The sequence below is a fragment of the Centruroides vittatus genome, unplaced genomic scaffold (assembly GCF_030686945.1).
Source record: "Centruroides vittatus isolate TY-2023 unplaced genomic scaffold, ASM3068694v2 contig_891, whole genome shotgun sequence".
In the NCBI taxonomy this organism is placed as follows: Eukaryota; Metazoa; Arthropoda; class Arachnida; order Scorpiones; family Buthidae; genus Centruroides; species Centruroides vittatus.
Window position 1 is genome coordinate 384,209 of NW_027122582.1, and position 61,503 is coordinate 445,711.

General features: G+C 32.8%; 2 protein-coding genes across 2 annotated transcripts; one reads left to right on the forward strand and one right to left on the reverse strand.

Annotated features, from left to right (window-relative positions):
• Positions 1-244: 244 nt before the first annotated feature.
• Positions 245-45,230, forward strand: LOC136983902 (poly(A)-specific ribonuclease PNLDC1-like). The gene is made up of 13 exons (XM_067280786.1): positions 245-385; positions 4,572-4,651; positions 8,263-8,314; positions 8,413-8,486; positions 9,546-9,582; positions 11,344-11,419; positions 15,792-15,839; positions 15,987-16,075; positions 37,205-37,305; positions 40,301-40,380; positions 43,689-43,759; positions 44,970-45,030; positions 45,183-45,230. The coding sequence occupies exons 2-13, from the start codon at positions 4,573-4,575 to the stop codon at positions 45,228-45,230; spliced, it is 816 nt and encodes a 271-aa protein (XP_067136887.1). The 5' UTR covers positions 245-385; position 4,572.
• Positions 24,822-28,550, reverse strand: LOC136983906 (uncharacterized protein C05D11.13-like). The gene is made up of 2 exons (XM_067280796.1): positions 28,494-28,550; positions 24,822-26,513 (listed from the first exon to the last, which is right to left on the reverse strand). Exon 2 carries the CDS (start codon positions 26,505-26,507, stop codon positions 25,830-25,832), a length of 678 nt encoding a protein of 225 aa, XP_067136897.1. The 5' UTR covers positions 26,508-26,513; positions 28,494-28,550; the 3' UTR covers positions 24,822-25,829.
• Positions 45,231-61,503: the final 16,273 nt, after the last annotated feature.

Consider the following 61,503-nt stretch of genomic DNA (forward strand, 5'->3'; position numbering starts at 1 on the left):
TGGGTTCGGTCAGGCCCACAATGGGGCGGCCGGGTGGGAGGTACGATACCCGACATATCTGGACGGTCCACCCCCGAAAAATTCCTGGGGATTTTTCGACCCGTCTGGATTCGATTCCGGGTCCCCTAGGGCGGTAGGCTGCCATCTTGATTGCTCGGACTGTGTCCTTTCAAATGGCTAATGTAATTTTTTAATGTAATTCTGTTATTGAGTTGTTATAAGAGATTGTATCTTTCTTTTACGACTTGCTTCGTATAATTTAATTATATGAATTTTTTTATATATTTATATTATTTTTAAATTTATGAAAATTGGTGGCAACACTTACCTGAAATGTAAACACGTGTATTTGAAAGACACGTGGAATTTGTCAAAGATATAAAAGGTGTTAAAAGTAGTGTAATTGCACATTATTATGCTTTTTATTTTCTGAATGAATATTAAAATATATGATTGCTATAATTCGTGTAACACATTTTATTTATTTATTTTTTCGTATGAGAATTTTAAGAATTATAATTTATTATTAGTTTTTTAAATCTAGAATTTAATTATTTTTAATCAGTGAAATAATTAAAATGGGTAATGCCTTTATAAATTTTTATTTTCAATTTATAATGATTTACATACTATTTAGGTTACAATTTCTGTTTCCTATTTGTGAATAAGATAAAATGAGTTCAGCTTTGTATATCGAACATTCTCTCTCATTTTTTTTACAGCTGCTTGGAAAAAACTTTATTCAGAATAGGGAATTTTCGTGGATGTGAAAACTGCAGTATTTTAATCTTTTATCATTAAATTCATAATTTGTTTTGCATTAAATTGTCATAATGGTCTGAACAAACAAATTATTTAACAAAAACAACACTTACTTGTATTACAAATAATTTCTTTACGCCTGAATTAAATAACACTCAAAACACTCATTTAACTTTGTATATTCAGCAGTATTCATAATAAATTGACAGTTATGATTACAGAGTATCTGACAATCCACATGCACAGCAGTATTTCATTTACTGTGCAGCTGTGCAAACAATGCAGCTTGTTAGATCAGGAATCTATTAATGTCAAACAATGCACTATATCAGGATTAGATATTGTGTAAATAAGAATAGAAATATTAGATTTTCAGAAAATTATGGATCCTAATTCCTGAACTTACCAGTCAAATTGTGAGAAAATAGTAATAATAGTTAATTAAATTGATAGAAAAAATGATTTTAATTATTAATCAAGTGATCAATATTATAATTAATAGTCAAATGAACTGGATTAACTATCAAGCAATAACTATCATTTTTGTAGCTGATATTTTTTATATATTGTTATGGAAGTCTTGGTAGTACAACTAGTAGTTTTTAAAATATATAATTGATTGGGCTGCAATTTGAAAAAATTGTAGACCTATAAATTCCCACTGTCATCTGTTGTCAGTCTGTCATTCCTTAATCTTGAGTATGGAATTAGATAAATGAAAGTCAAGACTGGATATGGAAAGCTTAGTAATTTGCCAATTTTTATAAAAAACTTCCTGCAGAATCGTAGATTCCAAGTCAGGATGGGCAACACTTTTTCTAGGCCTTTCACACAAGAAGAAGGTGTTCCTCAAGGTTGTATTTTGAGTGTGACTCTGTTCCTAGTAAAAATTAACAGCATAGCTAAGTGTCTTCCTTCCAGTGTGAAACACACTCTGTATGTGGATGACTTTCAGATCTCCTGCCAGTCTAGTAACATGGGTTTCATCGAGAGACAACTGCAAACCTCGCTAAACCGCATAGACAATTGGTCCAAGATCAATGGTTTTACTTTTAATGCAGAGAAGACCTCGTGCATCCACTTTTGCCGAAGGCGTGGTTTGCACCTGGACCCGGAAATTCACCTAAATGGGGTTAAAATCCCAATAGTGAATGAGGCAAAGTTTTTGGGTGTTGTGTTTGACCAAAAACTGACGTTCTTATCACACTTGCGCAATTTGAAGAGTAGATGTTTAAAATCTATGAACCTTTTAAAGGTACTGTGCTGCTCATCCTGGGGAGCAGACAAATGTTTGATGCTCAGGATATATAGAGCCCTCGTTCGCTCTAAGCTGGACTATGGAAGTGTTGTCTATGGCTCTGCGCGAGAATCTACTCTTCGGATGCTGGATCCAATCCACCATCAAGCATTGCGTTTGTGCACTGGTGCATTTCGAACTTCTCCTGTCCAAAGTTTGTACATGGATGCTTATGAGCCTCCACTATCTCTCAGGAGAGAGCAGTTGTCTCTGTTTTATTATATTAAGCAGAAATCTCAGATTAAATCTTCAGTTGATTGTATAGTATCAGATACTCAGCTGATAAGATTATTTGCAGCTTGCCCAAGTAGTGTCCCTACATTCAGCATAAGAATGGAGAATGTCAGCAGCACGATTGACCTGGATATGGGCAACATTTCACAGCCTGAGCTTTACAGTATATCACCTTGGTCAACTCCTGTGATAAATGTCGACCTTAGCTTAAAGCAATTTCCTAAGGAATCCACCCCAGATTACATGTATAGACAGTACTTTGCTGAAATTCGACATCGTGACAGGAATTTAATTCCTATATACACTGATGGGTCTAAATCGGATGATTACGTTGGCTCAGCCTTTGTCTGCCAGAATGAAATTGTGGCAGAACAAATCGCACCAAATTCCTCTATTTTTACTGCGGAGTTGCAGGCTATTTATTTAGCCTTAAAGTATATAAATAAAATAGGTCATCGTTGCTGCGTGATTTACACTGACTCAGTTAGTGCACTTCAGGCCTTGATCTCGTATGAACCTAGTTCTCACTCCATAGTGATTAAAATTCGTAAGCTGATTTGCCATCTTTTTGCGAGGAATTTCTCTATAAAATTTTGTTGGGTCCCAGGCCATGTAGGTATAAGAGGAAATGAAGAAGCTGATGCAGCTGCAAAGTCAGCAAGCCCTTCTCAGCGTACAATGTTTATTGAAGGAGGTGACTTGAAGCTAGTTGTTAAAAAACGACTAGAGGAGAGATGACAAAATGTGTGGAACGCACAAGTCCACAATAAACTACACGAGATCAAACCTGTGATAGAAAATTGGACACAGAAGAAACCCCATGACAGAAGATCTGAGGTTATTCTTACTCGTTTGAGAATTGGACATACTCGACTGACTCATCAATACCTTTTGAAGGGTGATGACCAGCCTGTATGTCAGTATTGCAACTGTAATGTAAGTGTTAAGCACATACTGAGCAATTGCATCGCCTCTGAACAGATTCGTAGGCAGCATTTTGGAAATGCAAGTTTTAAAGAGATTTTGGGCCAGAGGCCAAATGTTGATAAATTATTGAACTTTCTAAAAGTTACAAATATTTATAAAGAAATTTAATTATTTATTTATTTATATCTATATACATGTTGTTGTTATACACAGTTTAACTGTTGTATATTTTTGTTATTGGTTCTTTGTTTTTTGTTTTGTTCATTTTTATTGTTATTAATGTACATATATATACCATAAGTTGTGGCGCAGCTTGGCCTATGTGGCCCTTGTGCCAATAAACTTTAACCAACCAACCAACCATGGAAAGCTTAGGGGCAGGAGACTCCAATTAACTACAGTGGGTGATCGATTAATGAACAGTTCAGCCTGCAAACAAATTGCACAATGAACACTTTCCTGAAAGATTTTTATGTTTAGACAACAAACACAAGAAGAAGTGATGCTGCATTTAAGATTTGTAAAACTGTATTTTAATGGCATCTATGAATGGTTTATGGAACGAGACTTTCACAGTTGTATATATAACATTTTTTGCATTAGTTAATTTCTGTTTTCTGAATTTTTGTAAGTGCTTTTCTGAATCGATAATAATATGGGACCTAAAAAGAGTGGTGTGTCAAGAACTGTCTTCACTATAGAAACTAAGTAAGAGTTAATAGCCAAGGTAGAAAGTGGGCAGAAGATGTCTGATGTTGTAGGCAGAATGACTTCAACAGATCTACAGTAGATACAATCTTAGCTAAGGAAGATATAATAAAAAAAGACTCAAGCAGATAAAGGAGTAATGAAAATTGCATCTGAGAAACAAAGATATGCCATCCATGAAAAAAACAGAGAGATTGCTTTTAGTTTGTTATTACATGTAAATAAACATAGTAAGAAAGTATATAACTTTTTATTTATTTTTTGAGGTCTCCAGAACGAATTAATCAAATTCCCACAAAATTCTATAGTAAATCTATAATTGGTTAACGAACAATTTGGATAGCGAACATGGTTTTGGAATGGATTATGGTTGTTAACTGATCACTCACTGTATATAAGAACTTCCGATAAAGACCGGAAGTCATGTTATTTCAATTCAAAAACTTCTCCTGAAAGGAGTTAAATAGATGACTGGTACGACTCTATTGCTAACAGGAAATGTATAGGGGCAAAACACTATTAATTTGAAGGTGGAGAGCATATATTTTAAATTAAATAAATTAAAAATATGATTAAAAATTGCAGCTCATGATTTGTGATGATGTCAAAATAACTACTCGCTCATTTTTTTCTTTTATTTTAGAATGGCATATGTAACATCGTCTAATTTTGAAGAATTACTACCAGTTATCGAAAAGTCAATCAAAGAAGCTTCTTTTATTAGTAAGTACCTTTTTAATTTCATTGGAATTTAATTTACATATAATGATTTGAAATATTATGTAATTGATGTATGCTAAAAATGAGAAATTTACCTTAAGGTAAAAATTTATTGAAAAGTCTCACTAACTCTTTTGATAGTTTCAATAATTCTGAACAGAAATATTTTTATAAAATAACAAATAATATGCAAGAACATACTAAGCACTATTCAAGAAGAACATATTTATCAGGCTTTCATTGTCAGATTGCATTAGATATGACAAAATCACTATTTAATGAAATGCCAATGTTTAAATTTTTATATAATTTAGAGATATTACTATATTTTATAATGAATATCTCTCAAATGTAATATTGCCAAAAATTATGGCTGGAAAATGAAACTTGGTTGTTGATTACCTTATCATTTGTATATTATTTTATTTTTAAATAAAAATTGGATGCTCGGATAATATAATTGTACTATACTATAAAATAATGATAAATGTTGTTTTCTTTTTATCAATATAAATGCATTCGGTACACTTCATTTCATACCATCAAAAGAAGTTCTTATGCTCCAAATACAGTACACAATAGTAGAGGTGCTTTATTTGTGGCCACATACCAAAGGTACTAATCTTTAATATATGGCCTACAAAAAATCCTAATATAAAAACTCAGCTGAACTAAGTAACAATGAGTTTTACTGTGGTTGTGAGCCACTAGTGGCGCTTGGAGGCTGATATGAAAGTTACAAATGTGCCATCTGTGGTACATAACATTGTGAATGTGTTAAGTGCTACATTCCTAGCTTATTGCTTGTATAATTTTTGTATTTTAAAATGTTTCTCACATTATATTTTTTACAAAACATTGCAAGCCAATTCTTATGACTTATTTTCTTTTAAAATAGTCTTGAAAATCAATGTTTCTGAACTTTATTATTTTTGTTTTCATGTCATTTGAATTATATGGCTGTTTCTCTAATTTGTTTCCTGTTTGTCTACTAAAAATGAATTTTTATTAAAATCAAAGGATTTATAATAATTTTAGAAAATTTTCCATTGAAGTCATGTTTTAAATTATATACAAACCTTGAATATTCAACTTTATTGAATCATAACTTTATAAATTAATATGGTTTTGGTTTAGCTCGGTTAACGAACAAATTGGATAACAAACACTTTTGCGAAAGATTTTTATATTCAGACAACGAACACCTCACAGAACAAACACCAGAAGAAGTGACGTAAAATGATGAATACCATTTGGTCTTCTTTTGTCTTTGGGCAACAATTCAAAACTTTTCAGAGAGCAGGAGACGTCGACATCAATGCTCAACCCGGTATATACTGATAGGATAATATTCCTCCAAACCTTGAAACTCTCTCGTGTAATTCCAGCCTTTTATTTTTCTGACAAACAATTCTTTTATAGTATTCACAAGACTGTCGTGTGGGCACTCATTAAGTTTTGTGTCGGTTTTTATTTTTGAAAGGTGAGAGTATAATAGCAAAGATAGAGAGTGGGCAGAAGATGTCTGATGTTACTGGGCAGTATGGTCTGAACAGGTTACAGTAGGCCACAGTTCAATTTTATCTAAGAAAGATACAGTATAATCAAGAAGATTCAAGCAGCTAAAGGAGTAACAAAAATCACATCTGAGAAATAAAGAACATTGAAGAGCTCATAATGGAACTTGAAACGGATCTGACAACAAAAGAATGCCAAGAACTCTTCAACGAAGAACATCAAGAAATGACAAGATATGTTTTCTTTTGAAAAAGAGGATTAATGCTGGCATCTGCTATTAAAGATCTTTGAAGAAATGGGAGGATGTCAGAACAACTTTCTTAGAATGGCATTCAAACCAGGTTGAGGTTAACAGGCTTAGGAATCTCTACAATTACAATGCTATTAATTACTTCTGAAAAATCCCAAAGAAGAGAGAAAAGCAATCAACATTAGACAGATTCTTTAGCCCCTACAAACAGAAAAAAAATGACTAATAAAAATGCAAGACTGTGTATATATGTATTTTTATTATTACATATAAATAAAACATAGTAAGAAAGTATATATTTTTTTATTTTTTGGAGTCTCCAGAATGAAGTAATCAAATCCTCATAAAAACCTATGGTAAATCGATAATCAGTTAACGAACAATTCGGATAGTGTACAAAGTCTTAAAACGGATTATGTTCGTTAACTGATCGCCCACTGTATATTTAAGGTTCCTGACATTCATCTTCCAGACTAATTACTTTCCCAGCTCTGTTATACATAACAGGGGAAAGTATGGCAATCAGTCAAAACAATGACCTCTCGATATTTTTCCATTTTTGAACTTGGGACCTTGAAATGTCGAAAAATGCAAAAAAAATTTAAGGTTGTTTTTTTTTCTGTATGTATGGATGTTAGTGTTTGTGTGTGCATGGGGAGCACAATTTTGTTCACTCTCTTTGAAACTTAATTACTCCTGTGCTTTTTGCTGAAAATTTCTGAACTCACATAATATATAAATTAATAATTACTTTTTTGTCATTCGATCCTACTGATCTTTAGAACTAAGCAGACAAACACGAACAGTAACAAAAAAACTTTATTAAAAACATGAGAACTGTCATCGACATCCTCGGCCAACATCCAGGCAAAAACCCGCGAACTTTCGCGCCTCTTTTTCACGTTGCCAGCCAACATCTCGTTGGCAAGTGTTGCCAGGCAGTGTTAGGGATCTCTGGCGCTGGCGGCCACACTTTCATTACATACGAAAATGATCAACTGGGCCTGAATAAAGAATACATAGGAGTCACTAACAGAGCCTTAAACAAAAGACTAAAAGAACACATGTATGACATTAGTAAAGGACATTGCACTACCACCTTATCAAGAATGGCACAAGCGGGGAGGGATCACTAATTAATTGGAATGAAGCCAAAGTTATCAAACAAGTACGCTCACCATCGTTAGCATTAACCATGGAAAAATTTGAAATATACAGATCAGGGACAACAGGTAGATGTTTGAATTATAAAGACGCAACGAATTTGCCAACTGCGTGGAAATACATGATTGACAAACACCCCATTTAATCGAGCTTACAACGTATCCTCATCCCGTATAGAATATAGATATATATTATGTCAACATACATCCCAGATCAATACGTTTATTTAATTAATTTTATTAATGTTTTTATTATTGTTTATATTTTATATTTTACATGGAATGTTCCAACGGTTTTTTAAAATTTTGAAATATCGTGCGCATATACATTCGATCCTGCACGAGATAACATTCCAAAAGTAAAAATTGCTTGAAGATGACCTGTGGAACAGGTGGAAAACGTTCGCATTATTAAATTAATAATTTCTCAGAAGTATAAGGTGTCTGAGTAGTAAAATTTTAAACTCTGAGCATTTATTCAAGTAATTACTTCCATATTTGTTTACAGTAAATTAATAATTTATGTAGGTAGATATGAAGTTTTATCTACAATATGTGAACTATTAATTTATTGTATGATGATATAAAAGTATTTATTAATAAAAATTTAATCAAATTTTGAATTAAAATATTTTTTAGTTTAACAGTTGAAGATTTTGTTGAATTTTTTTTTTTTACCTTAGGTTTTGATACAGAATTTACAGGATTATATACTACTCCTGACTTAAAACCTAGGTAAATATTAAATTTTAGAATAATAATTGAATAAATGAATACTGTTCCATTATTTATTTATTTATTAAAGTGTTAAAAGAATTATTTTTGTATTACAGTTTATTTGACACCATTGATAAGAGATACTTGAAACTGTATTCAAGTGTTACTCAGTTTGCACCATGTCAGTTTGGTAAGGAATAATATTACAAATTAAACTTTTATGGTACATTTTTAAGTAATAATTGTTAAATTATTGATAATTTTGAACATATACATTCTTAATAATATTATTAAAGTAAAAAGACATTTAATAAAATATAATACACCTAAATTTTCTAAGGTCTTTCAGGTTTCTGGATATTCTGATATACTTGTATGTATATTGTATAATATTTTTAAATAAAATTCTAATCTTCTGAAATTTGAAGTTGTTTATTTTATATAAGTTGAGTGGGAATTATACATAGTTCTAAAGAATCTCAATCTTATTGTATAGTTCACAACAATTCTTCAGGCGGGAGTGTATGTATACAGTACTAAAACACTTTGCATAACCAAAAAGAACTCCAGTGAGTAATTATGGACAGGACTAATGTTTTTCGATCCTTTCCACGGATCTTCTTCGGATCAAAGGTTTTGAATCTGAATGCTTTTTGAATATTGTTGCATTTTTGAATCTGTTCTATTTCTTAGAATGTGCATTTATAATGTTAAATTTGGTTTGAGACATCAATGGCATAAAAATAAAAACAGTAATAATTAATTAAAGCACAAAAGAAAGGAAAGAGTATTAATTTCAAACATGAGAAAGTATTGTCTTAGGGCAGACATTACATTAAAATTGCAACCTAATGCAATTATAATAAACCTTAAAGCAAAATTATTTGGTGAATATTTCATAAAAAATACTTTTGGAAATTTATTTAGGGATATTTAGTGTGTGTTATCGATTATTATTGTTTTTATTTTTATGTTAGCAATGCCTCGCATCAAATTTAAAAGCATTCTGATTCAAAGCTTTTGACCTGAAGAAGATTGTAGAAGAATTGAAGGATTGAAAATATTAGTCCTTTTATCTGTGATTATGTATTGGAGTTGATTTGGTAATGCAAGGTGTTTTAGTAATGTATTTTATTGTTAGACATGAAGATTGTATTGTAATAGTCTTCATGTTTATTACACAATAATAATATAAATATAAGTTGATGATATAATAGTAATATTAAAATTAGTTTTTAATGTTTAATAGGTTTGACTGTATTCTGTAATGAAAAAGAAGAAAATAAGTAAGTAGAAGTTGTATAAAAATTTACATGAAATGCACAATATTCTTGTATGTGAACAATCCTTTATAAGTCTAAATGTTCAACTGGAATGAGCAATTAAGATTATATACTTAACAGTTTTTAATTTCTAGCAAAATCATTTTATTTTAACTAATGTTTTTGGCCTATTTAATAGGCCATCTTCAGATTACAGTTCTAATTTATAAGATGATCATATGTTCAATACTGGAATAAGGTTCAAAGATATTAACATATGCTTAAAGATTTAAAAATTAAGGTTAATAGTTGTGTGTTGCAAACAATTCATCCAGCATTTGTGACTTACAGAAGAAATGCTGGCTAGAACATATAGAAAACTTGCATTAGCCTTCTTAAAGATTTGAACACGATTTTTGAACCTTGTTCCATTTTCAAATATATTTTATCAATCATATAATTTACATCTGTAACCTGAAGATGGCCTATAAACTAGGTTAAAAACATTATTTAAAACAATTTTTCTGGAAATTAAAAGGTGTTAAGTATATGGCTTAAGCCTTTATAAAAAATTCTTCAATTTTGCTTTTTATTTAAAAACATACACAATATTTAACATTCTTAATAATTTGAATATTTCAACTATGCTGATTAAGGGTATGAACATAGTTGAAATACTCATTTATTTAAAAATACATAATTCAAATAAAAACAAAAAAAATTTGGAATTTTATTATTGTGTCTTTCTCACCTCGTGGGAACAGAATTAAATACAAGCAGAGATGACATTTCTTCGTAAATTCTTTTCTTGCTAAAATTATTTAAAATCATTTTTAAAAGTACTTATATGAGATGGATGTACTAAGAAAATTCTAAATTATATTTTTGTGTTTGTCTTTAAATTGCATATACTTTTTAGGCATTTGATAGTGTGGAACAGACAAAATAATGTGGAATGCATGCGTAGTTTGATACACTATGATGTGTATCAAACTGTGCATGCTTTCCACGTTAATTCTGTTTGTAAAATTATATGCTATTTAATTAAATCACATAAGTCGAGAGGAACGTTGTACATCTATTATGTTGTATTGTCTGACATACAGCATAATAGATGTACAACATCCCTCTCGACTTATGCGACAGACCTGGACATTGCAGCGGACTTTGCAGGAGCACATATTATCCTCACCATCCCGCATCCCAAACACCTCAAATGGTTGGAGGCAATAGAAATATTTAAGCTGGATGCAGAACAACATGCACGCATTAATTTTAAAGAGGAGATGTTCCTTTCAATGACATGGCAGATCATGTTGGACAATAGCATTTAATTTTACAAACAGAATTAACGTGGAACGCATGTGCAGTTTGATACACATAGTACTGTTCGATGTTTAAAGGTTCTGGAACGCATGTGCATATAGCATCCTGAATAGAACATCGTTCAAATAGTGTTCGAATTTTAACAGAAATTGTAGGAGATTGCAGGAAATTGCATGTAGATGCGTGAGGAAGAGCCCAGAAAAGGTGTCGAAAACATTTGCAAGTATAGAGCATTAACACTCCGGTTATTAGGTTAAGGCAAGTAGATATTTATTCATTCCGGTGTGGTAGATAGTCAAGTATTAAAAACTACTGTTGGAATGTGTTTGATATTCTTAGTATTTACTAGAATATCAAGCAAAAAATAAATCAGGTATCATATACATATGTATTACAATACAAGTAATAAGTTTTAATCTTGATTATCATTAGTAATATTTATTTTTTTATTTCTCATAGATACAGAGCACAAACATTCGTCTTTTACATCCGATCACATTCAATTTGCTCAATTGATCATTGTTTTTCTTTCCAAGTAAGTATGTTGATGAAATTAAATTCTAAAGTTATGAAAAAATTGAAAGTCCAATTTCTTTGTTGTGTTTATCAATGGAAAAAGAAACCAGCAATGAGTTGCATAACTTTTCTGGCTGCTATGAGATTTCATTAAAAATATAACTTTTATATCAATAATAATTAAATTGTACTTGGTATCATCTGTTCAGATTTTCTTATAAAAGCTTTTTTATATTATTACAAAATGGCAAAAAGCTTAACTTTGAGGGTAGGGATGATTTTTTTTAAAAATTGTAAATGCTAATAATGAGTGAAATCATCATTAAGTTTGACCCTACTCGAGATATGATACACAATGCTTGCATTTATCTCCCTCCTCCCTCAACCTTTAACCACCAAAATTTTATAGCATCAAAGCTCCTTACACAAATTACCATGCCAAATTTTGTTTCTTAATACCTTGTCCTGAGGTATTAAATTAAATAGATGCTAACACACACATACATATTTTGGGTAACGGTTTTTTGGCTTTTTTGGAATTAGAGGTGTCAAAACATTACAATTCCAAGAATTTGCAGGGTCAAATTATTACAACATATTATAACAGTCGAGAATGTAATCCATGTTACATTAAAACAGAATAGAATGTTGTTTGTCTGGATTCAATTCCAGGTCCCTCACAGCATTAGGATAGTGTCTTAACTAGGGTTTCTCATTTCCCGGACCTTTGCTTGTCCCAGGATTTCGAGACAAAAGTGATGTTTCCCAGGATCCTGGGATATAATTAATTATTTATAAGATATAAAATAAATCTTGAAATTGAATGATATAATTATTTTTCATTTTTAAGTAATTTAATATGTCCTACAACCTCCAAAATAATAATAATAATAATAATGCTGTATAAAATATGTATTAGAAATTACCATTGAATTTCATAAAAATTTTCACAAATAAAAAAAAATTTATTAAAGTTTGTTGGAAACTGCTTACAACGAAAAAAAAATGCCTTTAAATTGAGTTGAAAATTTAAAGAAAATAGATCAAACTTCTTAGAAGGTAATGAGGTATGAAGGTAAATGAGCTATAAAGGTAATTTAGTAATGAAAAGTCCTGCTACTGAAAATGCTTTTTCTGCTTCAATTGATGTGGGTAGAATCGTCTTTAATGCATTTAAAAGAAGACAGATCTTAAGTGTTTTTTCAATTGTAACCTCAAAGATTTCTGGTATGTTTTCAAGATGCATTGCAGTACTTTCTTTGCTGATTAGTTTTCTTCATTTGTCTGCCTCAGCTGCTTTAATAGCGACATCAAGCTTGTAGCCGAATAATTCAGCAGTTCGTTTGGCTTTAGTAATCGGGTTTATCATAGTTGCATACCTTCATACTCATTTGTATCCTTGCCCAATTTGTACAATCTGGCATAATGCAGTTATTGAAGCTACTGGGCATGGTTAAAAATTAAGACATCGTCGACACAGATATTACAGGTTCTGACAAGTAAAGAAGTTTCAGTCCTGCCACAAATAGGCTACATATTATTTATTAACAATCTCTGACATGACATAACAAGTAAAAATTTAAAAAACTAACAAAGCAGGCTTAAAATTAATAAATACAAATGTATTCTGACAGTTTATGAGTTAATTATACTATTTATTTGCAAAATTTCCTCAACCTTGACACAAAATAAGAAAAAAGTGAAATTTTAAGAAATTTGTTGGATGAGAATTTCAGGATTAAAAAACAGCCGGGATCTCTGTATCCTATTAGAGAAACTTTAGTCTTAACTCTCTCAGTCATATAGCTATCTGTTTTTTTATGACTTACAGTAATACCCCGAACTTATACGATAGGTGGGACCGAGCAATAACCGCGTAAGTCGGGGTATAATTTCGCATATAAATACATACAAATTATTTTTAATTGGGGCCGGAGACTAAAGAAAACAATAATTTAGAAAAAACAATGTTTAATAAAATCTTAGATAATACATATGTATAACAAATTATATTATTAAAATCGTAAACTGAAGTTATTTTGATGTAGAAGACTTCATAAAATCTAACAAATTCATCTGACGGCTCAAAGATTCTTTTTTCTCCCGCAAAATTTCCTTGTAGCATGTTAATAATTTTTTCATTTCTCGTTTAGTAGAAGAAATGCACTCTGTGTTGGAGTCTATATTTTCTAAAATTTGTAACCCTTTTTCATTTTTGTATCGAAGTCTTTAATAATAACTTTACATTACAAAAATAAAGTTTTCCTTTTCTTGTTTGATGCAGAAGAATCAGTTCTACTTCATTTGGATGGCATAGTAGAGTCTCTCAAGTCTCCATAAACATAAATAACACAAAATAAATTGTAGCTATGTGCGTCTTAAATATCGTCGCCAGGGGTAGCTTTCCTCATCTACATTTTACCAGCGCCTATTTCATTGTAGATAAAAGCTGAACCAACCCCAAGAAGGCATGATGGAGAATAGAAGACGTCCGTACTTTACCAGTTCCTGCTTCTTTACAAATGTTAATATTTTTAATTGGATATATGTTTGTGTTTTTAAAGACTGTTTGGCGGCCAGTAGCCTAAAAGGAAAGGTCAGTCGCCAAAAGTGTAATGTTTGGAACTTAAAAATGGTGGTCCCATGTTCCGGAAAGGACTTTGTCTTCAGAAAATTAATTAAACATAATTATCGCCATCGCGACGAAAATTAACGGATAAATAACACAAAATAAATTGTAGCTATGTGCGTCGATTCCCCGCGACACGTCCGAACTTGTAAGCTGAACAAGAGGTGGGGGAGTGAGTAAACAATAGTTGCGTGGCACTCAAACAAAAGATGAATCAACGAAACTTAAAAATCGCGTAACTCCGGGTTCGCATAAGTCGGGATAGTGTAAGTCGAGGTATTACTGTATTTCAATCTATATAGTAACAATGAATCTTTCATTTCAACTTTATCCCAAGATTGAAGCAGTCATAAAGTTTGAAAATTCGTTTGTATGCATTTCTTCCAATCTCCTGTGTAGAGTAGATTTCATATGCTATTTTATATTAAAAACTAGAGTTATTTTTGTGTTTAAAAAATTCAAAAAATAAAACAAAATTGATGTGAATAATATAAATTTATTAAGTTTTGTTGACAATTGTTCCTCCTCTGTTTATTAACTAAAACTGAAATATTTTGTTTAAACACAACCTATCATATTAATTGGTTTATCATATCATTTTTACTGGTCTTTAAGGGATAGAACCAACCGTACATTTCTCTGTAACGACAGTATTTTTTTTTTACATAGAATTTTTGGGAACGTATCTACTATGTAAAAGTAGAACTGGCAACAGTAGACCCCCCCTATAACACGGTAGATACGTTCCGTGCTATATGAGTCTGTGTTGTACGAGTCACTTAAATACATGAGCCAGTTACAGCCCGGCACGTGTGCAGTTTAGGGGCTATGGCTGTTTGAAAGATTTTCTTCCATAAAATTAATCAATTCTAGGCTAATTTGACTCGAACATTTCCAAAATACATATAGTTTTTATGGGAATAATCCATATAAATTGTGCTTTAAACAAAAAATTGTAGGATTACTTACCAAGTGTGCACCGTCCAAAGATGCCATTGCCTAAGCTTGTTTTCGTCGTGGAGCGGCTAATCAAACAGCGGACGCGTTTCCTGATAAGTTATTCTTTCTGCGAAGAATTCGCTGAACTTTGGAGACATCATTAATAGAAATATAATTTTTATGGCAATGTGTATTATATTATAATACATATGTAAATGTTTTTTTTCACAAGAACTGTATAAAAATTTATCAATACTTTTCCACCTAAACTCTCCGTATATACGCATGGTGCGGGACGGCAGCAAGTAGTTCGGCTGCTTGTCCACTATTGGTCTAGATTCGATCAATCCTGTCGCGACACGAGTCGGCGATGATGTTTTACCATGTTATACAAGTCTCTTCTAGTGTGTTATACAAAGACAGTCGCAATTTTTTCTGTGTTATACGAATCCATGTTATAGGGAGGTCTATTGTATATCAAATTGTTACTATGTGTAGGGATTTTCTTTTCTGGAATACTTTATGAATCTATAAATATTCAATAAATTTTTATCAAAATATCTTAATGAAGAGTTAAGATGATTTTCTTTATAAATATTTGCACTTGTAGTTTCTAATAATTAGAAATTAAAACTAAAGAAGTTAATGAATCTTTTATGATATCTGTTTAAATAAAAATTAATAAACATTTTCAAAGCTTAGCAATTACAATAATAATTTTATAATTGATGATTACATTTATAATTCTTGAAATGATTATGAAAATATAAATATTTTTTATTACATTAATAATTTTATTTAGATTATTTGAATATAATTTCAGACGTCCTGCTTGCAGTTTTTGTGTGATCATGAATTTAACTTTAATAAGGTTGGTTTCAGTATGTTAATTTGATTTTTTTATTTTATTGTTGTTATAATTTTAATATTATTATTTTCAAATGATGAATTTATCTGTGTTCTTATATATTATATAATAAACGTATATATTACATTTAATTGAAAGTTACATTTACAGTTTGCATTCGAAAGTATTCCATACTTAAATGAAGAAGAAGAAAAACAGTTAAAAACTGACTTAAGTAATCAGTTACAACCTTTATTTAGGTATGTTAGAAATTAGTTTTTGCCTTATTTTACAGTAGTAGTACTGTATCTGAATGAATCAAATTTGCCCTTTATGAAACAGGAAAAAAATCATAATAATAATAAATTGACGTTTTTAAGGTATTATAAATGTTTTAAATAGTACCCCAACATCTGCTGTAAATATTCAGGCTAAATTTTGGATATATGATTAAACATTAGAAATAAATTTGACACTAGAGGTAGGTGTTAGGTGCCATCTCTTATTAAAATTAATAATTATAATATTTAAATAATTTAGATTAAACTGGAAGAAAAGAATCAGCCCGGGTAGCATAACTGGCAACCGGTCCGCACGATAAGCAGGAGTTGCAGGTTCGAGTCCCGCTTTGGGCCGATTCTTTTCTTCCAGTTTAATCTAAATTATTTAAATATTATAATTATTAATTTTAATAAGAGATGGCACCTAACACCTACCTCTAGTGTCAATCTCTTATTAAAATTAATAATTATAATATTTAAATAATTTAGATTAAACTGGAAGAAAAGAATCGGCCCAAAGCGGGACTCAAACCTGCAACTCCTGCTTATCGTGCGGACCGGTTGCCAGTTATGCTATCCAGGCTGATTCTTTTCTTCCAGTTTAATCTAAATTATTTAAATATTATAATTATTAATTTTAATAAGAGATGGAACCTAATGCCTACCTCTACTGCCAAATTTATTTCTAATCTTTAATCATATATCCAAAATTGAGTTTGATTATTTATGGTAGATGTTGGTGTATTGGCTTAGGATATTGGGTTTAATTTGATGTTTATTTAAATAGTAAATATACGAAACTATTTATTGTTTTATCAACTTGTATAATGTAACTAAAATTTTCAAATTCTGCAGTCTTAGACTGAGACTCCACTAGCATAAAAACCCTGGCCATAAAAACTTTTAATCACGTGACCGTGATATTTTTACACCAAAGCAGATTGTAAAACCAGCGTAAAGTGAGTTGAGCAGTGTTCAACTTTTGACACGAATATGTCCGTAAAACAGTACCATCCACCAATCAGAAATCAGAGGAATCTAGGTCATTGTGACATGGTGCGAAAATGGCAGAAAACGAGCTTTTGTGTATGTTCTCTCATGGCTACCTGGAAAAGACCTAGAGTAGATGTGGAATGATTTATCAAAAACATCCGAAAGTATTCGTGTTTCTACGACAAGAGGTATCGCGATTATAATAATGGATGTCTTAAACATGATATGGACGGCCGAAGGAAAATCCTTCAATTCAGAGGAGTATATAATAAAAAAGCTAAGCTTAGAAGTGCTGTATATTATCTTAATAAAACGATAATAACCGTTAATATATGAAAGTAAAGCCTCATAATTTAATTCATATTATAATTCATTTATTTTTACTACATTTGTAATTATAGTACAGAAAAAACTCGTAGAATATAATCATTGTCTTTATATCAATATATCACGTATACAACCATAACTTTGATAGTACCGTTGAAGTAAAAACTTCACTAGTGGAGCTGGTCCACCGTAATCCAAGTGCAAACACAAATAGGTCACATAGTTAAAAGTATTTACTGCCAGGGTTTTTACGGTAGTGGAGTCTCGGCCTTAATCTGTAACATGATTATCAATGATAAAAACAGTTGCTAACATTTACTACAAGGAAGCCATAATTTGTAAATAATGCTAATATTGTACCATTTTAATAAGATAGCCAATGTGGAATGCCTTTTAAATCATATGAGGAATTAGAAAAGTGTTAATATTCAAATATTTTAAAATAATTTTGAGAAAGTATAATGTATAACATATAGATGGATGTATGTGCTTGGAAAGATCTTGATGTACAGTGATACCTCATAATTTAATTCATTCTAGGAAGCCATTTGAATTTTGAATTGTTTGAAGTCCAAAGCAATTTTTCCCTTTAGAAATAATGAAAACTGAATTAATCCATTCCCAAACTCTGAACAATATCCATTTTGATAAGTTATGAGTATTTGCTATTTTAAGTTTAAGATAAAAATAACACAATTAAATGCCCTAATAATAAATTAAAACACAAAAACTACAAATAAATACAAGGTGTCCCATAAGTTTTATGAATTTTTAAACTATTTACAAAGTTGAAAGAATTGGTCATTAAAGCCCAATTCCAAATTAAATTTTAGAAACATCTGAATTAAAAATTAACTATTTATAATTATTAAATTTAATATGAGATGGAAGCATAACTGCCTACCTCTAGTCAAATTAATTAATTTCTAATATTTAATTATAGCCTTTGCATAGCGCAAGAATTTGGTGTGTTTATTGAACACATTATCTGATTTTTTTGGTTTTCTGCAAATCGAATTTGCATTTGAGGTTGGTTCATTCTGCACTAGAAGAAAAGACGATGATTCACGATCCTTAACAATATTATGTATAATTTTCTTTGAATAAACATTATACAACATTATACATAATATTGTATTTTTCGGTGTGGAACGCATTATCGTATTTTACATTAATTTATATGGGAAAAATTGTTTCGCTTAACGAGTGTTTCGCATTACGAGTAAGACTCTGGAACGAATTATGCTCGTTAAGCGAGGTTCCACTGTATACAGTACTTGTAAATTGGGGTTACATTATATTAAATTATTAAAAATAAAATGTTTATGTATTTTTCTGAGAAAAAAAAAATACATGGAACAAGTTATAAAAATATATTAAAACTAGTTTGTTATACCCAATGTTGACTGTGTTTATAGGAGAAAAATTTAAAACAATTATTAATTTTACTAAAATACTATTCAAAAATAAAAATATTTGTCCTTAGATGACGAACAACAACAACAACAAAAAAAAAATGATACATTTCACAGTATAATTTGAAAATGTAATGATGTTCTTCTGGTGATACAAATTACGAGGCGTGTTTTTAAAGTAAGTACCATTTTAATATAACGCCGCTGGAGCACTGCAGTCAGCACTTAGTGCATGCACACTGTGTACCTACATCTGTTGGGAAGCCACAAATGCCATTACGGAGCCAGTAGACTGTGTTTACTGTTGTTTGTGTGTTATTGAAATGCCGCTGCTCATTGAGAATCCCGCCGACTGCGAAGTGTTTGCCGTTATTCGTTTTCTCAGTGCTAAAGGCTCAAAAGTGGCTGAAATTCATCGCCAAATCAGTGAAGTTTATGGTGAAAGCGTTATGAGTGATGGAATGGTACGAAAATGGGTTAAGGCCTTTAGTAATGGCCGCACAAACATTCACGATGAGGAACGAAGTGGGCGACCTTCAGTCATTATCGACGATTTGATTGAAAAAGTGGACTGTAGAGTGAAAGAGAACAGACGATTCACGATTTCATCTTTATCTAAAGAGTTTCCTGCAGTTTCAAGAAGTGTTCTCTGTGAAATTGTGACCGGATGATTAAATTATCGAAAGTTGTGTTCCCGTTGGGTGCCGAAAATGTTGACGGAGGAGCACAAAACCAAACATTTGGCCAGTGCATTGACTTTTCTTGAGTGCTACAGTGACTAGGGAGATGAATTTTTTAAGCCGTATTGTTACAAGCGATGAAACGTGGGTAGCCTACGTTACACCGGAATCGAAGCAACAATCCATGGAATGGCGACATTCATCATCTCCAAGGAAAGTCAAGTTCAAGCAAACAATTTCTGCTCAGAAAATCATGCGCATGGTGTTTTGGGACAGATACAGAGTGTTGCTTATTGATTTTTTGCCTCATGGTGAAACAATCAATTCAGCTGCATACTGTGAGACTTTAAAAAAACTGCGCCGTGCAGTACAAAACAAAAGGCGGGGCTTACTGAGCAAGGGTGTCGTTTTGCTCCATGATAATGCTCGTCCACATACGGCAAATCAAACTCAAGACCTAATCACATCATTTGGCTGGGAACAATTAGACCACCCTCCATACAGTCCCGACCTAGCGCCGAGTGACTATCATTTGTTTCTGCATTTGAAGAAGCATCTGGCAGGGCAGCGCCATAACAATCATGACGAAGTCAAAACGACTGTTCTGCAGTGGTTGTCTCATCAGGCGGCAACATTCTTTGAGGATGGAATACAAAAGCTGGTCCCACGATACGATAAGTGTCTCAATATTAATGGGAATTATGTAGAAAAGTAGTGTAAAATATGGGCTTTCACATAAATAAAAATTTTGTTAAAAATGTTTGCTTGTTTTTTTTTATATTTCAAAACGGTACTTACTTTAAAAACACGCCTCGTATATTGCTGATGTTAATTATGCTTTATGAATTTTTAATTATAAGAATGGTGTTACTTTTATGATAAGTTTTTTATATAATCAAGAATTGATATTTTTCATTTTATTGCATTTTTGTGTAGTACAATTCATGTTTTCTAGTTTTTATATTTTTTGGTACTTGAAGCATGTGTCTATACATACAATATACATTGAAATGTATATTGTAAGTTAATAGTTATGATGTGTTGAAGGGATATGAAGAAACAGATAATTTCATGTGATTGTCACAGTTCTTATACTGATGTAGCTACCTGCATCAGTGTAAGAACTGGCTAAATTGTTTAATTTAATATTTTTGGGTGTCATGTAGTGTATAATGCAAGTTTGAAGTACCTTATTTTGCTCTATATTGAACAGATATTCTTTTCACTTAGGGACAGGAAACAAAATGTGTGGAATAATACTTTTACCCCTAGGAAATTATTCAGTAAGTAACAAAATTGTGTGATGCGAGAAATAAAGAAAACATATATCAAAGAAAGGTGAATTTGAAAATAAAATTAATAATGCTTCTTTATATACAACATTGTGTGTTTTTCTGAAAGGAGAGTATACATAAAGATTATTAACAGTTCCTATCCTAGAGCATTCTATATACAGTTCATCAAGAGAAAAACATTCTTGAAATTGTAGGACAAGTTTCAATGTTTGTCCCTGCAATTTGTTAATTGACATGGAACTGTAAGCGTCTAAATTGAAGTGACACTTGTTGATAGATAGCGACTCTATTGTGTATATGTTGTTGTAAAGCAAGCATAGCTGCATCTGATTCCTTGTTAACATATTTGCATGCATATTTGATAGACTTGACAGTTACAAAATTCTACATTTATGTAAGCATTAAATGTTTTAGTCCATTTATTATCAATTTCATAAAGTCCAATTCTCATTGTAAAGTCTCCATCATCAGGTTTTCTTCTGCAATATAAGGGATAACCATCTCCTGTTTGAGTGTCTTTTATAAACTGTTTTATATTTGGGTTGCAATTTTCAAACATTGTAGACTTATAAACTCCCACTGACATCTGTCTGTCTGTCCTTCCTTAATCTTGAGAACTGAGTTATATAGATGAAAGTTGAGACCAGATATAGCAGACCAGAAAGTTGAGACCAGATATAAGTTTAGGAGCAAGAAGTGTGATTAACTATATACAAACTTCCAGTGCAAACTGGAATTTTGTATTTTGTTGAATGTGCAATACATATTGAAATAACGTAACTTTTGGTTTGCATCAGAAGTCATGTTATTTATCAGTACAATAATTTTCATGCCAAACACCATATAAACATTGCAAAAAGTTCACTGAGTTCAGCATTATGCCGCTAGTAAACAAACGGTCTCATCCCACCTACTATTTAGAGAAAGTGCTCGCTAAATTTCTGCGCGCCATAGTTCCAGATTCCCCACACGTTACTCCCTCTTCTGTTATTGCCAAGTCCACCATCGCATCAAGCATCGGAGTTCTATGACATCAAGCCTACACCTTCTACAAGCTAGATGTAATTTCTTTATACCCTTTTGTACCCACCTTTGAGGCCGTAATGCTGGCTAACTCTCTCCTACTAAAAAACGGCTTCAGCATTCAGCAGGTACTTGACTTACAAGATGCACTTGTTTTTGTCACTGAGCATAACTACTTCCGTTTCAACCAGAGAATTTATTTACAAAAGCAAGGGGTCCCCATGGGCTCTCCTTTATCTGCCATCTTAGCGGAACTCATCATGAGAGAGATAGAGTGCAGAACATTCGATTCCCCACTTGCTATCTGCGCTATGTAGATGACATCTTAGTAGCGTGGGAAGACACAGAGGAGGCCTTTCTTACCTTTAAGCAACACCTCTCAAGTGTATACCCTTCCATTAATTTTACCTGGGAGAAAGAGAACGACACTGCAATAACGTTCTTAGACCTGCGTATATGTAAGTCTCTGGAAGGTCTACAATTCTCGGTACAGCACAAGTCCAACGTAGCTCCGTACATCATCCCAGCAGAGGCCTTTCAGCCTTCTTGATATGTCAACGCCGCCATTGCCTCCCTCATAAGAAGGGCGTTTTTGCTTTCTTCCATGCAGGAACTGGCCAATATCGAGTTAGATAACATCAGTTTGGCAATACACACGGCTGGCTTCTCACGTGCAAAATTTACAGATGTGCTCAGTAGGGTAAAGAAGTCATTGTTTCCAAGCACCATGCTAAGCAGCAAGAGGGAGGTTTCGGTGATTCAAACATCGTTGCCATACCTCAGACCCCTCTCTATACGTATCTGCAGAATATTTAGGAAGCGTAACCTGGTACTACCATTAGCTCCACTTCCAAGCTTCTGTGTAACGACAGAGACAAGTTCTCCACGCTCAAGAAGTCGGGGGTCTATGCTGTCCCACTGGAAAATCTAGCAACAGAAGTAAGCACATGATATATCGGGGCCACCGCCAGAATGCTTGCCAGCTGCCTTGCCGAGCACTAAGATGATGTGGTGAGGGGTAAGCAGGCCACAGAGCTGGCAAAAAAGGCTTTCAAACAAATGCTATGGTCGCAAACGCATATGCTCAAGTGCTGCAATGATAGAAAAATAGTTTTCATCTGGGAATCCCTCCTTACCACCACACTAGAAGCATGCAACACTCCCACTCTTGATCTGCCCAATGTTTGGGTCACGTTATTCAAGCGTTTAAGCGAGTTTTAGTGTTTTCTAATATACGATTAGCGTGAGCGCGGGCTGCGCATGCGTGGCCTCACTAGTCGCGGAGCCAGATGCTCGATCAACTTTCGAACGTTTTGAATTTTTCGTTTTACGTTCTTAATGGCTTTGGTAAAGCTTTATGCGTTCTATTCTGCATCGGATTAGTTCTTTTTTAAAGTTTTTTGGCAAATTTATGCACTCGCCTGAAGACAATGACAGTAAGGTTCGTCGAAAGTACTTACGACAAGCAAATGTGGACATAATGCTGAACTCAGTGAACTTTTTGCAACGTCATGTTATTTGAATTCAAAACTTTCTCCTGAATAGAATTAGCTAGATGACTTTACTGTTAACAGGAAAAGTATGATAAACATGGTCAAGGCACCACTAAAATCAAGAGTATATATTTTAAATTAAAGTTGCAGCCCAGCATTATGATGATGATGTAATAATTGTTTGTTATATTTAAATTTTATATTGTGTTCATTTAAATTTAGAACTTTCAAATTTGTAATTTATTCTCTTTTAATTTTAAAATGCTAGTTTTGTATTAGATTTGTTAGTTTGTTCCGTTTCTGTAATTCTAACTGAGGAAGATGTATGAATAGGTCAAAAATGTTTTTATTGTATTAAACCTTCTGCTGGAAGTCATTGAGGTGTGTTTCTATAACTCATTGTAACGTTTTGTATATTTATTGTCTTTCATACAAGGTGAATTAAAGTTTAGAAAACAACACAGACCATGCACCATTTGAGTTTGAACTACAGTAGAGCATCAATTATCCGAAAGCCAATCAAGCGAAACGTCGGTTAACTGAAAGCGTTCCAGTCGGACTGTGTTGTGCTGAATCAAAAGTTTTTGATACTAGATTAACTTCTAAAGTATAATTTTTTTTGTTTTTATATTTTTCAGTATATTTATTTTGTTTGTACAAAATAAAGAAATAATTTTTAATGATACAATAGCCATGATTATTATTATAAAACTTTTTGTTAAGCTTAACATCGATGAAAATTCAACGTGAAGCGACATGCAATGGAGAAAAATTTCAACGTGGGATATATTAATATACTATTATTGGGATATACTAATATACTGTATTAACAATGTATTTTTTCGTACATGATTGGTTATCCGAAAAATCGATTTTCCGAACAACCCCAGTCCCCAATTGATTTCGATAATCGACACTCTACTGTATTTCAAAGACTTCTTAGCTGAACTTTCAGAATCTAATGCAGACAAAGATAATATAATCAATTTGGTCAACTTGAAGTTTGATGATCAGCCAAATCAAAATATGTGCATGGGGCAGTCCCTTTTTTGCTATTCAACAGTGTACTGTACATATGGCATCTTATAGAGTAAAAAAATGTTATACTTTGATATTAAATCTATCAATTTTAATACTTTTAAGTAAAAAACTCTGGCTGTGAGATTATGTCTATGAATGTATGTTTGTCCAAGTAGTAATTCATTCTGAATTACTACCTGAACAAACCTATATTCATTGCATGTAAATGTAATAAATAGATCAGGTCAACCATAAGTGTGAACATATATTATTGCATCTTGTGTTTTCTCATGCATGTAACATGGACTGCCTACAAAATTTGATAAAATTGAGCAAGTTCTTTTCCAGCTACATCATCGTTGATTTCTTCTCTTAGATGTATATATGAATCGCATCTTAAATCTCTCTGACGAGTTCTAATGTAACACAATTTTTCTGCTTCTATTTTTGCACACACAACAGCAAATTAATGAAAAAGGTTTCTAGCAAACATAAAATGATTTAATGAATTATTACAAATCACAAACTTGTAAGCATGGAAGTCCATGCTGGAATTGTTCTCTCTGGAAACTGTTTTGTTAAAATGTACACCTGCTAGAAGTATTTCAAAGTGATTACTATTTCCATTTGGAGAAGATAGATAAGAATATTGCAAAGCATGATACGATCTATGAGTTTCATTAATGAATTGCAGAATATTGTCTTGAGTTTTAAGCACAATGTCTCTGTCGTCATGTTCTTGACTAGCGATGATTACAGCCAGTTCGTTTCTAATTTGTTAAAATCAAACCCCACGTATATGTAGTGTTAACATCATTTTCCAGTTCAGCTGAAAGCATTAATTTTCACTTATAATCACACTGCCTCCTTCATTCTTCCATCTTGCAATTGTTTAACTATATCCTGCCAATATTTTCTTTCTAACACTTCTGTCCATCTGGTATCGTTTTTCTGAGTCCTGTGCATTATATGATGTTCAGATGCTTTTTTAAGGCATAAATGAAACATTGCTTCAGAATTCTTACATTCTTAATGTCATACAGCTTCTAAGTACTATAGGTCCAACCTACTTCTGCTTCTTTTTCTACAGCCCATTGCAATAAAATTGTGCTATTTGTTGGGTATTGGGTAATGGATTTGAAATGCTCTTTGATCCTGACATTCACTGATCTGTAAGTGGATTCTACATAGAAATTTGAAGGAGAATGAAGGCGGAAATGTGATATAAGTGTGAAAATTAATGCTTTTAGCTGATCTGGGAAATGATGCCTGAGGTTGTTTGATTTTAACAAGTTAGAATGAAAAGTATAGTATGAATTATATTGTCAAAAATGTATCATTTGAAATATTGTTTGATCTGTCAAAAATATTTGAATTCAGTTAGAACAGTAACTTTTGTTCATTACAAAGCCAAAGCTGTCCTAAGACAGGATGAAAATGTTCCTTTGTGGAAAAATTTAAATAGTTGGCTATCTGCAAATAAGCATTTAATACAGATAGACTGCAACCACTTTATCAGATACATAACTATATTGTGGATCATACTTAAAGTCATTTAAATTCCACTGTGGAGCATCGCAGGCTGGACATCGCGATCGCAATCGTCTTTTTCCTTGAGCCTGAAGTTGTGTATCATGTCTGTCTTCTGGTTTTTGACGTCCATAAGTTCTTAAGTTTTGTGCTTGAAAACTGCTTTGTTCTTGTTCACAAGTTTCTTGTTGTCTACTTGCAGCTTGAGTTTGACGTTTGGTTTGACGTTTTTTGGAAGTTTTTTGTCGTCTATATTCAGCTTGTCTTTGAAGTCTAATTTGATGTTGTTTAGCAGCTTGTTGTTGTCTATATTCAGCTTGTTTTTCAAGTCTAATTTGACGTTCTTCAGAAGTTTCTCGTTGTCTACGTTCAGCTTGTCTTTGAGCTTGTTTTTCGAGTCTGATTTGACGTTGTTCAGAAGTTTCATGTCGTCTATATGCAGCTTGTCTCCGAGCTTCTGTTTCAAGTCTGGTTTGATGTTGTTCAAAAGTTTCACGTTGTCTACGTGCAGCTTGTCTTGCAGCTTGTTTTTGAAGTCTTTGAATGCGTTGCTCTTCTGTTTCGGCTGCTATTTCTGCTCGCCTTTTTTTAGCAGCAGTAGTCTTTCCATAAAGAAAGCGTTTCTTGGGGGGCATAATCAGCTGTAAGAAAGTAAATAATACATTGAAACTCATGTTTGATAGTGTTTTTGAAGGATGTTGCCATACTTGCCAACCATTAGTATGGGGGGTGTTGGTAGAAAAATGCTGATTTTTGAATAAAAACAGCATAAAAAGTGAAAAATTCTTTATTAACATTGCACAAAGCTTATATTAAACACTGTTAATAAACAAAATTTAATTTATCTCTGCATGTGATATTTTATAAAGTTATTGCCATAAACACTGTCAAGAGTATGGCAAAAGCTTTATACTTTTTAACATCACAATTTTAAAAAGTTCAAGTATTTTAAGGGAAACATCATAAATTTAGGTGTAGATTTATGATGTGTTCCATCTTGATCTTCACATTCTTGCATGAGTGCCTCCTGCTATATACATTTGTGCTATGGTTTGCTTTGTTAGTGTTACAGTGTACTCATGACAGTTGCTATCAGCCAGTTTATTGGCTTCCACTGCAATTTTTAAGGACAGTGATTTTTCTGGTTGTGATTTATTTCCTATCTCTGTCTTACTTTTTCTCATCATGCAGAATATCTTTTCCATTTGCCACATTGCAATGCATGGGAGGCCCTGCAATGCCGTGTGGCAAAACCATCATCACCCTATTTTATTATTTTATAAAGATTACAAATGTTTGTAAAATATCGCAAATCTGAAAGAACCATCTAGTTTCTATTCCTGAGACAGTTCGTATCATATGGTCTGCATATTCTTAAGTGACAAATCAAATGTTTCTTCTCTTTGGGTGGAGAAACTGTAGCACTGCTCAGTAATTTGTTCAAACTGTAAAAGTAACTAGTTTCCCTCTTATGACGAGTTGGCCATAATCAGTTTAACTGCCAACGTAAAGGCACTAACATTGCCAGACTTGAAGATACAATTTAACATATCTGCTATTTGAAATGATCATATTTGAGCTAAAATTCTTGTACGTATACCAACATACATATAATAAAAATATCAATCTTTGTCCTTTCCCATGCGAATGAATCTGAGAACGTCATTCATAATGAACTACATACAATATCGTCAGTGTATACTACATGTTGTTATTAGACTCGTTAAGTGAATTATTTATGTGATAATATCAAATTCTTTAAAAATGCTGACAAAAGGGAAAAGCTGCCTGTCCACTGATGGTTGGCAAGTATGTGTTCCTATTAACATTGTTATAAGCCTCGCTGAAAGCCAGGGTCACTGACAGCAGTTGCTTATAACACTGTTTAAAATTGTACACAAACTCATATAAATTAAAATTTTATTTTTTTCGAATTGGTACTTATGGAAGTTTTGTTTATAACGGTAATTATTTCTATCAATAGGCCAGTTAACCGTATTTTAGAATTAGTACTATAGAAGCAGTATAACATCGCTTTCTCTTTCAATTTTCTTTCTAAAAGAGACATATGTGATAACTCTGCGTGTTTTGCAAACGTATATTTAGCGGCCGAGCCTATAAAAATCACTATAAACAAAAAAACCGTGGGACTAATTACCGACTGTGCACCGGTCCGGTCGCCGTTGCTTAAGCTCGTTTCCGTCGTGGAGTATCACGTGGACGGCGGATACAAAACATTATACGTCACATGACACGTTCAGTGGAGTCCGTCAATCAACGTAATACTCCACGACGGAAACAAGCTTAAGTAATGGCGACCCGACCGGTGCACAATCGGTAAGTAGTCCCACGGTGTTTCGTTTATAGCGGTTTTTATATGGGTCGGCGCCAAATATACATTTTCAAAAAACGTAGAATTATCATATACGTCTCTTTTAAAAAGAAATTTGAGAGAGAAAGCGGTACTATACGCTTCTTCAGTATTAACAACTCCATTTTAAGATTATTATTATTATTAGCGTACCTATAAAGTTCTTGAGAAGTAGGCCTATCATCGTAAATAGCCAGTTTCAAAGAAAAATAATCAGCACTACGAAGGTACTATTCAGAAATGAAAATACCTGAGTTGTTCGATATACTTCTTCCCAGTATAACACACAATTCGATGCATGTGTTCGCTGTGTTACGTTGTTCTGAAGTTTTGTCTTTACATACTCTTTGTCATTGTTGCAATAATTTAGTGAATGTAATATATATATATTTTAATTATATTTATTTTTATATGAATTATATTTAGTTTATTGTTCTTTAAAAATTATTATTATTTTTTAATTTATGTTAGAAATGCCTACAGATGGCGCTACATGTGAAGGAAGTCGAACGTAGACAGAAATTAATTCAATATTTTGGGGTGGTATATACGACGTTATCTAAGTTAGAAGTATGTTAACTTAACTCCAGAGTTTCAGAGCAATTGGTCAAATGGACTAGGAGTGCACAGTGAACAAACGAACAAACATCCTCATTTATATATATGTTACAGTAAAAACCCGTTTTTAGTGAAAACGCGTTTTAACTAGTTGAAACTAGTTTTTACCGGACTTCATTGTTATAACCCGTTTTGTCTAGTTAAAACTAGAATTTACTGCTGTACATGTTTTGATTTTAGATAAAACTAAAATCAAACATTAACTTTTTAACTTCTAACATCAGTTAAAACTAATTTTAGCTACATAAATATGTTTGGGGGAAATAAATAAAGTGATGATTGGGATTAAAACATTTGTATTATTTAATACGATATTTATTGAAAATATTGGTCACACATCTGTGTTATTAACATTAATTAACGCTTTGTCCTTGAAGGCACCGATCGATCGGTACCCTGGCTTTTTAAGCAAAACTTTGAGGGTACCGATTCATCGTTACTTTGGTAAATATTGATTTTTGTAAAATTTATTAACAACAGATATAATCTTGTTCGATACGAAGTGAATAAAGTATAATAATTCATTATATTAGTTGATAGCAGTATAAAATTTTGATTTCAAACAAATGTTTGATATAATGTGCGATAATTTCACAACGAATAAACATACATGCATAAGTGTTATATCGAATTGTACAAAACAATATTCTACGTCTTTCTGGCTCAGTGCCAGCAAACAACTATGTAACTAGACAATGCTAATTTTCACAAAATGTTACAAATTATCAAGTTTATGTGTCAGTTCTGATACATATTATTTTTTTTCTTATAAATTTTTCTAATAAAATGTATTGAAAAATATCGTATTTAAAACTAAAGATATTAATAAATGTAAGTGATTTTTTTCATATAGATATAATGATAATTTGATTTTTGGTGAACTTTTAAAATAATATCGCCTGACTGACCTATATTGCCTTAGGAGGGATCGCAAAATAAACGTAAACAAGATGTCGGGGGAAAAGGGTTAAAGCGATACGAAATTCATCATACACTATAGGAACGTGTTAGCTGAATGACCTTGGTCGAAACAGTTTTTACTAAGCCATTTTGTTAAAACCCGTTTTGTCTAGTTAAAACTAGTTTTATCTCAATTTTATTTTTGACTAGCAGTAAATTCTAGTTTTAACAATGACATCCAGTAAAAACTAGTTTCAACTAGTTAAAACACGTTTTCACTAAAAACAGGTTTTTACTGTAACATATACAGATTATGGAATACAATGGTTGCATTCAGCATTCAGTTTTGGAGCTGTTGAGTGTTTTTCAGCTGAACACCCTGTACTTGAGTGCTGTTTTGGAACATGTTTGGTTTTTGATGCCACATTTAGTAGTGTCTTTCATGTACGCTACCTATCACTACCTGAAACTGACCAGTGGGTTAATGTTACCTTAGGTAGCCAAAATGGTGGCTCGTCTCTGATTCCAACAAGGAAACAGTGGGATGCACGTTCTAACCTAACTTAACCTATTCTAATAAATTACCATAATTATTAGCAACCAACTTATTAAAATAGGTTAGGTTAGGTTAGAACGTGCGTCCCACTGTTTCCTTGTTGGAATCAGAGACGAGCCACCATCTTGGCTACCTAAGGTAACGTTAACCGACCAATGATAGCTGCTTTTTGTTCTAATGCATATATCACTCATCATTCAGCAGAGTAACTACCAAACAGCTACTGATTGAAACACCTTTGCTAAGTTACAATTGTTAACTCTGCTGAACGCAGCCAATGGTACTTTGTACAGTAAGACCCCGCTTGATGCGGGGGATACGTTCCTAGATGACAAAGTGCTAAATGAAACAGTGTTAAATGAGGTAATTTTAACATAGAGTAAATAGGGATAGGGGAACACGTGACCAAATTTTACTTTAATTTAAGTTATTTTTATATTGATTTGTATAATAATACACGTTAAATAACACAGAAATGTAAAGTTCATTTTTTGTGACAAATGTCCTGACTTTTCTGAAATTCTTGTTTTTTGGCAATAAATTCGTGAAGTTTCATTTGTTGCCTTTTTCTTTCCTTAAGAAAATGTCAGTAGTGGAAGATTGCATCCAAAACACCTCTTTTTGCTTCTGCACTCCTTTCAAAATCTGGATCATTCGCTACAATTTGATCAATGATATCAGTTATCGTTACCAAACTTTTACTAGGGAAATCTGTAGAGAAATTTTTTGGGTTTTCCTTTTCAGAATCAATTTTCTAGTTCTACATGAATTCTTTGTTCCGTCAATTCTTGAAAGTTGTCATTGATAAGGGTCTCACCAGAAACCTGCTGTAACTCCTCAATATCCTGCTCGTCTACATCTCCTAGTCCTGCTGTATCAATTAGGTTGAGTTTGATCAACCTAATGATACAGCGATAAGCTCTTCTTGTTGAGAATTCTTGGACACCTTCAGCCATAACTTCTTCCACACTTTGTTCATGCATTTACCAGTTAATTCTTACCAAGCAAAGTTGATATTGCCTATGACATCCATGATGTTATATTTTTCCCAAAATTGCACCAAACAAACATAGATTTAAAGAAAGTACACCTTTTTGCCACCTTTTGCTGATTGGTTCATGTTTGTAAATAATTATATTACATATGAATCAATGAAATGCCTCAATAATAAATCAATTTTGAGCTTTTTTTAGGCTTCAAGCTGACTGCATTATATCGAATCAGTGTTAAGCAAGTCAGCATTAAGTGGGGTCTTACTGTACTTCAAACGTTTGAATGCTAAATTTGACAAAAGTTTGCTTTAGAGTTTAAACTTCCTGCACAGTGAAAAATGCACTGTAAGTGTAAAATAAGTATCTGAACAAAGAATACAATCTCAAATTATCAATAATGTGTTCAATTTCACAACTGTTATAATTAAATCATCTATGTTAACACATCTATGTTAAGTAACCACAGTTGTTAAAAATACACAAATACTTTCTGTTCAACCCAATTTGACCTTTACGTATTTATCATGCCATCGGAGAAGCCGTTTATTGTTTTCATGATTTAATTTATTATTAGGGCATTTAATTGTGTTATTTTCATCTTAAATTATGTGTATTTGCTGTTTTTATCAAAAAGTGTATTCACTTTCCATTATTCCTAATGGAAAAAATGCTTTGGACTTTGAACGATTCAGAGTCCAAATGGCCTCTTGGAATGAATTAAATTTGAAGTATGAAGCACCACTGTATTCAAAAATGGTGGCCAATTTAGATTATTAGATTTTTGAGTTCGGGAAGAAAACATACATACAATTGAACCCTGTTTATACATTTTTCAAGGAATATAGGAAAAATATTGTAGAAGTGAGAAAAATGTACAAGTGAAACTATTTTCCAATTGATTTCAGAGTGAATGTAGTTATCACAAAAATACTATATGGCACAAATTAACACTACAACTAAATTTATACATAATTCTTAACAAACAAGTTTCATTTTACTATATGTGTGATGTATTTGGACAACATACTCATATAAAAGAAAGAATAAAATAGCCTGAAATTAAGTCATGTTCTTTTAAAAAATTGACCAAATTTTGTTTGTTTCTTGTTTTTTGATGGAGTTTGAGTAATTCCAACAAAATATTTATATACAGCAGAATCCCATATAATGTGGGGATATGTTCTGCATTATAGGAAATTGCATTATTAGATGCTTTTATGCAAGTTTAAACCTAGGCCTAGAAATTGAAGAAGAAAACTTGTACTTCTGGATTGTAAAATTAGAATTTCGTATGATACTAATCACAATTTTTTTTGTCGTGTTACACGGGAGTTCACTGTACTAGTTCATTATATTCATACTGATACAGTACGTGACATCAATTGTCTCCTGCAAAACTCCAGTCATGTGAAAGAATGAAGAATTATTCTAAAGGACAGCTCACACTGACAGCCTACGGTGCCCACAGACTAAAAAGGGGGACACAAGCTATAAAAAATGGCATCATAAAAACATTGTGTAATATTCGGGCCAATACAATGTATAAAAAATACAGCATACATACATACATACACATATATATATATATATATATAACAGATGAGCCTGGCATTGCTCATGCAAAAAATAACAACAAAAATTAAGATTATCGATTATTTCATATTTCTAATCCTTATATTATATTATAGTATTTGATTTATGTAACTACAAAGGTTATCTTACATAAGGATTTATCACACCAAGTCAGCAATCTAACACACTTTAAAAATTCTTTAAATTGTGTACAGTAGATAAATAAAGAATTTTAAAGTGTGTTAAATTGGTCGTTCAGTGTGATATATCCTTACATGAGCTAACCTTTGTAGTTATATAAATCAAATACAATAATATAACAAACATTAAAACAAAAATCATATTTTAGCCTACCAGTGAGATGTTTATCATGATACTCGGATGGTACAAAGTGGCACAATTTCATTGGTCAAGTAGACAGGAATTGAAAATATGATATCTTAAAAACTTTAAGATATCATATTTTCAATTAGGAGTTAGATAGATGAAAATCGAAATCAGAAAGTCGATATGGAAAGCTTAGGAGCAGGAAACCCATAATCTTTCCATATGGACTTCGGTTTGAACTGGATTTCGTGTTACTTCAATTCAAAATTTTCTCTTGAACAGAGTTAGATAGATAACCGGCGCGACTCTATTGCTAACAGGAAAAGTATAATGTACAGGGGGAAGACACCACTAAAAGAATTGAGAACATTGTGACAAAAAATTGTAGCCTGGAATTGTGACAATGTCACAATAAATAATCGCTTGTTAGACTTAGTTTGATTTATTTGCTTATGGCATTGTGACATGTGAGCGATCTGCTGAGAGGGATGTATCCAGGAAGACTTTTATGGGAAGCTGGAAACCCTATTTAGGTGTTACTAATGTGAAGAAAACCTGGAAAACTTCACATGGCCAGCCTGTTGGCCATGCTCAAACCCACGACTAACTAACTACCAGTGTTCAGTGGTTTTGTCCATTCAGCTATTGGAGGGTGCTTATTAGTATTAAGAAAGTACCATTCAGAAATGAAAAAATCTGAGTTGTTAGATGTGGACAATTAAATACTTATAGACTTTTCACAGGGTAACACTTTCAACTCCATATAGGTGAGTACTGTATGCTACCTGTTGCAGTAATGATATAGTGTATCTATTTTGCACTATATCATTGTCGCAGTAATTAAGTGAATATAATATATATTTTTAAAAATTATATCCATTTTAAGAATTATATTTAGTTTATGATTTTCTTAAATTTTTGTCAGTAGGTGGTACTTTATGTAAAGACATCAAATCTAATGTAGATAGAAATTAATTGATTTATATATCAGTTTGATATTTTGAGGTAGGATGTATGACATGATCTCAGTTAGAAGTATGTGAACGTAACTGCTGAGTTTTGTAGCATCTGGTCAAATGGCCTAGGAGTGTATAGCAAACAAGCAAATAATTTTATTTATATACACTGCTGGCCATTAAAATTGCTACACCAGGAAGGAAAGCAAAAAGCAGAATTATATTTATTTTACACATACAGTATAATGAAAGGAAGATATTTATGAAATTGATAGGTTATCTTGAGGTACAGAGCACCAGCACGTTGTACATACCTTTCATACAAATTTCATGTTTGTTGCGTACAGCCTTTATGGTGTAGTAGTTTTAATGGCCAGCAGTGTATATAGATATATACAGGTATCCTGTATTAATACAGTTAGTTAGTACATACCAAAATTGCATTAATCAAATACAGTGATAAACAAATAGAAGCAGAAGGATAAATACATCAATACCTCGGTACTCGACCAAACAGTCACAACTCAATAGAACAAATTTTCAGTTAATAATAAATGTTTTTATTTTAATTTTGTCATCAGTAAAAAAAGTGATAAAAATGAGTAACTAATTTAAAAATAAAATGAAACCTTAGAGCTCCTTTGGAGATTAAGAAAAGGACAACATGATGACAAGGAGGGGACATGTGTCCCAGTGCCCCAATGTATGGGCACCCCTGCTGATAGGAAATAGTGAAAATGAATGAGAAACCAAAAAAGCAATTTTTTTTGCTTGGTGAAATTAATTTACATTATAAAACCTAGAAAGCATAACTTTTTGGTGTGTTGGTCTGACAGAGCAATTTGCTAAATGGAAAAATTTGTTGGTAACAGTGTCATATATTGCATATTATTCACTCTGCACTTTTACATTTGCTGCTAGTGGACTAACCTGGAGTGAATACATATCGTATTTACTCGCATATAAGACGACCTTGTTTATAGGACGAGGTATGACTTTAAAGATCAAACTAAAGAAAATTAGATTTATTAATACAATTCTAATTTTATTTTGTTTAATCACAAGTAAAATATCAAATAAAAGTAAATGCACACATTGTCCCACAAAAATCACTGGAATTTTAAACTTTAAGGAAAAATCTTGTAGAATCGACAACATAATTTGTTTGTGTAAAGCTAGACAATCTGGAACCTTTTTTCCCAATTCTTAACAGTCAAATCCACTCTCCGTCAATTACACTTATGAGTTTTTCCCATATCTGATTTCTAAATAATCATCTGTTGGAGAATCATCTGAATAATCATCTGGAATGGAGTGAAACTTATATCGGGTTCCCGTGTGATTTTGGAATTTCAATCTGCAATTCAATTCAAAAGCTTTGCTTTTCCAATTGCTATTCATCTTTGTTCCTGACAGTATACAAGAACAATTCAAATGACCTAGATAAAATACTTATGTTTTTAAATACAAGAGGGTAAGCATCTGGTAAAAAATGCGAATACATGGTTCACAAAAATTATTTGCAAAAACACAAAGAATCTTTTGCTCATGCATATAGGACAACCTAGGTGTTTGAAGCAGTGAAAAATGAATAAAAACCTTGTCTTATATGCAAGTAAATATGGTAATTTGTTTTTTCACCTTTTTAATAATCACTTTAAATTTTTTCCATTTCAAAATGAGTAATGCATAAGCGAGAAAAAGTGCTGTATGATATATCAAAAAATGACATATAAATGAAAAATCATATAAATGTAAAATATATAACTGAAGTTTGTTATAATGGAGAAAATATGGTACTTGTAGAATATATTCAATATATAATTGTGAAAAACAAACTGAGAAATGTATAAACAACTATAGTTGAACCCTTATACAGGGTGGACCAACGAAAACGAAACGGCAGAGTGTTTGTGTTCGTCCAAGCAAATCGCTTGGACAGATCGATTTTATTCTCAAGGGGACATCTTTTGCAATAAAGTTTTTGCAATTCTGAATACAACAGACAACAAAATATTTTAAAAACTCATTTATTTTGTATTAACTAAACAAACATTTATTTCGAAAAAAATGTTTGTTTAGTTAATATTCAGATTCGCAAAAACTTTATTGCATAAGACGTCCCCTCGAGAATAAAATTGACCTGTCCGAGTGATTTGCTTGGACGAACACGAACACTCTGCCGTTTCGTTTTCGTTGGCCCACCCTGTATATATATATATATATATATATATAGTAACATGAAATTTGTATGAAAGGTACAACACTATATATATATATATTTTTTTCTTTTCTAATACTTTATACATGCAGATGTGAATGTTAGCATTAGAATAGAGTTGCTAGATAATCAGGGATAAAATTCAAGATAAAATGAGTTCTTTCTGAAAAATACTAGGACACTTCTCAGTGAAAATGGGAAAAATTCTGGGATATGCGATAGATGTGTATTTTTACTCTGCCAGTGACAGTAATACATTTAAAACATGGGGAAAAAATACTTTATTCTAAAAACTGTTCCTACAATGACAAGAAAGTTGCTAAGATCAAACTCTGATAAAATTCTTTAATGATGGATGCACACATTGAAGGTCAGTGATTGCTGCAACCAATCACTCTTTTGACAGAATGGGTGATTGGTTGAGCCTCTTGTTGTTACTCAATATCTCATTAATTTTGCCACCCACATTCATCTATGTTAAGAGTCTTTTGTTATTGAAGTAGAGAATATTTGGTACTCACAACCTTTACTTATAATGCTTTTTGTTACAACACTAGCTTTTCCTTCTTTCACAACTTCCAGTGGAAAACTTTATTAAGGATTATCAATGAAAGCAAAAGTGAAAGTACAATTTACATAACAATACAACTAAGAGTAAGAAAATAAGGAAAAGTTTCATTCCGGTCGCTAGATGGCAGGCAGAAAAAATCTGGGACAATAGACCATCCTGGGACAGTCTGGGAAAAAGGAATGTCTTGCAGACCTCTGTTAGAAGTTACTTTTGAAAATGATATAACTTATTAATGTCTATTTCTTTAGAAATATTAATGAAGATGCTTTGCAAGATCAGTGCTCATCAATCTCTTCCTGGTTAACTACAGCTCAAGAAGGTGATGAATTTGAATTAAAAAAACATAAAGGTATGTATATATTTATATTTAAAACTCTATAAGTACTGTATTTTTTAATTTATTATGTGTATGTTATTGTAATTAATGCATATATTAAAGAAAAAATATTAACAGTTAGATGGCTGAGGCAATAAAAGGCATCAGTCTACTATCCTGGAGGACACATTTGAGTCCAGAGTCCAGATTAGATTTTCTAAAATTTTAATGGATGATTTGATCTAGATATGTTGGTCTTCTAATGGCGGTTGAATGACTGTTCCTCATCATCCAACCACCTTCATTTTGGTCTAGTTGAACCATGATGCTTATGAAAAAGGCTCTCTCAGTGCCTGCAGGATAGGAGTTAAAAAAAGTAGACTGACATTAGTCATGAAGAATTCTTTATTAATTCCATTTTCAAAGTCTTTATACTGAGATAAAAATTTATCTAGATGCATAGGATAGGTGCATGTGTAGATAATTGCTATGATTCATATAAGGGGGTAGGGTGTTTAGTGTCATAATACCTTTTACTGTGTATTATTCCTTAGTACAATTAAGGGGTTGATTGAGGTTACACATTGCACAGTTTTAGGAGTGGCTATATGCAACAGCATTATGAGCATGACAGAGATGGGATAGTAGTTCAAAATTATAAAAATAACATTATGTAATTTATGGATGATCCCTAAGTCAATGAATATAAATATAATCCAAGTCAAATTATATTCAACATGAATTTTACGGAAATAAGAGTCAAAATATTAGCATGTATTTATAGAAATTAAATTATTGGATTAATTAAACACTTTTTGAAGCTGTTCTATTCCATCTTTGTCTCTATAAAGATGGAGTAGATTTCTATAAATACAAGTGAATATCTTTATTTTTATTTGAAATTATAGAAGAATATCAGATATATATTTATATAATAATAAATTTATTGATAGTTTAGCTAGATAAATATGGTTTTGGTTTGTTATACTCTAGGCCTAAATGCATAGTATTAAAAAGTATCTTTTAATAATTCAAATAAAGTTAAAACTTAAAAAAAATTATCATTTAAGAAACATAGAATTGCCGTTACTTAATTATTTTGATTATAGATTTAATAAGCTATTTTTATCTTATTATCATATAAAATATATCAAGTCAGTAAACTGTTAATGAAATGGTACAAATAGCCAAATGGTCAAAGCTGTAAACAACATTGTGGAGTTGTACAGTATATGGAAATAATTTCAAGCAGAGTTGGAATTAATAAAATATACCATATAGGACTCAATATGAACTTAATTTATATAAACTTATACTTAAATATAAGTTATAAATCTAAAAAGTAGTTGATGATTCATATTTTGATGATGAAATATCTTATGGTATCATTTTTACTAGATTTACTATTATTATATATTGATTTACATAAAAATGTCATGAAACTACAAAAAATTTGTAGTTTGAAGTGAATGATAAGAAAACAAAGATGATATTTTTATGTAAATGTTAATGCTGTTGGTCAACTTTTTAATTCTAATAAATTATATATTGAGTTTTAATGAAGGAGTTGATTAAATATCAAACTCAGCTTTTTAAAAAACACTTAATAAAACATTTAACACCTTCTGTTGTTGAGAATACTTTATTTAATTAAACACAAATGTTTTCAGCCTAATGTAATAGGCCATCCTCAGGTGAACTGGCGTTCAAACGTATTTCAAAACTGTAATAAATGGAACGTTTGATCATTATATATTCAAATTTAAAACGAAAAAATAGATAAATTAACAAAATAAATAAAATAAAATAAATACGTAAAAAGGCATCACAATATAAGGGCAGATACATACTAAGAATTTTTATATTTTAATTTTTCTTTTATGTAGAACTTCCATGCAGAAGCTAATCCATCTGCATCCCTTGCATTAATACAGTCATCTCTTAATTTACTTTTATAGATTTCAATGTTTTCTTGTTGCAAAGCTAATGGGGATCACATGGTTTTGAGGATAGTTGCTTCACTCCATTTAACTACAGTCCTCTGCTTGTGTCATACTTGACAAAACTGTGTTGCACTGTCCTTTATTAATGTCATATTTGTGTTCCTTAAGTCTAATAGCTAAATTCCTTCTTGTGACTCCAATATAGTCCTTAATTCCTAACTGTTGAGAAGTGATATTTTGTATATGACTTCTCAACTGTGATGGAAAAGAAGTCATCCTGTCATTCTGAGGGGCTTTAGTTCGAGTCCGGATTAAATCCTCGGAAATTTTTATGAATGATTTGAACTAGATATATCAGACCATGTTTACGATTCATCACATTTGCAATGGAACAAGCAAGTCACAATCCGGTTGCTCCATTGTGAATCTGGCCAAAACTACAATGGGCACGAAAAGAGGTATTTGTAATGTTTACAGGGTGAAAAGAGTTTATTTAAAAAAAATAGAATAATTTATAAATTGGATTATAGAGAAATTTCAAATTAAATGGAAATTTATTTTGTAATAAAGAATGGAATTAAATCATTTTCAAATTCATTTATCATAAGTTATTGATATTTAGAAAAATAAAGCATATATAATCATTTTTTAATCCTGGGGTCTAGAGATGTGCAGTTTGTTTTGTTTGAAAGAAAACAGCCTGATCTTCTATGTTTATAAATACTACAAATTAATCAGATTTTAAAAATTTCTTTTAAATAATTTTTTCCTTGATAATTTAACATAAAAAAATTATTTTAAATTTGTATTATATATTAAATTTAATGATCATAGAGTGATATGTTTGTGATAAAAAACAAACAACAGATCAATTGTAGCCAGATTTTTAAGCAAGATATCGCAGTTTATTAATAATTGCAATGCACTACAAAAATGGATTCTGAAAAGTATTAGCAAAGAGAAAAGGTTAAATTTTGAAAAATAATAAATCTTAGGAATTGATTATAATAAAAATTGGATTTGCATGTTTTGATATATATCCATTTAATATTTTAAATGTAATTTAATTAAAATTTTTTTTTCAGAAATACAAGATTTTATTTGTATAAATGAACTTAATCAAAAATTTGAATCTATAAGAGCAATTGTGAAAGATGAGGACACAGTAAGTTAATTAATTGATTATTTAATAAACTTTAATGTATTAATACATAATAATATCAATAAAAAATTTAAACAGAAGATACAATAATAATATTTCTTAGTAAGACAAGTTTATTTTCTGAATCAAATAAATTATAATGCCGGATTCATTAGGTTATAACTAGGCTAATTAAATACATTTTTTTTATTTGTTTTTATGTGTAGAATATGTCTGCCAATTTTGTACTTGTTTTACTTATACCTTGTGTAGATATAAAGTAATTTGGATTGAAGATAGGCGATTAAGTCACTGTTATGTATTAAATTTAATAATTAGAATTGAATTAATTAATTTAGAATATTCTTAAAGAAAAGATCAATGTGGAACAGGACTTAAACCTGGAACTACTGGACAGATACTTAGACAATAATGTCTTTGTTCTATGTTATTTTATATCTTGATGAATATAGGTTTGATGAATATAGCATAATAATTTGATTAATTTATAATTTTGAGCTTAGTTTTCTACATAAGTTTATTTTCTTTCACATATTTTATTTTTTCTATTTAAAACTAATTTCCAAATAACTACACAATATAAAAATTATGCTGTATTTTCGTGGAATGACTGGCATGCCACATATAAATGGGAGATCAGCATGCTGGAAATCCCAGGGTCACTGACATGCCAGTTAAACCGTATGTAAAAAATAAAATTAATCAGATCTAACAAAACTAGTTTATTAAATATGAAAGTAAACATTCTTCCAGGTACAATAAAATAATAAAATTGTAATTTGACTGACTTAAAATCAGGAAGAGAGTTTTTGTTTACAAGAACTCTCTTCCTGATTTTAAGTCAGTAAGTGCAGCAGTAAGTGTGGGCTACACTGACAATCTACCCTTACCTTAAAAATAATACCTTCCTCTGAAATTTTACACAAAACAGATTTTAATAGGTGTAAGTTGAGATAATTTACAGCCAGTTTCTTAAATTTAATATGTTTGTTTTTGCATTTTTGAATCAAATTATAAAAAAATAAACATAAAAAAAGCACTTTCAGAATTCTATGAGTATTTAACATTGTTAGAAAGAAGACAAAATGAATATGAATGAAGAAATTAAACATATAATCGTAGTTTTTAATGTAGAGCTGAGTTTCACAATTTTAGAATAAAAACTCATTTATTTTTTAATGTGCTCTCTAGAGAGAGATGTATATCCTCACTTAAACTGACCATCTATCATTCCCCTGGGATAAACTGGCATGTCGGTTTTTACCATACGGAAATATAAGATTTCATAGTCTCCCCACATAAACTAACATGTCGGACAATCTGCGAAAATACAGTAATATTTGGAGTAGTCTGTATGTACTAGCTAGGCTAAGCTTAAAAAATACGTTTAATTCTATATGCAACAAATCCCAAACTTTATCATTAATTCTGGATTGATTTTGGGCTAGAACGTAGCTACTGTTAATAATCAGTCCAAACTAATTTTGGCTAAAGGTAAGCAGTTAGGGTCATGTTGTAATAATATTAATAAACATTAAGTTTAAAATTAATATAAAAGTTTTAAAAAATCCAGCAATGAGTTGCATAACTTTATCAGTGAAAAATATTTATATTTTGGAAACACTAAGATACATTAGTACAAAGTTAAAATTATGTGTGGCATCATCTGTTATGAGATTTCACTAAAAATAATATTTTTATTATTATTACTTATTATAAAATGGAAAAAAGACTTAGGACTGTATTCTGGTCATTGTCTCTTGTCTCTCACAAGCCGGTCACTGATTGGCTAATCGTTTGTTTATGTCTCGAGAGATCATTGCATCTCTCAGAGATGAGCAGATAGTTGTCTTTCGATCCGTCTTTTGTCTTTTGCCTGGATTTTGTTATATCCGGTAAGGACAACTGGATACTATTCGTACTGTACAATTGTATTAGAGAATGTTCTCTATCTCGGGGAAACAATACTTCAAGAGAGAAAATGCTTCAGATTTTTTTCCAGTGCCTACTTGGAAATGTCACTGATTCCATATTTTTTTTTTTTTAATTATCCTATATCAGTCACTGAACTATTGAATATGTTGTTAATCTTACTTAGATAGTTAAGGAGAAATTAGATGGTAATATTTCGAAAAATATCTAAGTACACATGCTTTTTCAACTTAGGTTATTAAAATCTTTTATTTCTTAAGAGATAAATTGACATTACAATCTGTAAAAACATTAAAAAACAAAAAACATAACTTCATCAAAATTACGTGCTTTATTTGAACATGTGCTTTTCTTGCCACATGATCTATAATTATGTACTCTGCATTTTTGAAAATTTTACAATTTTATTGGTTAAAATTCTATACCGTGTTGTGTGCGCAGATAACCCAAACACTATAATCGACCTAGTAGAATTGGGATGTCATCAACGAAGATGAGATCATTAAAAGTGACCAGAATCTCCACTGTCTCTGAGAGATGAATTTAGTCTCTCATTTTGTTGTCATTCATCCTTGAAAGAAGAGGTGAGAGATAAGTGACTAGAATGCAGCCTCTAATTTTGAAGGTAGAGATGAATTTTTAAAATATTCTAAATGCCAATAACGAGTAAAATTTTCATTAAGTCCAACTCCACTCATAGAATGCACGACCCGCTCTATCTCCTCGACCTTTAATAGCCACCAAAATTTAATAGCGTCACTGCCCCTTATATACAAGTACAAGTTACCATAGTAAATTTTGTTTCTTAATCTTTAACCCATACTGAAATATTAAACAAAATAGATGCCAACATGCACACACACATGTATACATATATACATCTCATCTTTAGATTACTTTATCAAATAAAAATTGCAAATTATCTATATTCTTTAAACTGCTTAAGCTCTTCACTTTCAAATAATATTAACTGACATTTAAAACAAAAATTTGTATTTGTAGAAAAGATGAAACATTTATATTGAAAATGCTTTTATTACAAATCTCCTTCTCAACACTGGAAAATAGTAACAACCACTCATCTAACCTGTTATCGGTGCATAGTCCTTCTTCACCAAACTCGTAACTAACCCAAAAAATAGGTCTTTACAAACGTTTTTGAATCCCAAACGTAAGTTTTTCTTCAGGTAATACGAACCTATTTTTTGGGTTAGTTACAAGTTTGGTGAAGAAGGAATATGCACCAGTAACAGGTTAGATGAGTGGTTGTTAATGCTTTTATTGAATTTATAAATAAAGATATCTTATATCAAAAATATATAATAATAAAATTATTGTTTAAAATAAACAGTTTTCAATTATTGAATTCTTTAAAATAGATTATTGTTAAAAAGATAACTCCTAAAGAAAAAACTGAATTGAAGAATCAAGTCAAACAAGATGATAATGAGTAAGATTAAATATTTCATATCATATCCACGAATTTAAAAAATTTACTGTTTCCAAAATCATAAAATTATTTAATTTTTAAGAAATGAATATAATTAATTTTTTAAAAAATTAAGCTTTCATTAATTATAGAACAATAATTTTTATGTTAATTATAATATGCATATAGAAAATATTTCTATATTTATTGTTAATGAAATTTTAATGATATAAGTAATTATAAGTCGGAGAAATTAAATAAAAGTTAAACTAAATCATTATCTTAAAATGTTATTTTACTTCTTAATTATTTAAAATTATTAAAAACAGTTATAATTTTATGCTAGCATAAATAGTGTATTAGTCTGATTGTAGGCCAATGTGAATGTAACAACTGTTATGTATCATTGTTTCTTCAAAATGTACAAATTTTTATAAAATCCGTTACACTAGATTATTGTGAAATATATGACGCAATAAAGATATCAAACTTACTGTTTTAGAATCATCCAGGTTTAAAATCCAGGTTGGAGTCAGAGAAGTTTTATAGACTGTCCAATTCAGATATATAAGACTACATATATAGGGAGAAAACATTGAAAAATTTCATGTTATTTATTGAATTTGACATTTTAAATATACTAAAACCTTACTAAAATAGAATCTGAATAAATTGGAAATCTAAATGGAAAAAATTCTTCAAAACAGAGATTTTTCTATGCTAAAAACACCCGTTCAAACGGAAAACATATTCAGTACAATGCAATCCCAGATTACACAGGTTTTACTGTTTATGCACTTTCTGTTTGTAGTGTATTTGCATTAAAAGAGTGAAAAATTAATTCTTCTTTTTCTTCTTCTAGTCTCTTACAGTATTGTTGGAGAACACATAGCTAATTATTTTTACATAGCTATGCTAGTTTATCTGTTTTTGCATTTAGTCAGCAGGACATTAAAGGACCTATTATATCATTTTTTGATCTTGTCAGTTCAAACTCTCCTAGGTTTTTCTATGTATAAATCTAATTTAGAAAGTGTTTTAATGAGTTTTTATAATTTTATGTGGTATTACATTCTGAAGATAGTTGCTAATATCATACAAAAGCATTTTATGAAATATATTTATTTAGGAAGCAATCTGCCTGTATGAAATAATTGAAATAAATTTTTAATTCACAAATTTGTTTTAATAATTGTTAATTATAATTATATTTACTAATATTTATTTTTAGAACACTGCATCATTTTCTAGGATTTACTAAGGTATTTCGAATGCTAGTGGATGCCAAAAAGGTAAAATATTTTATCTTTTTATGTAAATTATTTACGGGATAATCAAGATGTCAAATTTCACTTGGCTATTTTATTTTATTTGTATTTGCATAAATACAAATAAAATTCTTTAATAAAATTAATAAAAAATAAATACAAACATTGTGTTAAAGAATGTCATGGTGCAAGCTACCAAATTGTCTACCAACTCATTGGCCTAAAAATCGTATGGAAAATTGCCTAAATTAGTACAGTATTTAAGAAAAGGCTTTGAAAAACTGTAATTTAATAATATTATAAAGCACTCAGCAAATCATTATAGATATACGTACTTAACACCTTACACTTGCCGAGAAAAATATATTTATTTGCAACAAACACGCAAACGTTTTCAGCCTGATTCACAGGCCATCTTCAGGCTTGGAATACATTTGAAATTAAAATTCCATCCATGGAATACAAAAATTCAAATTCAAAATTAAATAAGGTACAATCAAAATAAAATATTGAATAACTAACATAAAGCAAAAAATAACAAAAAATATATAAAAATGTAACAAATGAATACGTAAGCATTAATAAATGCAAATTTCTAAGACATACAATAAAACCACTATATTGATTGGTTAGAGCCCTTATTAAACTTCTTAACCATAAACTTCCATGCAGAGGGAAGACTATCTGCGTCCCTCGCATTAAGACAGCCTTCTTGTAATCTACTTCTAAAAATCTGCAACTTTTCCGCTGTCAAGGCTAATGATGGAGACGATAAAGGATTTATGATGGCCGCCTGATTCCATTTGACCGTAGCTCCTGGCGCTTGCGCCATTTGGGACAAAACTGTTGCATTAGACCCCTTTCTGATATCATAACCATGCTCCTTGATTCTAATTCCTAAACTTCTAGTGGTTACTCCGATGTAATCTTTTTTAACGCCCAATTGCATGTTTTCATACGGAATTTTATAAACTCCTGCTTTCTCTTCTGCCTTTATAACATCTTTATCATTCCTGAGGATTTTGTATAAATTAGGGGCCCTTTTTATAAGCATCCTCGAACTTTTTCTGTGTGCTATTTCTTTCATGACTGTATTCATACTTTCATTATATGTAAACTTTACAAACTTATTGGGAGCATTCTTAAAACATCTTTTCTTGATGTTGTTTTCATATTTCTTAATTATTCCTAGAATTGTACTTTTTTGGTAACCTAGGGTCCTGGCTACACTTATTATTCTATTTATTTCTTTCGTCCTGTCTTGTACTCTTTCGCAATACAAAAAGGCTCTTCTTATTAAAGCTCTGAAAGCTGCAATTTTATATTTATACGGATCCTTGGATTGGGAGGGAATATACAATGGGCTGTGGGATGGTTTAATAAAAACACTAGTGGACAAGTGGCCTTTTTTGAATGTGATATCGATGTCGAGAAAATGCAGATTCAAGGAACTTTTCTGCTCCAATCTTAAAGTAAGGCCATCATTGTTATCATTGATCTTATCTAAAAAATCTTTAATTCTGCTGTTACTTCTCCATAATATAAGCAGGTCATCAACGTATCTGCTGAAATACACGATATCATCCTTAAAACCATGAAAAATTCTTTTTTCCAGCCTCCTAACTACCAATTCGCATAGGATCCCTGAGAGTGGGCTTCCCATAGGGACCCCTCTTCTCTGTCTGTAGACCTGTCCATTAAACACGAAACAAGACTCCCGGCAGACCAAACTAGTTAAACTCTCTACTTCTTCTGTATAACTAAGCAATTCCGAGTTATTGCTGTATAAGAAATCCAATAGTGCCTCCTCGCACGATTCTATCCTTACTGACGGATACATGCTCTCATAGTCGAAAACCGTTGCAACTTCATCCTCCATTAATGCTATACTTTGCAGATCCTTAACCACCTTCATAGGATCACGGGCAACAAGAGTATCCGTGTCTAGTTGCAAGGATAAGTATTCATGCAATTTCTTTTCTAACACAAATGTGGGACCCCTGCACTTCTCTACAACAGGTCTTATTTCTTTACCGGTTTTATGCACCTTCGCGAAAGCAAATAATCTAGGTGTTCCTGGCCTAGGGTTCCTGCATTTCTTGAGAAAAGGCAAAACTTTGGAAAGCTTAGAGACCTCCAGTTTCCTGACCCTTCTATCCAAGCTTCCAATAAGATTGCTGTTGATCTTTTCACACTCCGTCTTTTCGATGTAATCCATTAGTGCTTCGTTATATGTACGCCTTTTCATGATGACTAGTTGTTTACTTTTGTCAGCCCTAGTCAAGACCAAATCATTATGTTTTAACCAATTCTTCGTGAGCCGGATGTCACTACTCCTAAAATCCTGCTTACGGCCCCTCTGCCTGTTGTTGAGGACTGCTTTCCATCTGAAGTACTCTTTCTCTAAATCGTCCAGCCCAACAATGCCTCTTTCAATTTCCTGTACTGAGGTTTCCCAATTTATAGCCTCTACAGGTACAAAATTTGGGCCTTTTATTAGAAGCTTCTTAATTCTTCCTGGTACCTCAATTTGGTCCCACGCGCAGAAAGTAATAAGATTTTTCTTTGTATTTCTAACCTTTTGTTTACGTATAATCCATTTTAACTTCTTTACATAATTACTAGTAGAATTCTTCTGGACTGCTTCAGCTAGATCGACCACTCTTTTATTCACATCAACTAGTTTCTCTGGATCCTCATTGTATATAGCGTTTTCTAGGCTAACGAGATCATTCAATAATCCGAATTTCTTGTTCTTCGCAATCCGAATAGACTTCTTCAGGCAAGCCATACAAAACCTGAATTTCAGTGAACTGCATTCCGTAGGAACGCTGATTCGGTAGATTGACATAGGGAATACTCCATTCCTTAAACAAGCCTTTAAAAAATCCAATTTGCATTTAGCTTTAACCAACCTTAAGGTTAACTTCCTGTATCTTTTGCAAAGTTTCACCGGTGCCGCCATATCAATAATATTATAAAGCACTCAGCAAATCATTATAGATATACGTACTTAACACCTTACACTTGCCGAGAAAAATATATTTATTTGCAACAAACACGCAAACGTTTTCAGCCTGATTCACAGGCCATCTTCAGGCTTGGAATACATTTGAAATTAAAATTCCATCCATGGAATACAAAAATTCAAATTCAAAATTAAATAAGGTACAATCAAAATAAAATATTGAATAACTAACATAAAGCAAAAAATAACAAAAAATATATAAAAATGTAACAAATGAATACGTAAGCATTAATAAATGCAAATTTCTAAGACATACAATAAAACCACTATATTGATTGGTTAGAGCCCTTATTAAACTTCTTAACCATAAACTTCCATGCAGAGGGAAGACTATCTGCGTCCCTCGCATTAAGACAGCCTTCTTGTAATCTACTTCTAAAAATCTGCAACTTTTCCGCTGTCAAGGCTAATGATGGAGACGATAAAGGATTTATGATGGCCGCCTGATTCCATTTGACCGTAGCTCCTGGCGCTTGCGCCATTTGGGACAAAACTGTTGCATTAGACCCCTTTCTGATATCATAACCATGCTCCTTGATTCTAATTCCTAAACTTCTAGTGGTTACTCCGATGTAATCTTTTTTAACGCCCAATTGCATGTTTTCATACGGAATTTTATAAACTCCTGCTTTCTCTTCTGCCTTTATAACATCTTTATCATTCCTGAGGATTTTGTATAAATTAGGGGCCCTTTTTATAAGCATCCTCGAACTTTTTCTGTGTGCTATTTCTTTCATGACTGTATTCATACTTTCATTATATGTAAACTTTACAAACTTATTGGGAGCATTCTTAAAACATCTTTTCTTGATGTTGTTTTCATATTTCTTAATTATTCCTAGAATTGTACTTTTTTGGTAACCTAGGGTCCTGGCTACACTTATTATTCTATTTATTTCTTTCGTCCTGTCTTGTACTCTTTCGCAATACAAAAAGGCTCTTCTTATTAAAGCTCTGAAAGCTGCAATTTTATATTTATACGGATCCTTGGATTGGGAGGGAATATACAATGGGCTGTGGGATGGTTTAATAAAAACACTAGTGGACAAGTGGCCTTTTTTGAATGTGATATCGATGTCGAGAAAATGCAGATTCAAGGAACTTTTCTGCTCCAATCTTAAAGTAAGGCCATCATTGTTATCATTGATCTTATCTAAAAAATCTTTAATTCTGCTGTTACTTCTCCATAATATAAGCAGGTCATCAACGTATCTGCTGAAATACACGATATCATCCTTAAAACCATGAAAAATTCTTTTTTCCAGCCTCCTAACTACCAATTCGCATAGGATCCCTGAGAGTGGGCTTCCCATAGGGACCCCTCTTCTCTGTCTGTAGACCTGTCCATTAAACACGAAACAAGACTCCCGGCAGACCAAACTAGTTAAACTCTCTACTTCTTCTGTATAACTAAGCAATTCCGAGTTATTGCTGTATAAGAAATCCAATAGTGCCTCCTCGCACGATTCTATCCTTACTGACGGATACATGCTCTCATAGTCGAAAACCGTTGCAACTTCATCCTCCATTAATGCTATACTTTGCAGATCCTTAACCACCTTCATAGGATCACGGGCAACAAGAGTATCCGTGTCTAGTTGCAAGGATAAGTATTCATGCAATTTCTTTTCTAACACAAATGTGGGACCCCTGCACTTCTCTACAACAGGTCTTATTTCTTTACCGGTTTTATGCACCTTCGCGAAAGCAAATAATCTAGGTGTTCCTGGCCTAGGGTTCCTGCATTTCTTGAGAAAAGGCAAAACTTTGGAAAGCTTAGAGACCTCCAGTTTCCTGACCCTTCTATCCAAGCTTCCAATAAGATTGCTGTTGATCTTTTCACACTCCGTCTTTTCGATGTAATCCATTAGTGCTTCGTTATATGTACGCCTTTTCATGATGACTAGTTGTTTACTTTTGTCAGCCCTAGTCAAGACCAAATCATTATGTTTTAACCAATTCTTCGTGAGCCGGATGTCACTACTCCTAAAATCCTGCTTACGGCCCCTCTGCCTGTTGTTGAGGACTGCTTTCCATCTGAAGTACTCTTTCTCTAAATCGTCCAGCCCAACAATGCCTCTTTCAATTTCCTGTACTGAGGTTTCCCAATTTATAGCCTCTACAGGTACAAAATTTGGGCCTTTTATTAGAAGCTTCTTAATTCTTCCTGGTACCTCAATTTGGTCCCACGCGCAGAAAGTAATAAGATTTTTCTTTGTATTTCTAACCTTTTGTTTACGTATAATCCATTTTAACTTCTTTACATAATTACTAGTAGAATTCTTCTGGACTGCTTCAGCTAGATCGACCACTCTTTTATTCACATCAACTAGTTTCTCTGGATCCTCATTGTATATAGCGTTTTCTAGGCTAACGAGATCATTCAATAATCCGAATTTCTTGTTCTTCGCAATCCGAATAGACTTCTTCAGGCAAGCCATACAAAACCTGAATTTCAGTGAACTGCATTCCGTAGGAACGCTGATTCGGTAGATTGACATAGGGAATACTCCATTCCTTAAACAAGCCTTTAAAAAATCCAATTTGCATTTAGCTTTAACCAACCTTAAGGTTAACTTCCTGTATCTTTTGCAAAGTTTCACCGGTGCCGCCATATCAATAATATTATAAAGCACTCAGCAAATCATTATAGATATACGTACTTAACACCTTACACTTGCCGAGAAAAATATATTTATTTGCAACAAACACGCAAACGTTTTCAGCCTGATTCACAGGCCATCTTCAGGCTTGGAATACATTTGAAATTAAAATTCCATCCATGGAATACAAAAATTCAAATTCAAAATTAAATAAGGTACAATCAAAATAAAATATTGAATAACTAACATAAAGCAAAAAATAACAAAAAATATATAAAAATGTAACAAATGAATACGTAAGCATTAATAAATGCAAATTTCTAAGACATACAATAAAACCACTATATTGATTGGTTAGAGCCCTTATTAAACTTCTTAACCATAAACTTCCATGCAGAGGGAAGACTATCTGCGTCCCTCGCATTAAGACAGCCTTCTTGTAATCTACTTCTAAAAATCTGCAACTTTTCCGCTGTCAAGGCTAATGATGGAGACGATAAAGGATTTATGATGGCCGCCTGATTCCATTTGACCGTAGCTCCTGGCGCTTGCGCCATTTGGGACAAAACTGTTGCATTAGACCCCTTTCTGATATCATAACCATGCTCCTTGATTCTAATTCCTAAACTTCTAGTGGTTACTCCGATGTAATCTTTTTTAACGCCCAATTGCATGTTTTCATACGGAATTTTATAAACTCCTGCTTTCTCTTCTGCCTTTATAACATCTTTATCATTCCTGAGGATTTTGTATAAATTAGGGGCCCTTTTTATAAGCATCCTCGAACTTTTTCTGTGTGCTATTTCTTTCATGACTGTATTCATACTTTCATTATATGTAAACTTTACAAACTTATTGGGAGCATTCTTAAAACATCTTTTCTTGATGTTGTTTTCATATTTCTTAATTATTCCTAGAATTGTACTTTTTTGGTAACCTAGGGTCCTGGCTACACTTATTATTCTATTTATTTCTTTCGTCCTGTCTTGTACTCTTTCGCAATACAAAAAGGCTCTTCTTATTAAAGCTCTGAAAGCTGCAATTTTATATTTATACGGATCCTTGGATTGGGAGGGAATATACAATGGGCTGTGGGATGGTTTAATAAAAACACTAGTGGACAAGTGGCCTTTTTTGAATGTGATATCGATGTCGAGAAAATGCAGATTCAAGGAACTTTTCTGCTCCAATCTTAAAGTAAGGCCATCATTGTTATCATTGATCTTATCTAAAAAATCTTTAATTCTGCTGTTACTTCTCCATAATATAAGCAGGTCATCAACGTATCTGCTGAAATACACGATATCATCCTTAAAACCATGAAAAATTCTTTTTTCCAGCCTCCTAACTACCAATTCGCATAGGATCCCTGAGAGTGGGCTTCCCATAGGGACCCCTCTTCTCTGTCTGTAGACCTGTCCATTAAACACGAAACAAGACTCCCGGCAGACCAAACTAGTTAAACTCTCTACTTCTTCTGTATAACTAAGCAATTCCGAGTTATTGCTGTATAAGAAATCCAATAGTGCCTCCTCGCACGATTCTATCCTTACTGACGGATACATGCTCTCATAGTCGAAAACCGTTGCAACTTCATCCTCCATTAATGCTATACTTTGCAGATCCTTAACCACCTTCATAGGATCACGGGCAACAAGAGTATCCGTGTCTAGTTGCAAGGATAAGTATTCATGCAATTTCTTTTCTAACACAAATGTGGGACCCCTGCACTTCTCTACAACAGGTCTTATTTCTTTACCGGTTTTATGCACCTTCGCGAAAGCAAATAATCTAGGTGTTCCTGGCCTAGGGTTCCTGCATTTCTTGAGAAAAGGCAAAACTTTGGAAAGCTTAGAGACCTCCAGTTTCCTGACCCTTCTATCCAAGCTTCCAATAAGATTGCTGTTGATCTTTTCACACTCCGTCTTTTCGATGTAATCCATTAGTGCTTCGTTATATGTACGCCTTTTCATGATGACTAGTTGTTTACTTTTGTCAGCCCTAGTCAAGACCAAATCATTATGTTTTAACCAATTCTTCGTGAGCCGGATGTCACTACTCCTAAAATCCTGCTTACGGCCCCTCTGCCTGTTGTTGAGGACTGCTTTCCATCTGAAGTACTCTTTCTCTAAATCGTCCAGCCCAACAATGCCTCTTTCAATTTCCTGTACTGAGGTTTCCCAATTTATAGCCTCTACAGGTACAAAATTTGGGCCTTTTATTAGAAGCTTCTTAATTCTTCCTGGTACCTCAATTTGGTCCCACGCGCAGAAAGTAATAAGATTTTTCTTTGTATTTCTAACCTTTTGTTTACGTATAATCCATTTTAACTTCTTTACATAATTACTAGTAGAATTCTTCTGGACTGCTTCAGCTAGATCGACCACTCTTTTATTCACATCAACTAGTTTCTCTGGATCCTCATTGTATATAGCGTTTTCTAGGCTAACGAGATCATTCAATAATCCGAATTTCTTGTTCTTCGCAATCCGAATAGACTTCTTCAGGCAAGCCATACAAAACCTGAATTTCAGTGAACTGCATTCCGTAGGAACGCTGATTCGGTAGATTGACATAGGGAATACTCCATTCCTTAAACAAGCCTTTAAAAAATCCAATTTGCATTTAGCTTTAACCAACCTTAAGGTTAACTTCCTGTATCTTTTGCAAAGTTTCACCGGTGCCGCCATATCAATAATATTATAAAGCACTCAGCAAATCATTATAGATATACGTACTTAACACCTTACACTTGCCGAGAAAAATATATTTATTTGCAACAAACACGCAAACGTTTTCAGCCTGATTCACAGGCCATCTTCAGGCTTGGAATACATTTGAAATTAAAATTCCATCCATGGAATACAAAAATTCAAATTCAAAATTAAATAAGGTACAATCAAAATAAAATATTGAATAACTAACATAAAGCAAAAAATAACAAAAAATATATAAAAATGTAACAAATGAATACGTAAGCATTAATAAATGCAAATTTCTAAGACATACAATAAAACCACTATATTGATTGGTTAGAGCCCTTATTAAACTTCTTAACCATAAACTTCCATGCAGAGGGAAGACTATCTGCGTCCCTCGCATTAAGACAGCCTTCTTGTAATCTACTTCTAAAAATCTGCAACTTTTCCGCTGTCAAGGCTAATGATGGAGACGATAAAGGATTTATGATGGCCGCCTGATTCCATTTGACCGTAGCTCCTGGCGCTTGCGCCATTTGGGACAAAACTGTTGCATTAGACCCCTTTCTGATATCATAACCATGCTCCTTGATTCTAATTCCTAAACTTCTAGTGGTTACTCCGATGTAATCTTTTTTAACGCCCAATTGCATGTTTTCATACGGAATTTTATAAACTCCTGCTTTCTCTTCTGCCTTTATAACATCTTTATCATTCCTGAGGATTTTGTATAAATTAGGGGCCCTTTTTATAAGCATCCTCGAACTTTTTCTGTGTGCTATTTCTTTCATGACTGTATTCATACTTTCATTATATGTAAACTTTACAAACTTATTGGGAGCATTCTTAAAACATCTTTTCTTGATGTTGTTTTCATATTTCTTAATTATTCCTAGAATTGTACTTTTTTGGTAACCTAGGGTCCTGGCTACACTTATTATTCTATTTATTTCTTTCGTCCTGTCTTGTACTCTTTCGCAATACAAAAAGGCTCTTCTTATTAAAGCTCTGAAAGCTGCAATTTTATATTTATACGGATCCTTGGATTGGGAGGGAATATACAATGGGCTGTGGGATGGTTTAATAAAAACACTAGTGGACAAGTGGCCTTTTTTGAATGTGATATCGATGTCGAGAAAATGCAGATTCAAGGAACTTTTCTGCTCCAATCTTAAAGTAAGGCCATCATTGTTATCATTGATCTTATCTAAAAAATCTTTAATTCTGCTGTTACTTCTCCATAATATAAGCAGGTCATCAACGTATCTGCTGAAATACACGATATCATCCTTAAAACCATGAAAAATTCTTTTTTCCAGCCTCCTAACTACCAATTCGCATAGGATCCCTGAGAGTGGGCTTCCCATAGGGACCCCTCTTCTCTGTCTGTAGACCTGTCCATTAAACACGAAACAAGACTCCCGGCAGACCAAACTAGTTAAACTCTCTACTTCTTCTGTATAACTAAGCAATTCCGAGTTATTGCTGTATAAGAAATCCAATAGTGCCTCCTCGCACGATTCTATCCTTACTGACGGATACATGCTCTCATAGTCGAAAACCGTTGCAACTTCATCCTCCATTAATGCTATACTTTGCAGATCCTTAATGGCCAGGCCTTCAGTCAGAGGAGCACGGGTCACCTATGGGAAGTCCACTCTCAGGGATCCTAGTTGCGAATTGGTAGTTAGGAGGCTGGATTCATGCAATTTTTCATGGTTTCTAACGACGATATCGTGGGACCCCTGCAGCTTCGTCTGACGACCGGTACTTATATTCTGGTGAAGTAACAGCGGTTTTATGCACCTTCGCGAAAGCAAATAATCTAGGTGTTCCTGGCCTAGGGTTCCTGCATTTCTTGAGAAAAGGCAAAACTTTGGAAAGCTTAGAGACCTCCAGTTTCCTGACCCTTCTATCCAAGCTTCCAATAAGATTGCTGTTGATCTGTTCACACTCCGTCTTTTCGATGTAATCCATTAGTGCTTCGTTATATGTACGCCTTTTCATGATGACTAGTTGTTTACTTTTGTCAGCCCTAGTCAAGACCAAATCATTATGTTTTAACCAATTCTTCGTGAGCCGGATGTCACTACTCCTAAAATCCTGCTTACGGCCCCTCTGCCTGTTGTTGAGGACTGCTTTCCATCTGAAGTACTCTTTCTCTAAATCGTCCAGCCCAACAATGCCTCTTTCAATTTCCTGTACTGAGGTTTCCCAATTTATAGCCTCTACAGGTACAAAATTTGGGCCTTTTATTAGAAGCTTCTTAATTCTTCCTGGTACCTCAATTTGGTCCCACGCGCAGAAAGTAATAAGATTTTTCTTTGTATTTCTAACCTTTTGTTTACGTATAATCCATTTTAACTTCTTTACATAATTACTAGTAGAATTCTTCTGGACTGCTTCAGCTAGATCGACCACTCTTTTATTCACATCAACTAGTTTCTCTGGATCCTCATTGTATATAGCGTTTTCTAGGCTAACGAGATCATTCAATAATCCGAATTTCTTGTTCTTCGCAATCCGAATAGACTTCTTCAGGCAAGCCATACAAAACCTGAATTTCAGTGAACTGCATTCCGTAGGAACGCTGATTCGGTAGATTGACATAGGGAATACTCCATTCCTTAAACAAGCCTTTAAAAAATCCAATTTGCATTTAGCTTTAACCAACCTTAAGGTTAACTTCCTGTATCTTTTGCAAAGTTTCACCGGTGCCGCCATATCAATAATATTATAAAGCACTCAGCAAATCATTATAGATATACGTACTTAACACCTTACACTTGCCGAGAAAAATATATTTATTTGCAACAAACACGCAAACGTTTTCAGCCTGATTCACAGGCCATCTTCAGGCTTGGAATACATTTGAAATTAAAATTCCATCCATGGAATACAAAAATTCAAATTCAAAATTAAATAAGGTACAATCAAAATAAAATATTGAATAACTAACATAAAGCAAAAAATAACAAAAAATATATAAAAATGTAACAAATGAATACGTAAGCATTAATAAATGCAAATTTCTAAGACATACAATAAAACCACTATATTGATTGGTTAGAGCCCTTATTAAACTTCTTAACCATAAACTTCCATGCAGAGGGAAGACTATCTGCGTCCCTCGCATTAAGACAGCCTTCTTGTAATCTACTTCTAAAAATCTGCAACTTTTCCGCTGTCAAGGCTAATGATGGAGACGATAAAGGATTTATGATGGCCGCCTGATTCCATTTGACCGTAGCTCCTGGCGCTTGCGCCATTTGGGACAAAACTGTTGCATTAGACCCCTTTCTGATATCATAACCATGCTCCTTGATTCTAATTCCTAAACTTCTAGTGGTTACTCCGATGTAATCTTTTTTAACGCCCAATTGCATGTTTTCATACGGAATTTTATAAACTCCTGCTTTCTCTTCTGCCTTTATAACATCTTTATCATTCCTGAGGATTTTGTATAAATTAGGGGCCCTTTTTATAAGCATCCTCGAACTTTTTCTGTGTGCTATTTCTTTCATGACTGTATTCATACTTTCATTATATGTAAACTTTACAAACTTATTGGGAGCATTCTTAAAACATCTTTTCTTGATGTTGTTTTCATATTTCTTAATTATTCCTAGAATTGTACTTTTTTGGTAACCTAGGGTCCTGGCTACACTTATTATTCTATTTATTTCTTTCGTCCTGTCTTGTACTCTTTCGCAATACAAAAAGGCTCTTCTTATTAAAGCTCTGAAAGCTGCAATTTTATATTTATACGGATCCTTGGATTGGGAGGGAATATACAATGGGCTGTGGGATGGTTTAATAAAAACACTAGTGGACAAGTGGCCTTTTTTGAATGTGATATCGATGTCGAGAAAATGCAGATTCAAGGAACTTTTCTGCTCCAATCTTAAAGTAAGGCCATCATTGTTATCATTGATCTTATCTAAAAAATCTTTAATTCTGCTGTTACTTCTCCATAATATAAGCAGGTCATCAACGTATCTGCTGAAATACACGATATCATCCTTAAAACCATGAAAAATTCTTTTTTCCAGCCTCCTAACTACCAATTCGCATAGGATCCCTGAGAGTGGGCTTCCCATAGGGACCCCTCTTCTCTGTCTGTAGACCTGTCCATTAAACACGAAACAAGACTCCCGGCAGACCAAACTAGTTAAACTCTCTACTTCTTCTGTATAACTAAGCAATTCCGAGTTATTGCTGTATAAGAAATCCAATAGTGCCTCCTCGCACGATTCTATCCTTACTGACGGATACATGCTCTCATAGTCGAAAACCGTTGCAACTTCATCCTCCATTAATGCTATACTTTGCAGATCCTTAACCACCTTCATAGGATCACGGGCAACAAGAGTATCCGTGTCTAGTTGCAAGGATAAGTATTCATGCAATTTCTTTTCTAACACAAATGTGGGACCCCTGCACTTCTCTACAACAGGTCTTATTTCTTTACCGGTTTTATGCACCTTCGCGAAAGCAAATAATCTAGGTGTTCCTGGCCTAGGGTTCCTGCATTTCTTGAGAAAAGGCAAAACTTTGGAAAGCTTAGAGACCTCCAGTTTCCTGACCCTTCTATCCAAGCTTCCAATAAGATTGCTGTTGATCTTTTCACACTCCGTCTTTTCGATGTAATCCATTAGTGCTTCGTTATATGTACGCCTTTTCATGATGACTAGTTGTTTACTTTTGTCAGCCCTAGTCAAGACCAAATCATTATGTTTTAACCAATTCTTCGTGAGCCGGATGTCACTACTCCTAAAATCCTGCTTACGGCCCCTCTGCCTGTTGTTGAGGACTGCTTTCCATCTGAAGTACTCTTTCTCTAAATCGTCCAGCCCAACAATGCCTCTTTCAATTTCCTGTACTGAGGTTTCCCAATTTATAGCCTCTACAGGTACAAAATTTGGGCCTTTTATTAGAAGCTTCTTAATTCTTCCTGGTACCTCAATTTGGTCCCACGCGCAGAAAGTAATAAGATTTTTCTTTGTATTTCTAACCTTTTGTTTACGTATAATCCATTTTAACTTCTTTACATAATTACTAGTAGAATTCTTCTGGACTGCTTCAGCTAGATCGACCACTCTTTTATTCACATCAACTAGTTTCTCTGGATCCTCATTGTATATAGCGTTTTCTAGGCTAACGAGATCATTCAATAATCCGAATTTCTTGTTCTTCGCAATCCGAATAGACTTCTTCAGGCAAGCCATACAAAACCTGAATTTCAGTGAACTGCATTCCGTAGGAACGCTGATTCGGTAGATTGACATAGGGAATACTCCATTCCTTAAACAAGCCTTTAAAAAATCCAATTTGCATTTAGCTTTAACCAACCTTAAGGTTAACTTCCTGTATCTTTTGCAAAGTTTCACCGGTGCCGCCATATCAATAATATTATAAAGCACTCAGCAAATCATTATAGATATACGTACTTAACACCTTACACTTGCCGAGAAAAATATATTTATTTGCAACAAACACGCAAACGTTTTCAGCCTGATTCACAGGCCATCTTCAGGCTTGGAATACATTTGAAATTAAAATTCCATCCATGGAATACAAAAATTCAAATTCAAAATTAAATAAGGTACAATCAAAATAAAATATTGAATAACTAACATAAAGCAAAAAATAACAAAAAATATATAAAAATGTAACAAATGAATACGTAAGCATTAATAAATGCAAATTTCTAAGACATACAATAAAACCACTATATTGATTGGTTAGAGCCCTTATTAAACTTCTTAACCATAAACTTCCATGCAGAGGGAAGACTATCTGCGTCCCTCGCATTAAGACAGCCTTCTTGTAATCTACTTCTAAAAATCTGCAACTTTTCCGCTGTCAAGGCTAATGATGGAGACGATAAAGGATTTATGATGGCCGCCTGATTCCATTTGACCGTAGCTCCTGGCGCTTGCGCCATTTGGGACAAAACTGTTGCATTAGACCCCTTTCTGATATCATAACCATGCTCCTTGATTCTAATTCCTAAACTTCTAGTGGTTACTCCGATGTAATCTTTTTTAACGCCCAATTGCATGTTTTCATACGGAATTTTATAAACTCCTGCTTTCTCTTCTGCCTTTATAACATCTTTATCATTCCTGAGGATTTTGTATAAATTAGGGGCCCTTTTTATAAGCATCCTCGAACTTTTTCTGTGTGCTATTTCTTTCATGACTGTATTCATACTTTCATTATATGTAAACTTTACAAACTTATTGGGAGCATTCTTAAAACATCTTTTCTTGATGTTGTTTTCATATTTCTTAATTATTCCTAGAATTGTACTTTTTTGGTAACCTAGGGTCCTGGCTACACTTATTATTCTATTTATTTCTTTCGTCCTGTCTTGTACTCTTTCGCAATACAAAAAGGCTCTTCTTATTAAAGCTCTGAAAGCTGCAATTTTATATTTATACGGATCCTTGGATTGGGAGGGAATATACAATGGGCTGTGGGATGGTTTAATAAAAACACTAGTGGACAAGTGGCCTTTTTTGAATGTGATATCGATGTCGAGAAAATGCAGATTCAAGGAACTTTTCTGCTCCAATCTTAAAGTAAGGCCATCATTGTTATCATTGATCTTATCTAAAAAATCTTTAATTCTGCTGTTACTTCTCCATAATATAAGCAGGTCATCAACGTATCTGCTGAAATACACGATATCATCCTTAAAACCATGAAAAATTCTTTTTTCCAGCCTCCTAACTACCAATTCGCATAGGATCCCTGAGAGTGGGCTTCCCATAGGGACCCCTCTTCTCTGTCTGTAGACCTGTCCATTAAACACGAAACAAGACTCCCGGCAGACCAAACTAGTTAAACTCTCTACTTCTTCTGTATAACTAAGCAATTCCGAGTTATTGCTGTATAAGAAATCCAATAGTGCCTCCTCGCACGATTCTATCCTTACTGACGGATACATGCTCTCATAGTCGAAAACCGTTGCAACTTCATCCTCCATTAATGCTATACTTTGCAGATCCTTAACCACCTTCATAGGATCACGGGCAACAAGAGTATCCGTGTCTAGTTGCAAGGATAAGTATTCATGCAATTTCTTTTCTAACACAAATGTGGGACCCCTGCACTTCTCTACAACAGGTCTTATTTCTTTACCGGTTTTATGCACCTTCGCGAAAGCAAATAATCTAGGTGTTCCTGGCCTAGGGTTCCTGCATTTCTTGAGAAAAGGCAAAACTTTGGAAAGCTTAGAGACCTCCAGTTTCCTGACCCTTCTATCCAAGCTTCCAATAAGATTGCTGTTGATCTTTTCACACTCCGTCTTTTCGATGTAATCCATTAGTGCTTCGTTATATGTACGCCTTTTCATGATGACTAGTTGTTTACTTTTGTCAGCCCTAGTCAAGACCAAATCATTATGTTTTAACCAATTCTTCGTGAGCCGGATGTCACTACTCCTAAAATCCTGCTTACGGCCCCTCTGCCTGTTGTTGAGGACTGCTTTCCATCTGAAGTACTCTTTCTCTAAATCGTCCAGCCCAACAATGCCTCTTTCAATTTCCTGTACTGAGGTTTCCCAATTTATAGCCTCTACAGGTACAAAATTTGGGCCTTTTATTAGAAGCTTCTTAATTCTTCCTGGTACCTCAATTTGGTCCCACGCGCAGAAAGTAATAAGATTTTTCTTTGTATTTCTAACCTTTTGTTTACGTATAATCCATTTTAACTTCTTTACATAATTACTAGTAGAATTCTTCTGGACTGCTTCAGCTAGATCGACCACTCTTTTATTCACATCAACTAGTTTCTCTGGATCCTCATTGTATATAGCGTTTTCTAGGCTAACGAGATCATTCAATAATCCGAATTTCTTGTTCTTCGCAATCCGAATAGACTTCTTCAGGCAAGCCATACAAAACCTGAATTTCAGTGAACTGCATTCCGTAGGAACGCTGATTCGGTAGATTGACATAGGGAATACTCCATTCCTTAAACAAGCCTTTAAAAAATCCAATTTGCATTTAGCTTTAACCAACCTTAAGGTTAACTTCCTGTATCTTTTGCAAAGTTTCACCGGTGCCGCCATATCAATAATATTATAAAGCACTCAGCAAATCATTATAGATATACGTACTTAACACCTTACACTTGCCGAGAAAAATATATTTATTTG

Excerpts from the sequence above, each read along its gene's own strand:
- LOC136983906 (XM_067280796.1), bottom strand. The coding sequence starts at position 26,507 with ATGCCCCCCAAGAAACGCTTTCTTTATGGAAAGACTACTGCTGCTAAA.
- LOC136983902 (XM_067280786.1), top strand. The coding sequence starts at position 4,573 with ATGGCATATGTAACATCGTCTAATTTTGAAGAATTACTACCAGTTATC. Across the intron at positions 8,487-9,545 it reads GTTTGCACCATGTCAGTTTG|GTTTGACTGTATTCTGTAAT; the intron begins GTAAGGAATAAT and ends AATGTTTAATAG. Across the intron at positions 11,420-15,791 it reads ATCATTGTTTTTCTTTCCAA|ACGTCCTGCTTGCAGTTTTT; the intron begins GTAAGTATGTTG and ends ATATAATTTCAG.